Genomic DNA, 70,889 nt, shown 5'->3' with positions numbered 1-70,889 from the left:
GGGTTTAGAATGGGATGTCATAAAAGCTCCTGCAGGGGTGTAGGTGTCCCCATACGTTTGTCCATATAGTGTAGCTGAGATTGTGCAATCTTTGCAAGGCATTTTCAGTGTGTTTGACACACAGTTCTACCGCTCTCCAGCCCATCATCAGTAGTCAGATTCTGACCATAGAACTGCTGTTGGTTGGCCATTTCTGAAAAAACAGTAGACTGATCAAGATGACTATCTTCAATGGTCCTCTAGTCTTCTTTCAGCCAGTGTCCGTCAATGTTAATCTGCCTACAAAAAAAAAAAAATTAGAAAAAGTGTGGGGGTAAATCCAGTGAAAAACTGATATGTATTTAGCTGACACTGAGCACCTCAACCTCAAAAAAACGAATTACTTTTATGAATCTAAACCGCGGGTGTAAAAAGACAAAAAGAAGGCCACTCTTTAAAGAACTACTTAATTCCTTAAATTACAGGATTATTACTCAGTTATTAACCTTAAGACTATGAATCTGACATGCAAGTTATATAGTTATGAGAGTTGTGCATTATTGATAGTTTAAATTTTTAGCGTCATGTATGGCCATTGTTTACACCTAAATGCCTATGCTGATAAGGCCAGTCATGCATATTGACTAAAAGGGGGAGTTTTTCTCTTGTGTATCATTTACGATGCAATGGCAGCCTTCAGATTTCTGTAGCCTGTATAGCATTCAGAGATAATGCAAGTTTATATTCTATATTCAAACCATTAAGTGAGAGATAAAGTTAATCCTTTTAAAGCTTCAGTCAAAGGAGTCAGGAACTAAATGTTCTATGCTTTCCAATCGGGAGGCAGCTGTCTAAGTAGGTAGCATTTGCACACTTCCGAGACAAAGGCCGTTCCATTTGGAAGACAGCGTATTTATCTGCCTACTAAGGTTCCTTATTTTGACCAACTCTAAAGGCAGCATAGCATGTATTCTCACCTGCTCACCAGCCCAGAGTACTTCAGTTTGATAAACATGTCGGTCTGAGCTGCCGTCTCTACCGGCTGAAATGCAAGTAATTTCTTGACTTCTGTACTGTTCTGATTGTTGTATTTGTGAAAAGTGTTTAGCATATTTGTGTCTCTATAAGATCTCTGGCTCCTGTGGTGACATTACGCTTGTCTAATGTGACCTGACTGGCTGCATTTGTAAGTCGTTAGGTAAAGCTAACATTAGTTAACTAAGCTAGGGGGCTAGCTGTGTAAGCCTCTTGAAAATGAGAGTCTCCAATTTAAAATATTGGCTACTTACTGTTTAGTAGTGCTTTTTGTATGTAAATAATTTCTGATTTAATTCTATACTCAGGGACTAACATTACAGAAGTGGAGAGGCCTGGCTGAAGGGCTGAGGAAGTGAAGCTAATACAGCGAGAAAAGGGTGCTGAATGACTAAAAATAGAACTGATTCACAAACTAGTAGTCACAATTATCTGTATTTATTTGGGGCGCCAAGTTATATCAACAGATACGACTCCTTAAAGCAGCCTATTCTTCATAATTCACAAATTTCCACAACATTGTCAAGTTAAGCAGTGACTAGTTAGGCAGCTGTCACCAGAATGGAACACACTAGTTATGTGTGTTTTGAGGGTTTTTCCAAGTGTAATGCAGTTTAACTGGCTAGTCACTCCTGTGGAAGTACAGACATAATCAATGCAAATGCACGTTACAGAGTTAATCTTGTTGGGAACTTAGCAACCTTTATGTCAGTTACTGCAGTTTATTAAGAGTATATATAAATGTGGCTTTCATGAGCATGTAGCTTCTCTACAAGATCTTAGAATGTGCTCTGGCACAAAGACATTAGCAGCTGAGCCTTAGTTGTGAGGTGGAGCCTCCATGCAGCAATGAGCCCGGTTCGCCCAGTAGCCTGTTGCCAGTTCATGGTTTGTCCCACAGGTATTCAGGCATCTGGCTAGAACAATGTGGCCCTTGTCAATGACACTTAGGTCTTCACATCTGCACATTTCTCCCAAATCCAACACATTAGCTACGACATCCAACTGCTCGTTTACCATCAAATAAGCACGACTCGTCTTCAATCTGCCCAAGTTCAGCCACGTCACCCCACTGCTGCGCTCCCTTCACTGGCTCCCTGTAGCTGCGCGCATCAGATTTAAAACCCTAATGCTTGCCTACAAAGCCAAAAATGGATCAGCCCCTACCTACTTGATGGCAATGATGAAATCTCGAACTGTACCACAAGCCCTTCGAGCTTCGAGTACAGCTCGGCTTGACCCGCCATCCTTCAAGGTGCACGGAAGACAAGCGTCGAGAATGTTCTCTGTACTGGCACCCAGGTGGTGGAATGAACTCCCACTGGCTGTCCAAACAGCAGAGTCTCTTGCTGTCTTCAAACGTAGACTGAAGACTCATCTTTTTACACAGCACTTAAATGAGCATTGAATTATAAGCTGCCCTTATTTTATTGTACTGCACTCTGTATTGTAGTTTATTGTATTGTATCTTATTGTTATTGTATTGCATTGAATGGCACAGAGTTCTGCGTTCAACTCTGTTTCATTTTCTCTTGGTGTCTGCAGTGACATATTTGTTTCTAGCAGTATCTGAGCTCAGGACTGTCTTTTTCTCTAACCTATTGGTAACTAGCAAAGATACTTTCTCTAGACTGACAAAGCACTTATTGTAAGTCGCTCTGGATAAGAGCGTCTGCTAAATGCTGTAAATGTAAATATGTCTCACCTTGACCTGCGCCCTTGTTACGAGGCAATCAGTGTTATTAAGTGGTCGTAAAAGTTTGTCTGTGTATTTGCCAAAGCTGAAACTGATGCAGATACATAAACATTTATAAAAGTAGAATCTATAACTATATCCACCGGAATAAGCATTACAAATAAATTTACCACTTATTTGGAATGGGTTACAAAGGGAATAAAAGGAATAAATTTGAGACCTTTGGGAAGATTAGTCTAAAGATGCTGATCTGTCCTACACGTCTGTTTTTTATAAGGAATTACCTGCTTATATCAAAATGCTCTGAAATCATGCATCCTTATTTCCAACCCAAATCCTTGCGCAGCTTATTTGGATCAATAAGTAATATTATGGACTGTATTCATTAAGGTATCCTCCCTTAGCCTTGATCCAGCTTTGCATATTTCTAAATTTCTAACAAGCTTTGTGATGAGTCACCGAGGAAGCTATTCTAACAGGCTTGAAGAAGCTCCACATATGCTGAGCACTGAGTTCAACTGAAGACTCCTTTTTGGATTTATTAAAGCTCTACAAACTATTCAGGCGTACCAGACAGCCTAAGCAGCATTTAGATAAGAAAACAATAAAAAACGCCATTAAAGGACCTCACCTGCATATCTGTCCAGGGGAAGACTGGGATTGTCCGAATGAAGTCATGATTGTAGCAGAAACTTGGCTCATCCAGACCCCATGGCTGTGTAGAAACTTGGCTAGGCAACGTCTCTTCCACTGAGAGTTTTATGTCACTGAGCACTATTAAAGTAACACATTGGAGATACAGTGAACATCAAATAAAACACACATGAACAGAAGCTAAATTTACTAAAGAAATATCTTAATTTCCACCCATGATGAGCTCAATATAATGTAACTAAGGTAATTGTGATCCCTGTGTTAAAATAAAACAGAAGCAAGAAATTCCTCCATTGAGCCTACCTGCCTCATGCCACCCACAACACCTGAAAACTCCGAGGGCGGTAGTCCAAGATCGCCAAAGATGAGTGACTACAGTCCCTGTAGTAATAAACAAGGACGATCCATAGGTTGACACGTTCATTGAGCTAGAATGTAATTTCTTATGAAATTATTTACATTAAAATACATTGAACTGCTGTTGATATAAATCAGCTGGGTTGAGTTACATTACTGTGCAGAAATTTTAGGCACCTGAGAAAATTAGACTTTACTAAATGTTTAGTAAACATTACAATTACAATAGGAAATATTTATCTGCTCAAAAAACACTAATATTAGAATATATGTAAATATAACATTAATGCAATAAGTAGTTGTAATTTATGCATGTCAATGTGTTTGTTTAACCATTTCTAAACCTCTCTTGGTGGAAGCCCAGTATTAACTTGTGGCGGTCATCCAATAAATGGACTGGCTAAACAATATTTTATTAAATCAAGCATATTTATTCTAATGATACAAGGTGTTTTAACAAGCACAAAACACACTCATTGGCAAGATAAGTGGTTTAAATTATGTCTAAGACTTTTGCACAGTACTGTATATTCAGTGGCTATTACTGCAAGGAGGCTCAAAACATCTTAACAAAAAAATGAGCAAAAATACGATGTGTGACACCAACCTTAAACACCATTCAGAAGCTGAGGTAAGGAAAGAGCTAATAACCACTGGACTTCCACAGAACTTACCTACACATCTGGCCAAGGACACAACGTGATGTAAACATATCCTGCTGTCTGGATCCTGCTCATCTTCATTCACACCCCAGCACTGTGAAGAACCTGGGTAAGGAGATGTTTCCTCAACAGAGAGTCTCACATCATGGTCTGCTGTTTAAGACAACGGAGATACACCACATGAACAGTGACCACATGGCTGCGATAGCTGAATATTGACTGAATTGAAATGCTAAATTGAATTAAACCCATGATAGACATTAGCACATCAATAAATAAACACTCCTAAAGATACTGGCCTACTATGGCCAATCATCAGTCTCAACATTTGACATGTTGTCTTTGTAGTATTTTTCTTCAAAATTTTTAATTACTAACTTGCATATCATTGGACTGTATTTTAATGTACATTCTGCACAGCGTCCTGACTTCTTTGGAAATGGGGCTGTATAATAAACATATTTCTGTAATTGTGGCCACATGTTTACATCTGGCTACCCTTGCTTTTATCTTTGTTTTCCCATAAATATATAATATTACACAATTAAATAGGTTTATTGGGAAATATGTTAAGTAAAAGTTAAAACATTCCTATAAGATTGCACTGATAATAACTAACACTCGGCTATCAAGACGTACAGGATTACAGTTTTTCTGTTACATTACCCAAGTTTAGTGACCTCAGTGCTCAGTGACGGGCTCATATGTACTGTAGTAATATTAGTGGTAACAATAATATTATTAATGATATAATAAGGCTTCATGCTAAAGCCATATTAGAACCGACACTGAGTGTGTGCTCGCTATGAAGAGGATGATGACAGTTCGGCGCCGTTTATTAGGCTGTTTCTCCGTCGTAGCTTCGCTGTAAACAGAGCAAAGCGTCCCAGTTTAGCCACACACAGTTCGTGAGTTTAACACTGCGACGGCCTTTTAATCTGAACGCGGGAGGGGATTTATATGACTTAGTAGGGGTAAAGTTAGACCAACGACGATTCCCAGAGGAAGTATTACTTAATGAAGACAGAAACTGTTTTTTTTGTCGACACCTGACACGAACACCAAGCTAACCGCTAAGACAGCGCGCAGGAACGAAACAATGAACTAAACAGCGAGCCTAATTGGCAAAAACGCACGTGCTCGAAGGAAAACACTACTACTAAATTACTTTTACTCCTAACTGATTTCTTACCAGGCATGGTGTGTGCTTCCTGCGATAGCGACGGCTTCGACTGTCTAACTACTCTGGGCAGTAGAGTTTTGACGGTTCCCGCGGTTGGTTCCTAGATTCCGTCACAGCCTCAACTCACGTCACGTCACGTCACATTCTCATGTGATTGGATGGCGGAGGAGCTTTAGGCGGGGCAGCTCATCTGAGCAGCAAAGCTACCAGAATCAGGTAGTTACTGAAAAATGTCACTTTAATATTTTGATTTAACAGCTTTGTGAATGTCTGCATCGTAGCTAACGCTTTAGAAGGGCTTGTTTGCTTGTTTATTTGACTGGTCTGCACCTACAACTATCAAACACTGTCCTAAAGCCATTTAAAAATATATAAACTGTATCAAAATATATTTAGGTTATCAAAAACATCAAATGTCCATAAACACAGACACGTGTACACATAATCTAACATCTCGCAGTGCAATCTTTCATAACCCTGAGGAACATCTATAACCTTAAATCCTAGCTTTAGGTTCATTCACACAGTAGAGCAACCCTAATGACAAAATGAGCCAGCGCCTTGCTAACATTTTGCTTAAACCTAAACTCCTAAATTTAATACCAAAAACACGAGACGAGAAGGCGAATCGTGTAAACATGTGCCTGGTCGGGGTAACATTATGCTGCAACATTTCTTAATTATTCTTTTCAGATAATACAAATGCAGGTAATTTTACACTTTAACAATTATAACAACACTATGTGCTCACTTACTGAACATGTAGGTTAGTTCATGTAGGTTGCTTACCTGCAATCAGTGACAAATATTTCTCTTCATCAGATAAATGCACTGCTCGGGAAAGGGCTCAAAGCTAATCGAACAGCAATGCAACAAGCCCATCTTTAGGTTACAGCTTAAGGTAAGAAGAACACAAGCGAATTTTAGCTCCGGCCAACACTGTGCCTCAGTTAAGTAATGACCACGTGGTCCAGATTTCCCGCGCTAATGACGCAAAACAGGGCGGAGCTAGATTATGACGCGGCGTGTCTGTGCAAGCGTAGAAAAAAAAAACATGAATTTACCTTTATGAAGTATTTTGTGCTTGTGTTCATTTATTTTGATGTTTGACTCGAGACGTGTGGAAATTTTGAAACGAGGCTACAAAACTTCTTCATTACAGCTAGCTGTCTACATCCTGTCACACTACTTGCTGAGTTCAGTTCAAGCATTAAATTTGCTGCTTTGGAAAAATCACCGTCAAATGCATCCATAACCAACATTCTGATAGTGTTTTCAGGAGCTGAAAGGTATTTTTATGCTCATGAAGCTAATTTGGCTACGGGTATTTACTACACTATCTACAGGACACAAAAAATATGGACATAAAGAAAACCACACAGTGAAAAAATCCTTTTTTTATTTGGTCATACATTAAATATACAATAATTATACAAACAAACACTACATCACTGGTTATTGTTATGTTTATTTTAGTTACTTTTCTTTTTTTTATATGTGTATTCACAGGTGGATTTTAGTACAATTCGCCTTTGTAGAGCTAACAATATTTTTCAGGTGTGTCACACAGTCAACACACCAGAGGAGTGTGTGTTCAGTAATAATAATGCAAGCAGAGTAACAGTTAAATCTTAATTAAATTAACTTCTTAAGTGACCAGGCCCCAAAGTTTTACTAAACACTTCTAAAACCCAAGATTAACTCAGCCAGTTTGCGCTGTTGTCCATGTAGTTACTAAATAATAAGCCCTAGTATGACATGAGCCTGGGGTTTTAAAAGGTTAAAAAAAGAAAAACAGAGAAAACAAGTATTTTGAACATCTAAAAGTACATTTAATCTGATTTTGGGTAGCATTCATATAAAAAAGACTACTTTTAGTAATGCTACAGTACAGTATAATTCAACATAATTTTCCCTCAATGTCCAGCATATGAGAGATTAACATAGAACATGTTACTAACATGCACAAAAGCACAGAAGCACAAAATATGACAGAAGAATAAGAAACATGACATTGTATAAAATAATTTAAATTATCAAAATGAAATCCAGTGTTAGTGACAATCCCTGTTTTTGCAAAATATTGTGTAGAAAATTATCAACCATTTCATTCTCACCTTACTTTACATCTCTTTGCTAAAATGCTGGGGCTGTTGCAAAATATTTTCTATCACATATAGCACTTAAAGGGCTGGAGCCAGGGGGTTAGGCTGTGTGGTTTCACAGAGCTCAGTGAGAAGAGCACCAGTTAGGGCTCTGTGGATGGAGCACCAGTCAGGGCTCTGTGGATGGAGCACCAGTCAGGGCTCTGTGGATGGAGCACCAGTCAGGGCTCTGTGGATGGAACAACAATCAGGGCTCTGTGGATGGAACAAAAATCAGGGCTCTGTGGATAGAGCACCAAACAGGGCTCTGTGGATAGAGCACCAGTCAGGGCTCTGTGGATAGAGCACCAATCAGGGCTCTGTGGATAGACCACCAGTCAGGGCTCTGTGGATAGAGCACCAATCAGGGCTCTGTGGATAGAGCACCAATCAGGGCTCTGTGAATAGAGCACCAGTCAGGGCTCTGTGGATAGAGCACCAATCAGGGCTCTGTGGATAGAGCACCAGTCAGGGCTCTGTGGATAGAGCACCAGTCAGGGCTCTGTGGATACAGCACCAATCAGGGCTTTGTGGATAGAGCACCAGTCAGGGCTCTGTGGATACAGCACCAATCAGGGCTCTGTGGATAGAGCACCAGTCAGGGCTCTGTGGATGGTTAGTGGAGTCTTTGGTTCATACAATTTGTATCTAAAATGTGTCAATAAAAGCAAAAAAAATACAGGAAAAATATTATACAAAAAAAAGTTAAAAAACAGGGTAACAATCCAAAGAAACGTTCAAAAAAGTGCAACTAACAAAAGGAAGCCTGTGAAGATCTGTGGAGGAGCAGGAAATCGTTGAACATCTTGCATAATAACATATGACCTAACCTCAGGTGAAAGAAAACAAGGACATCAATGAGTGACAAAAAATTAAATTACAGTTAAGATTGACGTCATCCCTTCATATCTCACATTTAGAGAAAGATTTCCAATTAAGACCAGCAATTTCTCCTGAAGCAATTCTGTTTCTTGGGAGTTTTTATTAACTGAAATTAGAGCCCTGAATCTTTTTATTAGCAGTATATATTGTGCATTGGTTCCATCCATATGGCCATTGAAGTTGAACCCATGTTCTTTTGGCTGAGTGAATAAACATTCTTGACTGCTCTGTCCTAGATGTAATCACATTAATTCCTCTTGTGTATTTTGATAATTGTTCCACTATAACATCAGCCATGAGCACAATAACTTTACATTCTTTTTCTCTGGAAGTACAAAATCCTAATAGAAAACAAACCTTTATATGTACGACAGGTATGTTTGGTTACAAGGTCCTGAGTTCAATACTTAGGCTCGAATCTGTATTTTTAAAAACCTGAGATTACTGCGATGACTAATAGGTCCAACATAATTTAAGATAAAGGCACTTTTGTGAATGGTTTGGTTTGTCAAGGCCTGCACTGTGGTTTAGAGATTCACTGGAGGTCGTCAAGGTAAAGTGACGTTTGGAACCACGTTTGGATACCATGAGGTTTCCTCCTCCACAAACCAGGGCCTCACAGAACTCTGGTTAAGAGATGCTGGTGAAGTTTCCTCAACAGGAATGATGACTTTACATTCATCTGTTAACACACAGTGAACAGCACAGACACATTGGAAATACTGACATTTTAAATGACAGTACTGGCAATTTAAATATCATTATGTTCTTTAAACAGGCTTTTCTCATAGGTCTACAAGAGATAATAATAATAATAATAATAATAATAATAATAATTATTATTATTATTACAACCAAGTAACAAGTGTATGCTCTTATTGCTGAATGCTTGAAAGTGTCTTCATATAAGTGAGTTTACCTGATCCAACCCAGCAGCAGCAGCATGTGAACAATTGGGTGACTGCACAGAGAAAGCATCGAATCCCAGCGGTGAAGGTATCTGGGGTGAAAATGGGGAATAATTAGGCTACTGAAATGTAATTGCAGGGTTATGTGTGATGAAATTCACTCAGTAGTGTCCTGTTTCATCAGAGGTAGCAAAAATTCAAGGAAAACATAAAAATGTCTTGACGTTGTTTACTGTAACGAACTAAACTACTATGTAACATATTTCATTACCGATATTGTTTCTATTTTTAAATTATAATAACAGTGTTTTTTAGGTACTGTGTATTTGGTTTAGGTACAGTTAGAGCTGTAATATTTACAGGTATTTGTCCCGATACTACATCCTTCACTAATACGGTCAGATGTTGGGATGCATGTTTTGACAAACAGTTAAATACAGCCCCTTTTGATGGACTCCATGATCCAAACATGCTCTAGAACAGGGGTGCCCGATACTAGTCCTAAAGATCTACAGCCCTTGAGAGTTCAGATCCAGTACACTTAGCTCTAATATTGAAACTCCCTGTAAGCCTTCATTACATGCTGGTAATGCATCTGGTAAGTCGCTCTGGATAAGAACATCTGCTAAATGTTGTAAATGTAAATGTAAATTACATGGAGCAGGTGTTTTAGATTAGGATTACAGCTAAACTCTGCATGGTGGTAGATTTCCAAGACCAGGAATAGGCATGGCTCAAGCGCGCCCCCCAAAACGGCCAGCTGTTGTCGAAAGGAGCGATTCAGCTCAGTATAATGAAACTATATCGTTAACTTACTCAGTGAACGACTACTGCAGGCTTCAAAAATATACAAGTAAAAATGGAATTACAAACTCATGGAATTACAAAACAAGCTAAATGAGTCTTTGCTGCTCTCAAATGACAAAAGAGTTCAGACCCCTGTATTATTATTATTATTATAATTGCTGTTTTTAGCTGATACAGTCCGGAAATCAGGGGGTCCTGCAGCACCCTTAGCTCCCTCAGTTCCCGCGTTCCTGGATATACCACCTCCCACCCAGACCAACACTCCAGGCAGGACAGCACAGCCACAGACAGCAAGAAGTTGAAATGAAAAGAGCAAAACTCCTCATTTGTATTTTAATGGCCTATGACCTGCTTTTCATAATATATAGGCGCGCTACCTACGTAAATCGCACATACTGTAGTAAGTATGCATATTCCTGAGAATATGAAAGTTTTAAATAAGACTGTCCTGCTTTTAAACAGCACTGTTAATCTTGCACTATACCTCTGTAGTCTGGCTCCATAAGAGGCTCTTGGTGAACAGTGTGGTGATGAACCGTTAGTGCGGTCTGTTCACTCTCGCTGCTGCTTCACTCCACAGAAGCTCCGCAGTTAAACTCCGCAGTGAGCGAGGGCAGCTCCTCTTTGTACGCACGTCGATGTGATGGGACCACATGACAAGAGAAGAGCAGAAAAGCGGGGAGTTTCTGCAGTGACTTCCTCACAGCTGAGACTCCGCTGTAGATCCGATGGAGTATGAAATGTGGTTGCGGCCGCTTCCTTTAGTGCTTGGTGGAGGAGAGTTTACAGGCCTGAGTACTGTGACGTGTGGGTCGTGCCCCTGACATTTAACCCTTTCATGCAAGTTTTTGTTTAAGTTTTGTGTCAGATGGATCCTGATTAACATGAAAAAAACACCTTTATATATATTAAATATACTTGCCAAAAGTATGTGGACAAGTGATCACTATCTACATGCTTATTGGCCATCTGCCTCCTTTAAGAAGTGCCGCCACTCTTCTGGGAATTTGTGCCTGTGGGAATTTGTGCTCATTCAGTCAAACCAGCATTTGTGATATCAGGCACTGACATTGGACAAGAAGGCCTAGCTCACAGTGGAACAGTTCTGTAGTGAGGAAGAGGATAGGTGATTTTATGCTCTACACAATTCAGCATTCAGTGGCACTGCTCTGCAAGCTTGTGTGGTCTACAGCTTCGTGGCTGAGCTGTTGTTGCTCCTAGATGATTCCATTTCACAATAATGGCACTAACAGTTGACTGGGGCAGATCTAGCAGGGCAGAAATTTCATGATCGGGCTTGTTGCAAAGGTAGCACATGACAGTGGCACATTTAAAGTCACAGTATTCTTTAGTGTGACCCGTTCGACTGCCAGTGTTTGTCTAAGGAGATTGGCTGTGTGCTTGATTTTATACACCTAAAATCTTATCAATCGGTGTGGCTGAAACACCTGAACTCAATGATTAAGAGGGGTGTCCACATTCTTCTCGATATGTAGTGTGTAGGTATGCATGAGGAGTGGGTCTGGCAGTAGGACAGAGTGGAAGAAGGAAGAAGGGAAATCTTAGGTCAATTATGCCCTTAAACCTTTTTTTATTTATACACTGCTCCAAGTAAATCAAACTTCTGTGAAATCAAACTGTCCACTTAGGAAGCAACACTGATTGACAATCAGTTTCACAGCTGTTGTGTAAATGGAATAGACAACAGGTGGAAATTATTGGCAATTAGCAAGACACACTCAATAAAGGAATGGTTCTGCAGGTGGGGACCACAGACCACTTCTCAGTACCTTTCTGCTTTCTGGTTGATGTTTTTGTCACTTTTGAATGTTGGTGGTGCTTTCACACTCATGGTAGCATGAGACGGACTCTACAACCCACACAAGAGGCTCAGGTAGTGCAGCTCATCCAGGATGGCACATCAATGCGAGCTGTGGCAAGAAGGTTTGCTGTTTCTGTCAGCGTAGTGTCCAGAGGCTGGAGGCGCTACCAGGAGACAGGCCAGTACACCAGGAGGCATGGAGGAGGCTGTAGGAGGGCAACAACCCAGCAGTGGGACCGCTACCTCCGCCTTTGTGCAAGGAGGAACAGGAGGAGCACTGCCAAAGCCCTGCAAAATGACCTCCTGCAGGCCACAAATGTGCATGTGTCTGCACAAACGGTTAGAAACCAACTCCATGAGGATGGTATGAGGGCCCGACGTCCACAGATGGGGGTTGTGCTCACAACCCAACACCGTGCAGGACGCTTGGCATTTGCCAGAGAACACCAGGATTGGCAAAGTCGCCACTGGTGCCCTGTCTCTTCACAGATGAAAGCAGGTTCACACTGAGCACATGTGACAGACGTGACAGAGTCTGGAGACGCCGTGGAGAGCGATCTGCTGCCTGCAACATCCTTCAGCATGACAAGTTTGGCAGTGGGTCAGTAATGGTGCGGGGTGGCATTTCTTTGGAGGGCCGCACAGCCCTCCATGTGCTCGCCAGAGGTAGCCTGACTGCCATTAGGTACCAAGATGAGATCCTCAGACCCCTTGTGAGACCATATGCTGGTGCGGTTGGCCCTGGGTTCCTCCTAATGCAGGAAAATGCTAGACCTCATGTGGCTGGAGTGTGTCAGCAGTTCCTGTGAGATGAAGGCATTGAAGCTATGGACTGGCCCGCCCATTCCCCAGACCTGAATCTGATTGAGCACATCTGGGACATCATGTCTCGCTCCATCCACCAACGCCACATTGCACCACAGACTGTCCAGGAGTTGGCGGATGCTTTAGTCCAGGTCTGCGAGGAGATCCCTCAGGAGACCATCCGTCACCTCATCAGGAGCATGCCCAGGCGTTGTAGGGAGGTCATACAGGCACATGGAGGCCATCACATCAAAGTTGGATCAGCCTGTAGTGTGTTTTTCCACTTTAATTTGTGTGTGACTCCAAATCCAGGCCTCCATTAGTTATAAATTTGATTTCCATTGATGATTTTTGTGTGATTTTGTTGTCAGCACATTCAACTTTGTACAGAACAAAGTATTCAATGAGAATATTTCATTCATTCAGATCTAGGATGTGTTATTTCAGTGTTCCCTTTATTTTTTTGAGCAGTGTATATTGGTCCAGTTACTTGTTAAATAAACGTCAAAATCAAAAAACGTTTGTGCAGTAATACAAGGAGCATTACACATTCTGAATATTCAAACATTTATGCATGAGAGCTTAGGGCTATAGCCGCAAAACTAAAAAGCATGTTTCTTTTACATAATAAATACAAAAAGGCATATTTTGCTGAATTAGATTTTTTTTTTTAATTATCAAACAAAAGAAACCCTGAAATGATAAAATCAACCTAAAGGTCCACTCTTCTTTCAGCCAGTGAAACATCTCCACCTAATCTGTGGTCAGTCAGCCTAGAACAGAAAAAGAAAATGGTCACGGGGTTGAACAGAGAAACATTGTTCTGAAATGGTTCACCTGATAAACGTTGTGCTAAAATATGTCCTGATTTCACAGGACACTTTACACTGTTCCAGTGCTCCACTACTGCTCTTTACTGGAACTGATTTCATAGGACACTTTACACTGTTCCAGTGCTCCACTACAGCTCTTTACTGGCACTGATTTCATAGGACACTTTACGCTGTTCCAGTGCTCCACTACTGCTCTTTACTGGCACTGATTTCATAGGACACTTTACGCTGTTCCAGTGCTCCACTACTGCTCTTTACTGGCACCGATTTCATAGGACACTTTACACTGTTCCAGTGCTCCACTACTGCTCTTTACTGGCACTGATTCATAGGACACTTTACACTGTTCCAGCGCTCCACTACTGCTCTTTACTGGCACCGATTTCATAGGACACTTTACACTGTTCCAGTGTTCCAGAGTTCCACTTCACCTCTGGTCTATTTATTATTCATTTGTTCTTGAGAGTGCAATCTGTATTCTTTCTGTGCAATAATTCTTAGATGTGCAATATTATATAACTCTAAAAGCTGTCCAAGGAATGTGCAACCACAACTGCTACCTCACCTGTCTATTGTCTATTGACTGTTTTAGAATATATAGTTTTATAGTCCTTTTCTTTTCTTTATATTTAAGATTTTTTCCCCCTTAAATCTGCACTTTATATATTTTAGCCTCATGTTTATATATTTTAGCCTTATGTTTAAATTGTTTTGTATGTAGGAAGTGCCAGTGGATTGCTGCTCAATTTCATTGTACACTGTGCAATGACAATAAACGCATCTTATCTCAAAACCAGCACTAACACTAAGGTTAGCGTGTCACGTACCTAATGTTACCACCCTCCCTCCATCGATATTACACTAGTAAAAGCCCTTCTGAGAACACGAGTTAATGGAATATATTCCTGGCCACGGCAGGCAGTGTCATTAGTGGTCAATACTCTTTTACTCATGCAGGTCATTTAACAGTATAAATTGGCGTTTCCTTTAAATGTAACAGCACAGCGCTGAATTAGAGAAAGTGGGAACTCACCTTTGGTCAACCTCACATCCTTTCATTTCACTTCTATTTAAGAAACTTCTGGTTTTATCAGATAAATACAGGGATCTAATATGCCCATTCTCAATCTAGAACTTAGGTTAAAATTGAAACAAGTGAATGGGATAGTGTAGTGGTTAACATCTCTGCCTTCTATACTGTAGACTGGGGTTCAATCCCCACCTGGGTAAACACCCTACACTATACCAATAAGCGTCCTTGGGCAAGACTCCTAACACCGCCTTGGCCTACCTGTGTAAAACAATCAAATTGTAAGTTGCTCTGGATAAGAGCGTCGGCCAAATGCCATAAATGTACATTTCAGCGGCATCCATCCAGCTCCACCTCAAGAAAGAAACGACCACATGGGGCAGATTTCCCGTGCTAATGATGCAACGGGGTGGAGCTACATTTATGACGTTATTTTGAATGTCAGAGGGCAAAACATATGTGCTAAAAACATTTCGTGTCACTTTTAAAGCAAAATGTGTTGAAATATTTCTACACCCAGTTATAGAAAAGACATTTTGGCTTGCTTTGATTGGTAGCCAGAACCTTTAGAAGGGCTTTGTGGAAGGAGCTCATTTCTTTTTCATGCCCAACAAAGGTTTGATTTATTTAAAATGAGCTTAAAACAGAAGAATAAGGAGCATAACTAAAATATCCCGTGAACTACCCTTCTCTCTTTAATATTTCCTTGCTGTCATCCTGGGAAAGTTCAGTCAAATTCAGTGGTTGTGCAGAATGGAATAAGGTTTAAATTGAGGCGAAAGAAGACAATGTATAAAACACTCAAAACATAGTCAAAATTAAAACTGACATTTATCGCCTTTACAGAGTTTCAGATCAAGACCAGAAATGTTTATTATTCACTCAAATTACAGCCCTGTGTCTGATAAGCAGCATATTAATGACACTGTCATTTTCTGCATGGCTATGGAAGTTTATCTATGAGTGTTACTGTGAAACAGTAGGTTTTCATTATTAAATGGGCTTGATATTTCATCTTGTCTACCTTCATCACTGTTCCACTGTAACAACGATCCATCCTGACCACCATAACTTTACACTCTTTTTCTCTAAAAGTGCAAAATACTCTGATCTCAGTTACCGAGTTTCATACATTTGCCTCTGATTCATGTTCTTAAGTCTGAGATGACAGAGTGGGTCATACATAATTCCAAATAAAGGCACACATGCAAGGAATGAAGTTTAAATGTCTGGGTCTGCAAGGCTCATGATGAGGTTGTGATGTGGAGTTACTGTGCACTAGAAAACTGCACTCATTTTTATACACTTTCAGACACATCAAGGGATAGAAGCGCTGTTTTTATTGCTAAATTTAGTTTAGTGTTCAATTTTAATGTTCTTTATGACGTCTTTCCACACCAAGCAGATATTCACTGAGTTTTTAACACAAACAAATTGAAACATTCACATAAAACTTTCTTTATTATTAAGTATGCCAAGCAGCAAACATACTAATTAGACAAATACTGAAGAGAAAAAAAGCCTGAGTAGACTCAAATCAAAGAGATGATCAGTTATTAATCTCAGTGTTACTGAGCTCTGCTAAAGCCTGAGTAGACTGATAAATCAAAGTGATGATCAGTTATTAATCTCAGTGTTACTGAGCTCTGCTAAGGCCTGAGTAGACTGATAAATCAATGTGATGATCAGTTATTAATCTCAGTGTTACTGAGCTCTGCTAAAGCCTGAGTAGACTGATAAATCAATGTGATGATCAGTTATTAATCTCAGTGTTACTGAGCTCTGCTAAAGCCTGAGTAGACTGATAAATCAACGTGATGATCAGTTATTAATCTCAGTGTTACTGAGCTCTGCTAAAGCCTGAGTATACTGATAAATCAATGTGATGATCGGTTATTATTATTTTTGACAAGAATGCTATAAACAGCTTATCTTGCCATCTTGACCATCTTGCCCAATATTGTGTCTAAAATCATACTCAGCTTACTCTGTGCTGATCTTCAACCAGTACTGACTGAGTTTAGAGTTAAGCCATTTCAACTTTGTACTGAGTGAAACAATCATACAATCATTTCATTTTTCTCGTGGAACACATTTCTGGTTTAGGTACAGTGAAAGTTATATAGTGTCCACAGGGTTTTCTTTTTTCTTTCTACAGGTCATTTACAAATAAATGAAAACTTTAAAAATGACTTGCCCTAAAGCCACAAACATCTCAGAGTATGCTGAGAAAGTGGTTAGATAAACCTATATAACTGTGTAGGTTAATAAACTATAAACTATAAATCTCCCCTACACTCAAAGCTGCAACTGCTGCTCTTTAACAGTAGAGGGCTCTGCTTGGTTGCTTGGTTTTGGGGCAAAAGCCAGTGAGAGAGCGAGCGAGAGAGAGAGAGAGAGAGAGAGAGAGAGAGAGAGAGAGAGAGAGAGAGAGAGAGAGAGAGACTAAATGCTAGGGAATAATCAGTCCAGTAAACAGTACTGTAAACTGAAAGTGCCTCGCCCACCTTACAATCACAGAACTGTGTAAGAGTAGTCTATTAGTGACAAATCCACGTCAGACCCTCGTGCATTGGACTCTTATCAGCAGAAACCTGCAGCTGTACTGCTTTTACTCAATGTTACTGTGTCTGCATTCAATTGCTGTGAATGAAAGATTAGCCCGCTATAGCTAATATTTTAATTGTGTTTAATTGGCTGTGGTTTAGCGACCCCATAAAGCGCAGTGTGACTGAGTCCCGCGGTCCCAGCGCTGTATGAGCTTAAAGCAGAGCTGCGCTGCCGATGTTCTGTCGAACTGTGCTACTCATCGAGCTGTCCTACTTCGATACTGCGCATGCGTGCAACGCTTTCTAAGCTAATTTGTAGGAAGGCTCATCAATTCTTGCTACCTTGGTTAGAAAGTGTGTAATTAATGGTGAGTGTTTATTGCATTTAATTAATTTAATACTTTACACTATTACTACTGTATATTTACTGTAAACGCAAAAGTAATTTGCATTTTAGACATTTGTTAACGCCGCAGAAATGTTAGAAAAGTGCCCCTAATATAATACATGTAGGAGGATCTGACACTGTATTTTTAGCCTATCGATATTTAGGATACCCCTAATATCACAAAATAGTCGCGGTATTATTTTTCGACACGGTAGCACATGTCGATAGATACGATCTATAAATATACGCTACGGTAGGACGTCTCGACGAAGTAGGACAAATCGATAGAACACCGGCTGAGTGAGATACAGATGTCTGAACCTTTAACTACGAACTCAGACTTTCTGTGTTACTCCGTAATGCAGTACACACTCAAGACCTTAACCAGGGTCAACATAGTTTCACATTGATTTCATTTCGTTTACCCCCCCCACCTGCATGATGCTGTGCCATAATACCCTAGCTAACAGTGGACTTTCTCATGCTGGTTGTAGTTTGCTAATATGAACAATGCAACTTTAACCTCTCATCATAATATAACCATATAACCTAGACCAAACTGAGAACTGAGCACCAACACTCTCAGAAAAAAAGGTCACTGGGGTGGTACATCTCTGGACCTTTAGTCAGGGAACATAATTGTGCCATAATCCATCCATCCATTATCTAAGCCGCTTCTCCGTCAGGGTCGCGGGGGGATGCTGGAGCCAGCAGTCTTCGGGCGGAAGGCAGGATACACCCTGGACAGGTCGCCAGTCCAGTGCCATAATCCACTGAGATTATATTTTTATTGAGTTATACTGACTCCAAGCTGCTTAGAAAATTTGTGTGCGTGTGTGCATGTGTGTGTGTGTGTGTGTGTGTACTGACTCCACACGCACTGTAAAACCCAACAGTAAAAGTTTGACAAATTAATTTGGTTGTAATAACTCAAAAAAATAAAGTTAATTCGCCTCGATTTTTCCGCGTAACTTGTACTAATTTGACATTCTAAGTTTACAGCGCTAAACCACTTTAATTTATTTTTGTCATTGCACTCAATGCGTGACACGTTTCCTGTGCTCGCCTCAGGCTGGATTATGCGCAGGAAAGTGTGAACAGTTCATCTCTGTTTTCTTCTCGGAGAGTCGCCGTGGGAGTTGTGAAGACGTCTGAGTTGAATGTGGAGTGCAGCAGTTTTCTGAATCTGCAAGCTTTCTCCTGCTGCAGACCGCCGTAATGCGGCTTTTCTCTTTGGGCGCGCTAATTTGGTGAGTTATCTGTTTATTTAGCACCATATTTTACTGTTGTGTAGCATTATTGTTTTGCATCTAATGTATTTAGTGATTTAGCAGTTACATTTATGCATTTCAGTTAATGACGATGGGCTAACCGCAGAAAAGGCGTGTGGTTTGCTGCGAGCCAGGTCTGTAAGTTTTTAACCACAGGAGCGTCTGAAAATTTGGAGGCGGTCCAGACAGTAAAGGTAGGGACTTGCGGTTAGCGACTCAGACTTCTGTGTAACTCTGTAATGCAATACACGCTCAAGACCTTAACCAGGGTCAACATAGTTTCACATTGATTTTATTTCGGGTGGTACCCTCAGGAGTACATCTCTGTACCTTTAGTCAGGGAATTGTACCATAATCCACTGAAAATATACTTTTATTAAGTTTTTCTGACTCCACACGTCTCACCTCCAGGCTTTTTATTAAATGGTTCTGTTTTAAAACATTAGTTTATAAAAAAGATACAAATATCTACTTTTCCACTAGGAAAAACTTATTTAAGGTACACAGTTGGACCTTAAAACCACTGTTGTACCTTTGAAGGAACTTTACACTGTTTGTACCTTGATGAACGAATCTTGTACCTGCATGGTACCTTTATTTCTAACAGTGTACTGGAACTATAGGCCAGATCCTGCTGATGTAGCTGTTACCAGTAGTCTAAATATCAAATGATAGAGGGTGCATTCTAGAAGTATAATCTCTTAATTACACTTATAAACTCTTACATTTGTATATTAGTGACCTCAGTCTATATAGGCATATTATGTGTGCTGCATACCTGAACATCTCACCAAGTCAAGGCTGCATCTTGTTCAGAGGTAAACATGCTGGGCAGTTAAGTCTGATGCCAAACCACAGCTGTTATGAGGTCAGCAGAGAACCAGTCACTCCTCAGTGTAGTCTTGTTGCTTTTGCCGCAGTGAATCTCATAAAAGAGCCTTTAAATGTTCAGAGGACCTCAGTGTCTTCATGCTAGTTCTGGTCAAGACAGGCACTGAAAAGGGATAGAGGCATTGACTCATAGCAACGGTAGATTTAGATTTATGTTGGGCATAATACAGTGACAGTGCTTACAGAAAAAATTCAAAGTTCATTATCCAAAAAATGCAACCTAATAAGTATTCTGTGTCCAGTTGGTTGGTTAGGTCTGTGATATGTGGCTCCTCCCCTGAGTGGCTACAGCATTATCAGACTGGCATTATTTATACATTAAATCTAATGGATGGAGACATACGAAAAAAAAAACTCTGCTGGAACTACAGAGGCCTGGATTTTTGTGTCCTCACAGCTGGTTGAGAAAAAGAAAGGAAAGTGAAAGTAAGTGAAATATAAGCCTTTTTGTTTTACTTTGGCAGGTTATTTTTCATAACTGAAATTAATTCACCTGCGGTGTGAAAACTTTCACCACTGTATTTGTGTCTGTCGAGGTTTTGACTCTGGAACAGTGTGTCAGATATATACCCTACCAGTAAGCACTCAAATTCACTTGTTATAGGAATGAACTGCTAAGCTTTCAGAAATCAGGAAATCCCTGATGCATTTGAATTTGTTTAAAAATTGTGAATAAAGCTGCCCACTGTTAGAAATAAAGGTTGTGTGCAGGTACATTTTTCATTCATCAAAGTACAAACAATGTAAATGTGTCCTCAAAGGTACAGCAGTGGTTGTAAGTTCGAAGGTTTAAGGTTTACCTTGAATAAGTTTTTTCCCAGGTGAAAAGTACATATTTGTACCTTTTCATAATCTTATATTTTAAAAAAGAACAATAAAATAAAATGTTCAGAGATGAGATGGGATGTGTAGAGTTAATACAATGTATTTCAATGGATTGTGGTACAGTTATGTTTCCTGACTAGAGGTACTGAGATGTACCCTTGAGGGCACCACCGCAGTGATGAGAGGGATATTGCCCCAGAGACAGTTTCATACCTTTATTTTTGAGAGTGCATGTCGCTGCTGTCGGAAGAAAACCTTGTATCTCCAAAATAGTAACTTTACAGGAGAAGGAAAAAACGTCAATGGAACCAGAATTTTTCCCATGTCATTTTGGGTAATTTCTTTTATTCATAATAAAGTTTACAAACAATAAACAGATATTTTCAAATTATGTCAAAAACTGAAAAATGCTAAAAATGGAGATACAAGGTTTTCTTACGACAGCAATAATATGTTTATCAAATATACTGTACTCTGTGAAAATGAAAGTTTTCACAAATCAGGTAAGGCCTACAACAACTGGAATACTGTGAAAGGTAAAACTACCTATTAGTCGGTTTTATGGTGCAAAAGCTTATCAATAAAGGACTGGCAAAATATAAATTGTGAACATCTTCACAGATAAGGTAATTTAATTTGAGCCTGCATTCATGTCAGGATATGATCACTTATTAATGGTCCATGCATTCAGTGTTTGTTCCAAAAACTGATATACACTTTTTTCACAACATGGTAATGAAAGTAGGGCTGTATAACCCAATCAAACATAACAAACTCTGTGAAAGTTTTCATAAATCAATTAAAGCTCAAAATCATTGAATTTATGTGGTTACTGGTAGTGTATCTAAATACTGTTACAAAGTCAAAACTTTCTATTTTTCAGCATTTTAGTGCAAAAGCTAATCCAAAAATGACTGACAGACACAAATACACACACAGACACACACACACATTATCTAAGCCACGTGTCCTCCTGGGTCATGAGGAGACAAAAATATAGCTTTGAAAAGAGACTGATAATGCCGTGCATCATTTGTATGACATAAAAATGGACATAAACATGACGACAATAATAGTGCACAAACATTCACAACAACACAGATTATGTTTAAAGTTTATTCACAATTTGGGTTTTTGTACAATTTACTTTTTGAAGAGCAAACAATATTTTCAAAATTGGCACAAAGAGCAGCAGGAACGTGTGTGCTCAGTAATGATAATGGGAGCAGAATGAAAGTTCAATTATATTTACATTTCTTAATGTTTTGAAGATTTAATTTTAAAAAATCTATTGAAACTGATTTTTGACTTTAAAAAAGGACAATATAAAGATAAAAAAGATGTACATTCTCTTGGATTTTAGCAGTAGTACAGTACAGTTTACTTGCATGTAGTATTCCCTCAAGGTCATGCAGATAAGAGCCTAACATAGAACATATTACTAGCATGCAGCTTTTTTGTGCAAAGTGTGGGGGAAAAATACGGGGCTGATCTAAAACTTATAATTAAAGAATTTTTAAATGGTTATCCGTCTTCACCAGTCATCACTATCGTAAATCGCTATTTTTACATTTTTGACCTGCTGGGCATATAACTAGAAAGGCTGTAAATGCTTTTAAACACATATGCCACAGTGCTATGGACTGGGCCTAAATGTGCTTCTGACTGTCTATCAAAGTTCTAACCAGAAATGGAATATAAGGAATATAAGAAAAATAACCAGTGAACTATCACTTTCCCTTACTTAAAAATGGGAGTCAGGTTTATTGGTCTTACTGAATGCAATGAAGTTTAATGTAATGTATAAGAAGACAATGTATAAAAACCTCAAATCATAGTCAAGATTAAAATAACGGTCATCACCTTACATTTACAGCCAGGTTTCAAATTAGTCCAGTAATTTGTTTTTTTTGTGTGTGTGTGTGTGTGTGTGTGTGTGTGTGTGTGTGTGTGTAATTATTCATTTAAATCAGTCAGAGCACATTCACGACACGGTCATGATCTGCATAGCTATGAAAAGTGTTCACCTGAAACAATAGGCTTTCATGAATAAATCAACTTGATAACTTTACTGTGGAAAACATTTCATATTGTGTACCTCACTCACTGTTCCACTGTAACACCAATCCATCCTGACCACCATAACTTTACACATGATCTTAGCCAAAAGACAGAGAACCATAACTTTACTGTCTTTGTTCTCTAAAAGTGCAAAATCATCTGATCTCAATTCCTGAGTTTCATACATTTGGCTCTAATTCATCCTTCTTCTTTTTTTTAAACCTGAGATGAGAGTAGGAGAGTAGGTCTCACATAAAGAGTAGGTCTCACATAATTCAAGATAAAGGCACATATGCCAGTAATCAAGTTTAAAAGTCTGTGGCTGCAAAGCTCAGTATCAGGTGACATAGCGCTGGTATACTATTTTCATTGTCTTTCCACACCAAATAGATGTTTATGGATTTTTAGCCCTTTTGAAACCGTCATATCTTATTTTTTTTAGCTCCGTTAATGGTAATAGTGACCAAGTCCTAGAGATACCTTCATTAGATGTACCACTCATTGAAGTAAGACCAATTCACGTCAGTTTTAAAGTTGACCCAAGCTGATAAAAGCTGGCTTTTACAGAGACTTTACGTAGTGGTTGTGGTCTCATGCCTCATGTCAAAAGTGCTTTGCCTTGAAGCTAAGGCAAGCTTTGTAATGTGCCTGTGTCATGGAGCACAAGTCCACCAGGGGTCATCAAGCTGAAACGATACCATTTGGACGCCATGTGGATTCTTCCTCCACAAAATAGGGCCTTACAGAACTCTGGTAAGAAGATGCTGGTGAAATTTCCTCCACAGACAGGCTGATCTCACGTTCATCTTTATACACACAGAGAATAGCACATTACACTTCAGACAGAGGATACTGCTCATTATTTAAATATCTCTGTGTTCTTTCAGTAGACTTCCTCCCAGTGGGAGAAACAGGAGGCTTTGGCGGATGAAAAGTGAGCTTACCTGATCCAACCCAGCAACAGCATCTGAAGCACTGGGAGAGTGTGCTGAGAAATCGTTGAATCGCTTTGGGGTCTAGGGTGAAAATAGGAGATGATTAGGCAACTGAAATACACAACAATATGAATGCAAGATTTTTCCCTGAAGATAATCTTTCAATATTGCTCTGGAAGGCAGAATTCACCATTAGTATGAATGCAAGAAACATCTCAAACATACTGTCCTGTCCACACTCACATACAGTTTTTTACTATCATAACATCAACACTTCCTCTCCATAAGGATATACAGGAATGACATTTGTACAAGGAATGAAGAAATTCAGGCTCCAAATGTTTTGGCAGCACTAATGACTAATACAAATACTGCAGGTGAAGGTAATCACTTAACTAACAAATACAGTGAAGCCTCACATTTAATCTGCTGACAATAAACATCTACACATTTTCTGGCACAGTGTGCCTGGTTTAGGTACAGTAACAGCTATAGTGTCTACAGGTTTTTCTTGGTTTGTTTCTATAGGTCCTTCACAAATGAACTAAAACTGAAAAAAATGTTTGTCATAAAGCCACAAAATTCACAGATTACAGTGAGAATATGAGAAAGACATCATTAGCATTTCTTCTTTATTCTATTTAACTTTATAAAAACCTCTGTAGCACTCAAAGCTTTTTTCCCTTTCCTTAAATGATGCTATAGGGTCAAAGTAGATGGTCTTATTAGTTTAGTTTTATTATGACTAATCTATAAAAAAAGGAAAAAAACCAAAAAATAAACAAACTGATCATGTGTATATCCACTGGAATGATTCAGAATTTAAAAATTCTGAAAAATGTCCTGTTAAGAAGCTTCTTATTATTATCTGCAGTTTGGGTTGCAAATTATCAAAGCTGTAGTTTCTAAATTATCAATACCTTTAGCTCTGAGTATATACTGCAGAAAAACTGCACTGACCATGATGCATTGTATGTGTGTGAGTGAGAGAGTGGGAGACCTTCCAATTTTAATGCTGTTTTAACATGAAAAGTTGTGGTTTAACAGATTGACTGAAAAATTCTAAATACGAGAGAATAATCAGTCCGTTACGTTTAATCCAAATTCTACTATATCTTCATGAAAGTGTTGTGAATTAAGATTGGCCTGCTATAACTAATACTTTTGGTGGTGCTTTATTGCCTGTGCTATACAGAGTTAATGACTCCATAAGAAGCTCTTGTTAATTACAGGTTGACTCAGTCATGTGAATGTACAGTAGGACTGCGCACATGGAACTTCTTGACTTAAGAACTCCCCAAACACTGCGCTGTGGAGTTTATACATGTCTGTGATCAGGTTATAGAGGTGTGATTTGTCTCTGAGCAGGGCGCAGTATGACTTGTCTCTGAGCAGGGTGTAGTATGATTCAGAGACACAGGGTGAAGTTTGGCTCTGAGCAGTGTGGTGTTGTAATGCCTGTTACGGGGCCTGGGGGCGTGGTTACCACTGTGTTTCATGTTTTCACATTCTTACTTAACCTAGGATTTCAGCTGCTCAGCAGTTCAAGATCTCCTTTAATATGTGCTCCAAATGTAATCAGTAATCAGGTCTGGACTGCAGGAAGGTCATTTTAGCACCTAGACTCTTTTACTACAGAGCCATGCTGCTATAATGCATGCAGAATGTGGTTTGACATTGTCTTGTTGAAATAAGCCATATATTTATATGGCTTCCCTGAAAAAGACATCATCTAGATGGCAGCAAATGTTGAGAAAACATGTATTGTTTGGCATTAATGGTGCTTTCACAAAGGTGCATGTCATCCATGCCATGTGCCCTAATGCACCCCTATACCATCATGAATGCAGGGTGGACTAAGCTGGTTAACTGTGATAATGTAAATAAAAATACTCTGAAAATTCATTCAAGGAAAATGTTTGGCACGCTGAATGACCATATAACGGCAGTGTAGCAGGCCCTGTGGTAACCCGGGAGGATGAAGGACTCTAGGACTCTGGAGGTAGGAGAGATGTTTACAGCAGACATTTTACCTTTTTTCCACAGCAAGCACAAACCAAAAGCTGGCCACCCTTCAGTGGCTTCAATGCACTTTCTCATTGCTCAATGCTCATCGCTCACCCCTTCTCCCTCACTGTTCCCTCGCTGCTCGTGTTAAAGGTGCACCACAGAGAGGGAGAACAAGCGAGAGCCAGAGAGCGCCGGATGCGTGCCCAGGAGGCATGCCTCGGGGCCGTCCCCACAGGTCTCACCTCCTCCCCTTTCTTCTCAACCTTGTCCATGCCTGCAACTGATCTTTAATGGGGGCCTTCTCGTGACCCGCAGAAGCTGAGCTCTAGCACAAAAATCCTCAGAGGTCCCCTTCTCTCATCATCTCACCAAGGCGTGGTCTGCATTCGCAAAACACTATTGTATCCTATGCTTAACAATAATAATTAATACAAAACACTTGTCATGGGTCAAATGATATGAGCGACGTCAAAAACATGACTTCTCCTAGTAGAACATGATTCTGTTGAAAATGTCGCTGACATTAGATTCGTTAAAGCGGATCTCATAAAGCTGATGAACCGGTGCGTGAAGCTGCTTCAGGTGAAGACAGACGTTCAGACGTTCAACAGAAGTTAAAAACTCCTATAACGTGGGTGCTCACACTGCACGTGAAACACAACACCTACAAACAGTTCTGTCCATTGCTGTGTCCGAAAGGCCCACTGATCTCATCAGGCACTTTCAACTAGACTGGTTTCGATTAGTCGTGAATCTAAAGTTGAATGTTAAACACAACATATGTTTATGATATTACTGTTAAAATGATTTACATTAACCGATTTACACAGAACAGATTATTCTACACTCTCAGAAAAAAAGGTACGACACTGTCACTGGGGCAGTACCCCTCTTGTCACTGTGGTGGTACCCTCAAGGGTCCATCTCAGTACATGTAGTCAGGGAACATAACTGCACCAGAATCCACTGAAATGATATTTTCTAAGTTGTTTTGATTCCACACCCCACCCTCTCATCTCCAGGCTTTTTATTTTAATGCTCTGATTTAAAACAATTGGTTATGAAAAGGTACAAATATTTGCTTTTCCACTAGGAAAAACTCATGTAAGGAACACCTCTGGACCTTTGTTGTTCCTTTAAGGGTACACTTATATTGTTTGTAGCTTGATGCATGAATCGTGTACCTGCATATTACCTTTATTTCTAACAGTGTGAGTAAATAAAACAAATGAAATACAAAAATGTTAAAATGAGAAAGAAAAAAAAAGAGGAAGGAAGGAAAAGCCACTTCACTGCGCGACTGAAAGTACTCACACTCTGCAGAGTGAAAGTCTGAACATCGTCCGTCTGAGAATATAAAAACGGCCTGAAGGGTCTTTGCAGTGAGATGATCATCTGACTGACTGTTTTACCAGAGAACTCCTGGACAATTGAGACCTCGGGAGGAAACAGATCTAAACGACCTAACAAATCAACGCATTAGTTCACACGACCGTCAAACAACCCTAACGTCCTAAATGTTAGTATCAGTGTTAATGTTCTCTAATAACCGCAGTGTTTGCAATAGACACACGGTAAACTTGGTTTCTCCTCTGAGAGGAACTTCTGAGCAGCATTAGAACAGTCTGTTAGTTACAGATCAAGATTTATGATGCTTCTTTAAATCCACTAGACAAAATAAAGTCGCGCTGTGGACTGAAACGCCGGATAACGTTGTTTTTATCTGTCTATCGGTGTCCGACCGGGTCTGAGAATTTAAAACGACAGGAATTCAGACCGTCCAGCAAGAAGTCACTGTCTAAAAAAGCGCCGCTTCTTACCTCTGCGGTCAGACTCCATAAGCAGCTCTTCGCGAACAGGCTGATGATAAAACGGTGGAAATGTTAGCAGAGCCATGCTTCACACCCCAGCTGGTCTCCACTGCAGCGCAATCCTGGACAGTGTCCTTGATCTGGTGCTTCGATCTGCTCGGAAACGCCCACAGTGCTGCTCACGGCGGCGAAGTCCATGCAGCGAGCCCGGGGTTTGTGTTCGCTCATTTCAGATGGAAGTCTTCCCGGGGAGTATGAGGCTCCGCCCCCGCAGCGGAGTGGGGGAAGCACCGTGCTGCTGGAGAGGAGTGTAGATATTGGGTTGTGTTGTTCCTCTTTTTAATCGATTATTTCACTGTTTACGAGAAGTAAAGCGAGGAAAGACAGTGAAACAGTGGCCGTCTTGATAGAGTGGCTGTTTAGCGTCTTTGGTTTCCGCCGTTGTCATTTTCTTCACGGAGCTGTTCCAGATACTTAAAACTCCAGAGTGGAGACAGCCTCGAGCTGCTGTCCGGTCGTTTCTCTGTCCTCTCGAGCCGCCGTCCGGCCGTTTCTCTGTCCTCTCGAGCCGCCGTCCGGCCGTTTCTCTCTCTTCTCGAGCCGCCGTCCGGCCGTTTCTCTCTCCTCTCGAGCTGCCGTCCGGCCGTTTCTCTCTCGCCGGGTGCCGGTTCTCGTCTGTGTCCGGCTCCGTGAATATCCGATGAATTCCTTCGCTGGGATCATATCTGACCGGCGGAGGAAGCGACCAGCTCTTACTGTAAGCAGCGGCGCCTCATAACTCAGACAACGACTTTTACCTGGAATCGACTTAGTCTGACGAACAAGACTCAGAGCTCAGACACAGGAACTCAGCGGCTCGAGAGTGTCCGGGGTACGAGCAGTCGGGCTTTCTACGACAAACGTCGTAGAAAGCACGACTGTGTATCCGGCTCAGTGGATTTCGGGTGAATTCCTTCTTCGGGATCATCAGGCTCCGTCCCGCTGCTCTCAGCAAACCCGGTCCTTTTTCACCAGTGAACTGATCTCACGGACACCTGGAATCAACTACGCGTTCTCTGGCTTCGTCCACTCACGTATGATGTGTCGTTAGAATAGAAACGACTCATCTCCTAATGCAGTAAATATTCTCCTCGTTTAGTAATGGTGTCTGTACACGCGTAGAAAAGGTTACCAGCCTGTGAGGTAAAATGTAGTGAAAAGAAACTGAAAGATGATTATAGGACGTTACCCCCAGGTAACGTGCCACGTGTCACGTCTGTCCTCAGGGCTTGAGAAGATCACTGGGCTAAGAAACATGGCAGATATTCAATACACCCACACAAGCGAATGCTATAAACATGAAGTTAATTCAGTACTGTAGCGCTATTGGACTTAAACTTTGAGACCTATTGTGTCACTAAGCACTTGTAAAATAGTAACGCATCTTAAGTCTATTTAAAAACATGACACTAATCTAAACACACGATAAGCATCATTAACATTTCTGGAGGTTGGAGGTTGCAGGGTTCAAACACCATAGCACGACTGTGATACATAAAATCAGGATTTCCCCCCTAAATGCTTCTATTATCGTTTAATTCTGAAAACAATGTCTTGTGAGCTTTTTTATTTATTTGATCTTAGATACATATTTTAAGCATTTGAGAGTTCAGCTATATGGACAATGCAACAGCCTAATCAGTGGAACGGTCTGTATACGGAGTAAGATCCTGATTGGATAGTTTTAGTTATTATGTTGCAACAAGATAGCACTTTGGTTTCAATGAAAAACTGAAATAAAAGTATTATTACAGTGTATTGTGGGTTCCTCTGTGAATATCATATAATGCTGTAACTTCCAGAGTGACATCCCGAGTCTCCCGCATATTATATGATATACATAGCGGCTCCCTGAAGCCCGCAAGTCTGATAAAATCTCCCGGAATCTAGAACGAGCGGTCAAGAGCGCACGCAAACGCGCACGCAGGCGACACAGACGGAAAGCGGAGGAGGGCCTCCTTTTTTCCTGGACGGTCTTCGTTAAGTGAGTGAGAGAAGGAGAGTCATGACAGAGGCAGGGAAATCGGAGGCAGGGCCTTCCAAAAAGAGAAAATACAAAATTCATTTCACCTCTGGCTACTCGAAAGCATGTGTTTGATAAAAGTGAAAAACAACGAAAGACTTGCCTGCTGTACTGTTTGCCGTAGTGATTTCAGCATTGCCCCCGGCGGGTAAGATGATTGTAAAATGCATTGAGGCGAGTTCATGTGGCAAATATACATATTAGCCTTTTCAATTAGTTGGCTAGTTGCCAAGAGTGCGCTGATGGCCACCATGGAAAGAGCAAACTCCTTGGACTTGTTTAAAGTTGCAATGGAATAGAAAAAACAAAAAAACAGAGTTTACAGAGATGGTAAATGTAGTAATTTTATTGTTTGTCACAGTCGCTTGGTGTAGCCTGCTGAATGGAGAAAATAAGTCAATAAATAACAGACAAAGCAAGGAAATTATATCTTATGATTTTATATCTTTTAGGGACCACAGCATGTTAGAGAGGCAAAGCACAGGGAAGGCTGTTCCAATATATCTCAGTTCTTCTCCCCAGAAAAGTCCAATGGAGAAGGTTACCACAGCTGAGGTGTATTTCACATCTGTTATTGTGGAGCACAGCCTGCCATTCAGTGTGTGTAGAAACACAGGCAAGTTATTTAGGAAAATGTTCCCAGCCTCTGAAATAGCAAAGAATTTTGCCTGCTCTTCCATAAAAACAGCAGCTATGATGAACCTGGCACTGGAACCTTGGATGCTCAGAGGATGTGTACAAGTTACTCCACACAGAAAAAAGGCCATACAGTCTTATGGTTGATGAAAGCAATGACATCATTTCTGAAAAGGAATGTGCCATTTAAGTCAGGTACAGTGAAACACAGGATAAGGTGACAGTTGGATTTGTAGGCATGCCAATGTGTAATGATGCCAAAGCTGATAACATCTTCAACCGCATCGAATCCTCCCTGCACGACAAAGGCCTTGAATTGTCCGATTGCATAGGATTCAGTAGTGACAACTGCAATGTCATGATTAGGAAGAGCAACTCTGTCTTATCAAGAGTGAAAGCAGAAGTCTATGGATATTCAGAAAAGGCTGGCAGACCCCACACTAAAGCTGTATGCTTGTTTTCTTCACAATGTCACTCAGCACCTTGACAAATTTAATCAAATTCTTCAAAACAAGACACCTGCTCTTTACAAGCTAAATGATAGTGTTGAAGAACTCCTGCATGACATTGCAAGTAGGTTTGTTGTTCCCAAAATATTGTGAGAGTGTACATTGCAGGAATTAGATGCAAGTTTAAGTGTTTGTGTGTAGCAGAGATGTATATGTTGCTTGTATGAAAACATAATAATTCTTAAATATATTTCTAAAATTATTTCGCAAAAAGCAAAATGTGCTAGGTTTGCCCTGTTTCCCCTACCTTTTGGGGTACAAGCGCTTGTCACTGGGGTGGTATCCTCAAGTACACATCATTTGTACCTTTAGTGCAGGAACATAATTGTATCATATGCTATTTACCTTTTTAAGAGACAATATTTTACCCCAAAAAACAATCATTACAGTAACGTAATGGTATATATTTAATCTGCATTCATTTAGAATTAAACAGACATCGTAATAAAAGGCCGTGCAGCATTAGGCATGCGCGCTCACTGTTACTCATTAAACTGCTGTGACACCAGCAATCCTAAAGATGGTGTTTAATGGTTTTAGCTATTCATCTCCATGTTTTAGATGTTCTAGATATGTTCTAAAGAAGAATTGAAGTATAAAATCTCTAAAAAATGAGAACAAAGAAATAGAAAGTAGCTTTAATAATAATAATAACAGCAATAATAATAACATAATTTTTTAATTAAAGTAGAACAAAATGAAAAAAGGCATAACATTTAAAACAATCTGAAGTATTAGGAATATCTGCCCTTGATTCATCAGCTTTGTTTATCAGGTTATTTTTTTCACTTGCCATTGATGTTATTGTCATGCAATTACAACATGAAAACCCATGTGTATGCAAAATTATGCAGCGTAGATGACCAGGAGATGGCGCTATTCTGTCCTTTTTTTAATTTCACTTTCGAAATGGCTGTTCAGACCACGAGAAATGACTGAAGTGTGACGTATTGACTCAGTCACTATTAGCCTACATTACATAAATAACACTATTACAAACATAAGGCTAGGGCAATCACAGAACAACAGAAGAACAATTACAGAACAACAGAAGAACAATGACAGAACAACAGAAGAACAATTACAGAACAACAGAACAATCACAGAACAACAGAAGAACAATCTGAGATCAGTTTAATTTCTTTAAACATTCACAACATTCTGAAATTCTGGCTAACAGTGTCTTCATCTGTCTATAAATTGGGGAAATATTAATTAAGCTGAATGTTTAAAGGTAATGCAGTTTGATTTTTAATGTAAGTGCTGTCACTGTATTACAGCCAATGAATTAACCTCTCCATCTAGGTCCTATTTCTCAGTCCTCCAATCACTGTGCAGCAACTGTTGCTATCAGTTATGCCTTAAGCCATCAGTTCATCAATATGCCAGTGTTTGAACTAGAAGTTGCAGTTAAACAATGTAACTGGGGATGTTTAAAGATCGGATTCTGACCCGTTTCTTTCCATCTAAAGTTGTAAAAAATGTGTCAGTTTTACTACAATGGCTAAAATGTAATGAATTATGTAATTAATAATTATTAGGTTTAGGTTTTATTAGGTTTAGGTCTGCTGTGTTTCCTTGTCTTTGCACATATCAGCTGTCAGATTTTATATCAGTCATGTCGTCTTAAATGCCAGCTGTGGCAGTATGCTTTAGCTTTGTGACTTTATTATTGGGGTTGATTGTCAGAACATGCTGGTGTTTTAGGAGAATGAGCAGGTTGATGACAGCATGGCTTTTGGGAATAGGCTACAACCTGATGACATGACATTGCAGGACATTAGCACATTTGGAAAGTGTGTCTACGAAACTGACCTATCCACTTTCCCCCAGGCCTACCCAAAATTTCATTTGTCTGAGATTGTAAAAATGACTTGAATTAGGATGATCAAATACGATTAAATCGAGTCATTTCTTGCCTCTGCTATCAGTCTCCATAAGAAGTGCTTCATAAATAGAGTGATAATAAAAGTCCACAGTCCTGCTTTATGCTTTTACCGCTTTTCAAAATATTAAAATATGTCACTTAACAAATGAAAAGAATGCTCAACAAAATTTAAAATAAAGCCTTAAAAGTGCAACATACAAAACTTTTCAGTGTAATGCACTATCCTGTATTACAGTACCCTGTATATTTTCCATGTCCAGCAACCGATCCAGTCAACAACAGAGATTTCTAGCACCAGGTATAACAGAACAAGAAACATGATCGTAAAATCTTAAAACTTAAAACATTTTTGTGCTAAACCTTACTTTCCCTTTCATTGCTGACATGCTGGGACAAATAAAAAAACAAAAAAAACAAGCAAAACAGGACAATATCAATGAAAAACATATGGCACTTACAGGAGGGCCAAGCACCTAAACAGCACCAAGGCTCTGTAGAAGTAACAAAATATAATTGTTTACTAAAAAGAAAAGGATGTAAAGAGAAGTTCACCAATAAGCAATCAGCGGCAAGAATACAACCTTTGTAGTTTTATGGGTCAACTTCGTTGGTCTTGTAGATTAAGATTAAGGTAGTTAAAAAAAGTTTAAAAACCTGAATCATAGTCAAGACTAACACAAACATTAATCACCTCACATTTAATCTATAGAGCCTTTAAAATTAACATGTGAAGCAATTAAATGTTATATCTTGTAATTATTGCTTATTCATATTACAGCCCTGAGTCTGATATGCAGCATTTTCAGGTCACTGACATCATCTGCATGGCTATGGAACTTTAATTAAGTGCATAAAAAAATTTACTATTTCATTCTCGAAAACATTTCATCTTGCGGACCTCAATCACTCTTCCACTGTAATACTTATGCACTGTAAACCACTATCACATTACATTCTTTTTTTTCCAATCCAACAATCCCAAGCTCCTGGACTTTACATCCTGGCTGTGATTCATATTTTAGACCCTGATTATATATGATACATACTAACTACAGGCGCTCCAATGCAAACTAGTGGAGCTTTTCTTAGGTTATAAAAGTAAGTATTAAAACTTGGCTTGGTGTGGGGTTCATTCAAGAGAAAGGCACATATGCCAGGAATAAAGTTTGCAAGTTCATGATAGCAAAGCTATGGTGACATTGATCAGCACCCATTTTTACAGTGTTGCACACATCTCCATTGAGGTGATCTCTGAAGGACACGAGCTCAACTCTTGCCAGTGTGAAAGATGTTGGCTTTAAAGATGTGGTCTGATGCTTCACGTCAGAAAGGCTTTGCAGCAAAGGCATGAGAAAGTGAAACTTTCTGATTTGTAAAGTGCCTGTGCTGATACATAAGTGAATCATCACGGTGAAATGACGTCATTTGGATGCCATGGTGTTTCTTCTTCTACACACCAGGGCCTGACAGAACTGCGGTTTGTTTCCTCCTCGGCAAGGCTGGGCTCATGTTCCCCTGCTAACACAAAGGTAATAGCACAATGCTTGTTAGACTGACAACAATGAAAGTAAAATGGAGGGTAAAAAACACTAACTTACTTTTACTACTGAAAGCTTGGAAAAGTCATTAATTTAGAGGGAACTTACCAGATCCAACCCAGCAACGGCATGTGAAGAATCGAGAGACTGCGATGACAAAACGTTGAATCGCATTGGTCACCGTCTCTGGGGTGAAAAATTGGGGATAATTAGGTTGTGGATAATTAGACCAGAAATAGTACGTATTACAAGATGTATATTAGTAATATTAACAATAAATACAGTAAACCCCAAAAAATAGTAACTGAGCATTATGCAATGCACCCAGTCTCCTGTCTAAAAACTTTTCCATAAGTTTGTATTTGAACACCTAAAGAATACCTTTTACATCTGGGAGAGTGAAACAGAGAGAGAGAGCAGAAAGGGAGGAAGAGCAAGCGTGAGCATAACAAGACAGAGTGCGGAAGGAGAGAGAGAGAGAGAGAGAGAGAGAGAGAGAGAGAGAGAGAGAGAGAGAGAGAGAGAGAGAGAGAGTGAGAGAGAGAGAGAGAGAGAGAGAGGCAGAGTCGTTCGTTCTCTGTGGCTGAACTGTAAACAAGCCTGTAGTGCACAGAAAGTGAGGACGCTGGTTAGTGTTAAAGAAACCGTGCTTGAATTAAATGTTAGGACGCACTTCCCACTAATCCAAACTGCCAAACTGACTTCCAGTAAAACTACTGCACACCTAGAAAGTCCTGAACAAGAACAACTGTAAGAATAGTCTCTCAGAGACTCATTTTAGACCCACGCCAGGCGAGACACTTACATAGTTGACTCAAAACCTTAAACAGAACTGCGAGGTAAACTCGCTTCTGACGGCTGCGCTTCTGGACACCTCTGAGTAATCGATCATTCCTCGTGATATCACAATTAAGACGAGCGAATTAATAAATGCTACGTGTAATCTCGTTGTATTACCTCTGTTGTTTGACTCCATAAGAAGCGCCTCGCGAACGGAACAGCGCGGTGACGGACTCCTCCGTCCGCCGCTCGCTCCGCAGATACACTGAGCGGCGGCGAGCACGGACAACAGGAGTGAAACACGCGGCTCGGCCAATCAAATCGGACCTCGTAAGTTGTAAACCAATCAAATCACCTCGACGACACGGCGGTGACGCTGTTGTGACGCGCTGGGTCTCACAACAGAAGCAACCCGTGCAGGAATTTCCAGGGCAGCTCTGTCTGCGCGCCCTCGCCAGAGCTGCCTTGCTGGGCTCGTTACATCTGATGTAAGAGCCTGTAGAGGGCGCCTTTTGAGGCATTATAAAAATGCACTCCTTAGAAGCGGGAAATACCGAAAATAGGCCCACATTTATTAAGCAACCCAGAGTGACAGCATTGATCTAAAATTAAGTTTCATCAGGTCATGGAATTTTATTCAGAGCTGAATAAGCATGTGTGTTGTTAAATGTTAGTTTAAGTTAAATGTATGTATTATTACCCTACTTGCTTGATGCTGTGTTATGGTGTGGGCTAAAGTGTGGGCTGTGTGTGGGTAGGTCTTGGTGACCACCTCTACGGTTTCAGCTTTCTGTATGCGCCTATCTCTTGAGGTATTTTAGTAAAGGGCACTTCTCACAACAAAATTACAGTCTCTCCTGTTTTTCTCCACGCCAAGAACACAGCATGTAGCTGCTCTTTCACACTTCTATCACACTCGATAAGAAGTGCTGGGTGAACAGATTGATGGTAAACATTGAAGCCTTTTGTAAGGTGGGCCGTAAAACTCACGTTTTACCAGCTGTACATCACTCATACATGAACATTTTTATCATCTTCAGATGCCAAAATATGCTGTCTGTACCTGTAAAACACGTCTCTATCTGTGCTCATCTGGACAAACAGTATTTCACATGTGCAGGTGATTGTTTTTGGCCCTGATTTCATGCCATACTTTCAACTCATGTGGCACACTGTAACTCGAGGTGACCAGTAAGTGTCAAGTTAGATGTAAGGCTATGGGAGGAAAACAGCCCTCGTTTTAAATGCTAAATGCACTAGTTTTCAAGTCAGTTTTAAATGAGGAAATAGATGATTGCTCTCCAATGTGTTGGGTCAAGGGGTTCAAGAGCTTAGGGGCCATAGCACTAGAGGACCTGCCATCACAAGAAGACAATCTTTTGGGGAATATCTAAAAGCCCAATGCCAGAAAACCTGTTTACACAACAGGATGTACAAGTAAAGGAGCCGAGCTATATATGGAGATGCCAGACCATGTAACGCCTTAAGTGTAATTAGAAGCATCTTGTATTGAATACATGAATTAATGGATGGCCAATGCAACCAAAATGACACAGGACTGATTTGCTCTGCATGTTTGGTGTGAGTGAGAATTCCATCAGTTAAATTTTAAATATACTGCATATGATAAATCACTGGTAAGTGCTTTTATCACTTCTCAACTTGATTATTGTAATGCTTACGTTTACAGTTCTCTGCAGTCTAAAAGGCAGAGAACTGTAAACAAAAGCATTACAATAATCAAGTTGAGAAGTGATAAAAGCACTTACCAGTGATTTATCATCTTTTAACATGGGCAGGGGCTGAAGATGTGCAAAACTGCAGAGACGACAAAGTGCGGTAAAAAAACCCTTCAAACTTGCACATGACATAAACGATGTATCTACAGCCATCCTCTTACACAGCTACAGCAAATTCACAGGAAGACGGTCTTACCAACCAGGTACACAGAAGTAGCCACGCTAGTAGCTGGACTTTAATATGACTAGTCTAGATACACATTGAAATTTCAGAGTTGATTCTGAAGCTCAATTTTGGATTAAAACATTAAATTACCTTGTAATATTTCACCAAACTCTGCTGAGCTAAGAATTTTGTTATTTTTTCAAGCAAGCATTCTTTTCAGCAGCCAAAGCAGAGTTGACTCAACAAACAGCCAAACTTATCTCATGTTTTCTGTTTCTGCCGAGTGTCCATGGAAAAACCTCGTCATTTGATGCTGTTAAAAAATCTAAACTTTTGTGAAGTGTGTAAGTCAAATGGCTGTTGTACAGCTCTGGCCCACACACTGTAAAGTGAGCATATCTAAACGGTGTGCAAGCAGTTATTTGCCATTAAAAAAGGTTAAAAAAGCATTTACACCACATCATATGGACAGAAAACAGTGCCAGTTGTTTTTGTCAGATTTAGTGCCATTGATGCTCTTCTTATTCCAAGCTGCAATGACTTCTCTGTACACCACTAAACCAGTGTTACTGTAGGACAGTGGTGGACAGTAACTAAGTAAATGTAATTGGTTACTGTACTTAAGTAGTTTTTTTCATGTATCTGTACTTTACTAAATTATTTCCATTTTGAGTGACTTTTTAATTTCACTCCACTACATTTCAAAGTCAAATATCTTACTTTTCACTCCACTATATTTTGTGAAATCTGTCATTCCTTTTTGTTTATGTGTGTATAAAAACATAACATGTCAAAACGAAAGAAGCGCAAAGCAAGAACACCAATCAGGGCACAGCGCGCACTTTGATTTGAGCTTGTTTTGAATTGTTGGAAACATCAACCCAGTGCAGCACATAGTTCTGTTTAGTTCTAACTAAAGCACAAGCACAACAGACATTAAATGTGCATTTTTGACAACATTCCAACCCTATTTATTGATGTCTGCATGGATGTGTTTACTGAAGTCTAGTTTATCTAGTATAAACGTGAACATGTTACCACACACTGTTGTGCATTAACCAGACTGTTGCCTTCTGATTTCAGGCTTTATTGGTGATGGAGCTGTGCTTGCTTGTGTGTGTGCAGTTGGTGGATGATGCTCTGAACTGTAATGGGCAAACTGTAAATAAATTCATTCCGAATTTCACAAGCGAGCAAAACTGCTCCCACGTGTGGAGAACTACTCTTGGATTCGAGGAAAACCCCATGAGCACACTACTAGGAACTAATAGGGAAATTAGCCCGAGACTGCGCTCCCTATTGAGCTTCTGCTCACGCAATGGTTTAGTTCGTTTTTGAGAGCTGTGGGCGGGTCCTGACATATGATTGGTTACTACCGATTTCTGGAACTGTGTTTTGATTGGCTGGCTGACAGTGGTCGGGAGAGCTTTTGCTTCATATAAAAACGGGGAACTCTCCGGTATTCCCAGCCAAACCCGTCAGAAACACACGTATCCTGCACGCGTGCGCTGTGGCAAAGTTAGCTAACTAGCTGACAACTAGAAAAACTTCAATGCCTTCTGACTGTATCACTGTTTACTATCCATCCATCCATCCATTTTCTAAGCCGCTTCTCCGTCGCTAACGTTAATTAGATTAACTAAGAGGGGAGGTATATAATAAGACCCACTGAGCTATACACGCTAGAAGTTCTCTTTAAAACGCATATAATCATCATTTACCTGCCCAGTAGTTCAGATTCGGCGGTGCTCTTTTACCTTTATGTCTTCTGTATTTGCCGCTACTCAAGCACGAACGAGCGAACGTCTGGATTCTTTTGGAATCCCTTGGGCTCGAAGTAGTGATGAGGATTCGATTCCAAGAGAGTCGATTCGTCGGGGCCGACTCTTGGCCAATTACTCAGAGAGTCAAAACGCTTGGAGTCGACTCTTCGTCGTTCTTTCCTTGTAACTGTTTCAAACAAGAAATCAAATCATTCAAATAAGAATCAGAGGAATAAGACAAATAGAAATTCGTGGAAAGATGAACAAACAAGAAATTCGTGGGAAGAAGAAGACCCATCCCCCGTGCCCGTTACGTCACACATTTTTGCTGCTCTCGCTTCTCTGCCTTGCTCAGATTTAAAGAAAGGTTTTCATTCAGGAGCAACTAACACTGACCTGCTCCGGAATGAAAACTTTAGTAGTGAGTAATATACAATACTACTACTAACAGCTACTATAACAAAATAATATAAAAATAATGTATGTTGTTAATAGCAACAGTAATAATAATAATAATAATAATAATAATAATAATCTAACTATTATTCTACCTCCTCCAGACAAAAACATAAGGCATAAGCCTTTCATCTGAGTCCTATCACTTCCTTTAAAACGAGCGTTTAAACCCAAAGAAGGCGACAGAAAACGTGGGCTAATAAAGCACTTTAAGGATAAACCGAACCGTCTGGTGCATCACAGTGTAGCTTAAAATCACAAGACAAAACCAAATGAGATCAAATAAAGTATTAAAGTACTATAACTATTAGAAATGTTAGCTATGCATGTTTATCAGATTCATTTATGTGTAGGCGGTTCAAGTTCAAGTCCTCTGCACGCGCACACACGCACGCACGCGCACACACACACACACACACACACACACACACACACACACACACACACACACACACACACACACACACGCACGCATGCGCGCACGCACGCACGCATTTGATTGGTGGATTCACTTACGCCCATTTGGTTGAGCCACGTGGTCCGACTAACCCCCCCCCCCCCGCACTCCCTGTCAACGTCACACAGTTTTGCTTCTCTCGCTTCTCTGTCTTGCTCGGCGTTGGAAGCAGGAGCGCCATGTCACTTCGCGCATTAATCCGCCAACTTCGGACTCCTCTGAGGGCAGTTCTGCGCTCACGGACTCTAATTACCGGGCGAACATACGGGGCCGTCGCGCACGCCCGCTCTGTGCTGGAGAGCGAGCTCGACGCGATCCGCGCTGCGGGGACCTGGAAAGGAGAGCGAGTGATCACTTCCAAACAGGGGGCTCACATCAGCGTGGACGGCAGCAGCGGGGGTGAGGAACTCAGGGGTTTCGGTGGTGAAAACCGTTATAGACCACCTAATTCTGTAGTCCTTACACTTAAATAACGAGGTAACCTAAATATTTCTCCCGTGTTTCACAGGAAAACGAACTGTCAGGGGAAATGTGTAGGTTTTAGCCCATGTCCGGTGTTTGTGTAGCTAACTAGGAGAGCTAGGAGCACGCTCTTTCAGTGAGGATTGGATTACGGACAGTGTGGAGTTAAACCCCTCGTTTCTGCAACCTTTGCACTTTTCGTCTTCTCACATCCGAGTGATTTAACCTACAGTGCTGACAAGAGTGTAGTTTGTGTGTCTTATTGTTTGTATATGGACATTGTTTTATACAGCTAGCCTGTTAACACTCTTTGTTAGCTTTGTTTTGTTTCGGCCCCCCTGCCTGCTCTTGTGTCAACAGTGTCACAACGGCGCTTTTAACAATGTAGAAGCTTTGTCTCATTTTCACCATTCACTGTGTATCTGCTCTTTAGATATACTGAACTTCTGCGCCAATAACTACCTGGGCCTGTCCAGTCATCCAGAGGTTATTCAGGCTGGAATAGAGGCGCTCCAGAAGTATGGAGCCGGGCTGAGCTCTGTCAGGTTCATCTGCGGGACTCAGGTAAAGCGAGAGGAAGGCTTAATCGTGTTATAATGCACAATAATACCCTGTAATGACGAGCCAAGTTGTGAATTCTGTGGGTGGTTTAATTGCTTGCCTCGCTATTTTTGGCTGATTTTGTATATATTTTTGTGTGATATTTAAAATGCATGTTTTTTTTACTCAGGACCTCCACAAGAACCTCGAGCAGAAGCTTGCACAGTTCCATGAAAGAGATGATTGCATCCTGTATGCCAGCTGCTTTGATGCTAATGCTGGTCTCTTTGAGGTATTTTAACCATGCAGAGATGCCTAATCCATTTTAAATGGCTATGCCTTTTCACAGCAGTACCAGTTGCACTATAGTACACTATCTGTGCTTCCCGTATCCTGTCACCATTATGTCACATATTATTAGTGTCAATCAAATAGCGTACCTTAGATGATGAATTCAGCTTTCTCCTGCAATTCTACGTTTCTCTTTATCATACAGTATACTCTGCATGCAACTAAGCTCTTTTCTATGTGGTATGTGATCATGTGGAATTTTTTGTGCCATAGGTCCTTTTGGGCCCTGAAGATGCTGTGATATCTGATGAATTGAACCATGCTTCAATCATTGATGGAATTAGACTGTGCAAGGCCAAGAGGTTTCGCTACAAGCACATGAATCTGAAAGATTTGGAGGAGAAGTTGAAAGAGTCACAGGTAGGTACATGTGATTGTGTCTGTACTCATGAGCCAGGCTAGGCTAAGCTAGCTCTGCAGACTGTCTTTAGGTAAGAGGATTTCCTTATTGCCACTTTCGTTCGGGTGTCACAGGAATTTACTAAACACTTTGCAAAGTATGATGAGCCTTTATATAGTGGAAGCTGGAAGTGTTAACTTGGTGACCGTTTCATTTGTTGTTGCTGTGGTCAACTGCACTTCCATTAAGAGCAGCTACTCCAAAAAATGTTTTAATAAAATATTTTACCAAAGCATTTAATTAGATGCAAAGCAGTGGTCGAGATCAGCTGTCAAACCAGTAGCCATTACAGTGGTTTCCTGAATCTAAAACTTCCCCCTTTTTCCACCCACAGTCTTCTCGTTTGAGGCTGGTGGTGACAGATGGAGTATTCTCTATGGATGGGGATGTGGCTCCTCTAGTGGGCATCTGTGACCTTGCTGAGCAGTATGGAGCCTTGGTCTTTATTGATGAATGCCATGCCACAGGCTTTCTGGGCCCTCGAGGCCGGTGAGTATGAAAAGATAATGATGGGGGTTCCAGCTCCATGTGTCATAAGAGGGCTTGTACATTTGGCCAATGCAAAACCTGGTATATAAGACAACACCTATTTTTTATATATAATTTTAAAATGTAAAATATGATATGCTGATTTGGCACAGTCATACCCTTACTGTAGTATCATGTCAATCCATAGTTTTTTTTTTTTTTTAATCTGATCATTTCCTCAGATGTTGCTGCAAAATAGTGTGCCTATTATTACATTTTTTAAACACGTATGTCAATTTCTATGTAGTTCTTTATGCTGCTCAACATAAATGTACTGAGGGAAGAATGTTTTCCTGTTTTTTCACTTAGAGGTACTGATGAGCTTCTAGGGGTGATGGATAGAGTCCACATAGTGAACTCCACTCTCGGAAAAGCCCTTGGAGGGGCAGCAGGCAAGTTTCTATATCATTTCATTAATTCTGGTGAAAATCCACATAAAGTAAGTTTCTTTAGGTTCTGCTCATTATTATGTCAATCAAATTGCTTAAAACATTGCAGAGACTTTAGCACGAATCTGTGTTTGAGTGTTGTAACTTCAAGAAAGTAAAATCTTTCTTACATATTTATACACTATTCACAAGCACTCTGACAAATTTGCATAGATTTAGTTACAAAATTGCTGATAGAGCATTTCACTGTCAAAATTCAAATTAAATGCATTGCATCGATTATTTATATTCTTTATCAATATTATGAACATATTCAAAGGGGCTACTTACAGAAAGCGATATTAATATTGACTCATTGACAGTCTTTTTACTCTTGGTGTTTCCTATTTTATATTATATAAGTTTTATGTAAACCATGTAAATGGGGGTCTGTTCTGATTTGCTACCTTGTATTGCACCTCATTCAAAAAAGCTGAGACTCCTATTACTTCAGCTTGAATGGGAAGGGCTAAACTGCTGTAGGTTGAATAAGTGGATATATGTAAATGCATTTGTTTTTTGTGACATAAAAACAAGTTCAAAGTGGGTTTTTACTATTTAGTTTTTATACGTGAGTTGTATTGTATTTCTCAGTTTTTGACATAATTTCAAAGGACCTGTTGTTCTTTACATTGTGTGTTAATTATCTTGATGAATACACCAAAAGAAACGGCCCAAAATGACTTGGAAAGACGTCTGGTTCCATTAACTTCCATTAAAATTACAGTAGGTTTTTTGCTTCTCCTGTGAAATTACCATATACAAGGTGTATTCCCGACAACAGCGACATGCTATTTTATTTATGTGAAGAAGATTCAGTTTTCTGTGACATGTGCCATTTAACTCACAGTTATATTATTTTCAGGTGGTTATACAGTTGGACCAAAGTCTTTAATTGAACTACTCAGGCAGCGCTCTCGTCCTTATCTCTTCTCAAACTCTCTCCCGCCTCCGGTGGTGGGCTCAGCCACTCGTGCCGTGGAGCTGCTCTTGGCGTCCAATGAAATTGCACAGAGCATGGCGGCCAAAACCAAGAGGTAGGGAAGAGGGGAGATCTGCAGTGAGTTGATTTACACCCTTACGTTGGCTAGGGTTTATCTTTTTGGCATAGATAAGCCTGCTCTGTTTGTTTATGGCTGTACATATCAGCCAAGTTCATGTTACAAAATGCTTGAGTAAACAAAAGATGTCTACATTCTGTATGACTTTGAAAATCTTTATATGACTTACCCTTTTTTAAAGCTTTATATAAGGAATTCAGCTTTTAGATTTGTACTTGCACACAAATGAACCAAAATAGAACCCAAACTTAGTCTCTATCTTTAAGCTCACAACACAGTGCTATTTACAGTATTTCACAATTCAGTATAAACATGATGAAGGCTAACACTCTGCTGGTTGGATCCCTACCGAGGTGAATATGCAGGAAACAGCAAGTGGGATGTCTAAAAGATATAGAAGAAGCCTCGTGGGATTAATTGTCTTTTGTTTAGTAATGATCTTACTGCTGTCATCATATCTTCATCAGTATAATGTTAATTTTACGTTTGAGACCTAAACATCAACATGGACCTTCTTTTCAAACCTCTACATATTGTGAATATTTAAAGATGTATAATCTGGTCCCAGAGCTCCCACAGAAACCGACTTTTTCAGGTTTTACAATGAGAGACACCATATTTTAGCAAGTGTTTCCTTCCTCACTCAGTAATGCTACTGATGCTACTGTTTCAGTTTAAAAAAAAAATATCTAATGCAGTAATGGATTTTAAGGAGATATTTCTGAAGAGATTAATCGGAAGATAATCCACTTGCATACGGAAAAGGAAAGGAGGAAAAGAAAATAGGTTTCTAAACTTATTTTTAAATTTATTCTATAAACCAGAGTTTAAAAATGATAAAAAGATACAGAGAAAATGAGACCCCTAACAACAATGTAAGACCTGGTAGACCACCAACACTGTCTCTGTCAGATAAACAGTACTTAAAGCTTTCATCATTGAGAGAGAGGACAAAACCAAGCTCCACTCTCGCTTCAGATCTGAAAAAAAAAAGATTCAGATCTGAATCTGATACTGAGGAAAGAAAATAGGCAAGAAAAGGAAAATTTGCACTAGAACACTAAAACTAGACATCTGAGATGTGATGTAATGTTTTATGTAGTCTAAATTGTAAATAGGATGACTTGGATTGAGCAGAAAATGTAACCAACTTCTAAGGCTGAACTTTGGAGGTGTAAATTTGTTAGAAAATCTGAAAGAAAAATAAATAAATAAAGTGTGGTCTCTGATTTTTGCACAGGACTGTATCTAGTGCCATCTATAGTTGTGAATGAAGTACCTAAATGTCGTTTGATTTAAATTTGGCAAATAAAACAAATATACATATAAATAAAAATCGTATATAATGTTGTAAAGTTGTAATGTTTTAAATATGGATGGAAAATCATGAAAAATAGAACTGTGATTCAGTGATTAATCCACACCCTCAGTATCCACACAGCCTTCTGACCCTCCCAGAAAAACATGTCTTTCTTTTGTCATTTATCAGGTTTAGAAACGGCATGACCCAAGCAGGATTCACCATCGCAGGTGCAGCTCATCCCATCTGCCCTGTAATGCTGGGAGACGCTCGCCTGGCTTCTGTCATAGCTGATGACATGCTTAAACTGGGTGAGACTTTACATTATGTCAGTAGTTTTTAGTGATTTCATTGTATAACTTTCTGTTTCTTGTGGAAATTGGCACATTCACTGTCTCCAGTAAGAGATAAGTCAACAGTTGTTTTAGGGCTTATAAAGAGAACTTCACGTTACAACAGATGTGACAGTAAGATTTGACAAAATGAACAGCAGCAATCAGGTTCATAAATAAAGCTTTTTTTTCTGTCTCTTCTTCAGGTGTGTATGTGATCGGGTTCTCCTACCCCGTGGTTCCTAAAGGAAAAGCTCGTATCAGGGTCCAGATCTCAGCAGCACACACCGACTCGGACATCGACCGTGCTGTGGATGCCTTTATACAGACGGGTCGAAAACATGGTGTTATATCATAACATCACAAAAATCACAAAAAATGAGTGCCTTTCAAGGATTCCACCTGGAAAAAGAACAAGCAAACTGACTGTTACAGTGAGGCGTAACACTAGAAATGACTCGGAAAAAAGAATGCAGCGTACTGCTGAATTACGCTCAAAGTGCTTTTGTCTTTGTGCTAATAAATTCTTTTGTTTACCACATTGTATATTTACTATTTTCTTTCCATGTTCGTATTTTACTGTTTGGAAAACCTGTTAGTCTATGTTCAGCGTTTGCTCTAATTACTGCTGTAATACACGTTTAAATATTTATATTAAATGTTTATACAGTCATTATAAGCCACATTAATTATTCCTTGGTTTGAAGTCAGAGTTATAAACAGATTTCAGACTTTTACATGACTTTGGCTTTAGACTGGAATCCTTTGGCTTTGAGTGACTCTGTAACTTAATTATTTTTATTACAAAAATTTTGTATTCCATTTTGGAATTAATTGATTAAGGAGTTAATTAAGTTAACCTGTTTTCCAAAAGTCGGTGGTCTCGATTGCAGAGGTGCAAACTGATGACTCTATTTTGCAACCTTCATTACTACTTGCATCTCTTAATATACCATATGGACATCTGACAAAGCTATCCAGAAAAAATATATATTACTACCATAAAGATTCCTTAGAGCACTTGGGAAATTATGAAGCAAGACGGTCTTTACTTTTTTTTTTTTTTACCTAAGGAGTTGGGCTCACTGAGAAACCTGTCCTGAGAGTGAAATAGCCCTGTGCTTTAATTACCAGCATGATACAGGACCACAGATGTTTGCTTAGTGTAAGACACTGGAATTTGAAGTCGGTTCCATTCAGTGCATAGACACCTCACATAAATGTAGAACTATGTCATGTTTTAACTGTATAGAGATGGTTAGGGCTGTCTAATAAAATCTAAATGTAATAAATCAGTGTTTAACAGCCCAACACATGATTTTGATGGAGTATTTCACAAGTAAAAGCTCTGAGATAGAATGTATGGTCACGCCAGTAAGCATGTATTACCACGGGCTAACCTTTTAGTTCATGACGAATGTTTCAGTGAGGCCTGCTTTAAGAAGCCAATCATGTTTTAAAATGGATAAAACTCGCTCTATTCAATTAAACAGAATAATACGCCATTTTAGGCCACAAACAACTTCCCTGTCGACTAGCTGCTTTGTTATTCGCGGCTTAGAATTTTTCCCGCCACGGCGGCCATTTAATCCCTCCCTCTATTGACGTATACCCAAACTTGAGCCAATGAGCTCAAGAGAACGTCATTGATGGGCGGAGTCCAAGCGTTTTGCCGCGAAACTGAGCGTGGCAGGCATTTTGTGCACAGGGACGCTTTGAATACAGCAGGAGGGCGAGAACGGATTCTGTCTTTACGACAATAATAGCATAAACGACTTTCTTTCTTTTTTATTTCGTCTCTCGCCTAAAGAAAACAACATGTCTGGGTTTGACGACCCCGGGGTTTACTTCAGTGACAGCTTCGGCGGAGGAGAAGGTGTCGGAGATGAAGGAGCTGTGAAGCGCAGCCAGATTAAAAAGCGCTTTCGTGAGTTCTTGAGGCAGTTCCGAGTCGGAACGGACCGCACTGGGTTCACCTACAAGTACAGGTAAAGGAGGAACAGACATGCCAGTTTGCGTTTGGACCCCTCTGGTCCTCTTTTGTTGACCAGCCGTGGTGATATGGCGCTGCTAACTCGCTGAATGACCACCTTCGTGGTTAGCTGACCTGACTAGCGTTAGCTTGTTAAACGACCCCTTTTTCTGGAAGATTCCGCGCCTGAGGAACTGCAGTCGGCTCTGAAACATGATGTGGAACCATTCTGCACAGTTTAACTTAAAAAGTTCTTACACAGGTTGCATATTGGTTATTTTGTATTTAATATGTAGTAAAACGGTTAAAGAAACGTGGATTAATGTTTGTCATTAAGTTGTTAAAATATCGAAATAACTTCTGATGACAAGCAAGATCGGTAACCTGGTTTATTAGTAGATGCTCATCCCAGATATGACTGCCCTTTTTCATAGCTTTAGACAAATCCAAGCATAGACGTTATGTGCCTTTTTATTATGCCTTATTTAGCTGTTGGACACGAATGGGTTAACTTATATTGCTTGTACCGGATCTTGCCAGCTAATGTTTATTGCGCTGCCCTTGTCTGTAGAGATGAGCTCAAGAGGCGCTACACGCTGGGAGAGTACTGGGTGGAGGTGGAGATGGAGGATTTGGCCAGTTTTGATGAGGATCTGTCTGACTGCCTGTATAAGCTGCCCACGGAGAACCTTCCTCTGGTGAGTACACACACTCACACACACACACACACACACACACACTTTGTATAAGTAACGAGTAGAGTGAAGGAATGTTGATGGATGAAAGTCTTGGAGTTTGTTTGTTCATTTGAAGTGTACATTAAAACGCTGCTCTGTGATTGGTAGCTGGAGGAGGCAGCGCAGGAAGTCGCTGATGAGGTCACACGTCCTCGGCCAGTAGGGGAAGAGACTGTACAGGACATTCAGGTGATGCTGAAGAGTGATGCCCACCCTGCCTCTATTCGCAATCTGAAGGTGAGAGACCGGAGTGTGGAAAAGTGCGAGCAGATATAGCCGTTTATGTTTGTTTGTCTAATTTTGCCTATAACGTCTAATACTGACTCATCAAACCTTCAATTGTATTATGTATAGTATTAATATTTAATTAAAATAAAAATTATAATTAACATTCTGTATATGAGGTCATACATGTTTTTGGCTTGCTGACTTTGTTTTGATGAATCATTTGTTTTTGTTTTTGCCCTCCCGCAGTCAGAGCAGGTATCTCGTCTGGTGAAGGTCCCTGGCATCATCATCTCGTCCACAGCAGTGAGGGCCAAAGCCACCAGAGTGTGTCTGCAGTGTAGAGGCTGTCGTGCAGTCATTAGTAACATCCCTCTGCCCCCTGGGCTGCAGGGCTATGCTCTGCCCCGCAAATGCAACACGTAAGTTTCTCTTTCTTTCTCTCTCCCCATCTCTCTCTCTCTCAAAAGGCTTGGTGTTCCTGGTAATATGTTTGTAAACTGATAGCCAAGGTGCAGATCTTAAAGAACGCATTTGAATTTCAGAATATTTTGAATTGATCACACAAGTTCAAGGAAACCTTCAACATGTCGTTTGCACCTTAATGTGTAACTAAAAGGGCTTCATAAAGAAAGTGTAGTAAGCGTATTCTCTCTGTTCGCCCCCAGTGAGCAAGCAGGTCGTGTGAAGTGTCCTGTGGATCCCTACTTCATTATCCCAGACCGGTGTGTTTGCGTGGACTTCCAGACCCTCCGTCTGCAGGAGTCCCCTGATGCTGTGCCTCATGGAGAGATGCCCCGCCACATGCAGCTTTATTGCGACAGGTATAACACCACGCTTATTAGATGCCGACTAAAGATTTTACGCCTAGACACTCCATTCTGAAAATCTTTATTTGTCTCTCAGGTACCTGTGTGACCGTGTAGTGCCAGGCAACAGAGTGACAATTATGGGTATCTACTCCATAAAGAAAATGGCCCAGGCCAAGACTAAGGGTCGTGATAAAGGGGCTGGTGTGGGCATCCGCTCTGCTTACCTTCGTGTAGTTGGTATTGAAGTGGACACGGAAGGAGCAGGTATGTGCAAGATGTGTGTATGAGGTCTTAATTGTATAGCCTTTTGTTTATTTTTAATCTATATTATATTATGCTTTCTTTCTGGATGATTTTCTTTCTTGCCTTTTCTTACTGTTGTTGGTGTGTGGGTATTTATTTATTTATTTGTTTGTTTGTTTATATTATTTTTTTCCTTCAGGTCGAGGTGCCACCGGTTCAGTGTCCCCTCAGGAGGAGGAGGAGTTGAGGGCTCTGGCTGCTTCCCCCTCCATCTGTGAATCCATTGCTCGCTCTCTTGCTCCCTCAATCTATGGCAGTGATGATCTGAAGAAAGCTATTGCATGTCTCTTGTTTGGTGGCTCCAGAAAGAGGTGAGATGATCAGTAGCTTTTGCTGTTTGTTTTGTTTCAATATACTCTCTTTCTTTTTTTTTCTTTTTTTTTAAATAGGCAGATTATATTAAACAGATGTGGGGTTTTTTTGTTAGGTTGCCTGATGGGCTGACACGCAGAGGTGATATTAATCTACTGATGCTGGGAGATCCAGGAACAGCCAAGTCTCAGCTGCTGAAGTTTGTGGAGAGATGTTCGCCTATTGGGGTAAGCGTTGGGAAGACCTTGCTGCTGAATGTTTTCGTTTTGTAGGTGGCGCTCTACTGCAAATTCCTCTTATCTCTTCTCCATGAAAACTGATTCTTATTGCAAGGATTCTGTAGCAACTTCTTAGAGTAAGAATCAACCATGTGTGCCTGTTTTCTGTCAAAACACTATTCTGGAAGTTGCTCTTCATTCAGTAAATGAATGCTTTCCCCCCCCCCAGGTATATACCTCAGGTAAGGGCAGCAGTGCTGCTGGTCTCACAGCTTCAGTTCTCAGAGATCCAAACACGCGTGGCTTTATCATGGAGGGAGGGGCCATGGTGCTGGCTGATGGAGGTGTGGTCTGCATTGATGAGTTTGATAAGGTAAGGTAAAACTGTAAAAGCAATAACAATGCACAGTTTAATGAAACCAGCTGAGACCCATTCACTGTCTGACATTTGTCCATTTTGTTCTCCTGGAAGAAAGTCTAGATTGTAACAGGTTTATATAGTTTGAGCCAAGTGTGTCGATGTAGGCATGCAGTTTCAACAATGCTAACCTGAGAGATAGAAGTTCCATTCCTTGAAAGCTACATTTGTCACTTGAATCCAATGCAAAACTAAAACAAATTAGACCCCAAACGCAGCTTTTCAAACTGTCTCGTCTTTCTTTAGATGAGAGAGGATGACAGAGTTGCCATCCATGAAGCTATGGAGCAGCAGACCATCTCTATTGCCAAGGTACAGGCAGCTGGTCCTGTTACTCAAGTTGCTCTTCACGGCATTTGTAGATAGATGGCAGTTTTTCTTTCATAAAGCTGCAATAAAACAAATGAAGTCAGTTTTACTGATCTGGTGTTCTGCTGTATCTGTGCAGGCTGGCATCACAACCACTCTGAACTCTCGCTGTTCTGTGCTGGCTGCTGCCAACTCAGTATTTGGCCGCTGGGACGACACAAAGGGAGAGGACAACATTGACTTCATGCCCACCATCTTGTCCCGTTTTGATATGATCTTCATCATCAAGGACCAGCATGATCAGCAGAGAGACATGGTGGGTGGAGATAATGAACGTGTAGTAAATTGCACAACCATGGCCGTTAATCATCCAAAAAAATGTAAGTTCATATTTTGTGTGTGTGTGTGTGTGTGTGTGTGTGTGTGTGTATAGACACTGGCTCGCCATGTGATGAATGTGCACCTGAGTGCCCAGACCCAGACTGAGGGAGTAGAGGGGGAGATTCCTCTGGCCTCTCTGAAGAAATACATTGCTTACTGCAGAACGTAAGTCTATAGCAGTTGCTGCTCAGGAATATTTTTATACAACTAAGACTCTTTATTTTGTAGCTGACTGTTCAGAGTGTATGTTATAAATATATAAATATCCTCATTTACTATGGTTATTGCTATACCAGCCATTAGTCATAGCCTAAAGTAGATTTGTGTGTAACGGTGAGCCATTTCCTGACAGGAAATGCGGCCCTCGACTGTCTGCGGCTGCAGCAGAGAAGTTAAAGAACCGGTATGTGGTGATGAGGAGTGGTGCAAGGGAGCATGAGAGAGAAAGCGACCGCAGAGCCTCTATCCCAATCACAGTCAGGTGACTAAGCCAAGCAGGCTCATTTAAAAAAAAAATTATTTTCTTTTGTCATTTTCTTAGGTTAAGCATTTATTTATAGCTTTTGTAGAAGAATTCATCCAATACTTGCATGTTATCTTGGGAAATTTTAGGGCATCTCCTTAACAGTGGTTCTTTACTGTTGGTTTTAGTAAAACTGATTCAAGGACATTGTTTAAGGTCTGTTGTTGATCTATGCACTCACTCTCTCCCTCTACAGGCAGTTGGAGGCAGTGGTGCGGATTGCTGAGTCCCTGGCCAAGATGAAGCTACAGGCTATAGCTGGGGAGGAGGAAGTCGACGAGGCCCTTCGACTCTTCCAGGTGTCCACGCTGGATGCTGCACTATCTGGCAGCCTCTCAGGTGTGTGTCTGTTTGAGATAAAATTGTGTATAGTGGTATGGAATCGATATGAATATGTCATAATTATATTGTGACAAGAAAAACACTAAGTTAATATTTTCTCTATTTTGTCTGTGACTTTCTGCATTAGAACCTCTTAGTATTTTTCTGTTCTTCTTGTATTTCCTTTCTTGGTATACTTATTTAAAGTTTACCACAAAATTAAACAGAGTTGAGAAATGGATGTGTGTAAATGTTAATGGCACGATTGTGAGTAGCAAGTAGTCATAAATATGCTTGTGAGTATTATTTGAAAATCAGTTATACTCGAGTGCATGTTGATCTCAATACTAAACGTATAGTGTCTGTTTTCAGGTGTGGAGGGTTTCACGACTCAGGAGGATCAGGAGATGATCTCCCGCATTGAGAAGCAGCTTAAGCGGCGCTTTGCTATTGGATCTCAAGTGTCTGAACACAGCATCATACAAGACTTCACCAAACAGGTAGAACATATACCTTAATCGGCCCTAGAAAAAGTAGTTGGTTTCTTCAGTTATTTAAGACCCTTTGCATCTTCCTTATAGCTTTGTACCTCATCTTCTAGACCAGAGGGTCTAGACCTAATTTCTGGTCCTGTGTTTTGTGTTCATTGGTGGTTAATTGAACCAGAATAACTGATGTAACTGATTTGGCCATACATTGTTATACCAACCAGTGGCTGCAAAATACACCAAAGTCATTGGTGTAGACTTGTAACATCTGAAATTAATGAACGTCCCCTCATAATAACAGTGTAACGTTTTGTATTGTGTAACTGCATCACTGTAACTCTTATGTCCTGTCTCTGAGCAGAAGTACCCCGAGCATGCTATCCATAAGGTCCTTCATCTAATGCTGAGGAGAGGAGAGCTGCAGCATCGCATGCAGAGGAAGGTGCTCTACAGGGTCAAGTAGATGGTGAATGGATGTTTGTATGTATGCATGTCTGTCATCAAGTGGACCACTCAGATAAATGCTTAAAAATAGATGTAATGCACACAGTCTATTGTTTTGAGAGGGCCCTTCTCAAAAAGTTTGTAAATAGGTTAGTGTCTGTTATGTGCACACTTTTTAATATCAAACTGTTAATCCAGTTACATTTTTGCCATATATAAAATCTGGTATGATTTTGATAAATGATTGTCTTCAAGCCTGAATTGAGTGGATCTTTATAAATATTGTCCTGGGATGTTTTGTGTGAAACAAAAGATAATAAAGCATAGTGGAACTGCATTACATGTGGCGCTACTTCCCATTAGTGCAACCCTCCCCCCCTTTTTTGTAAAAAAAAAAAAAAAAGACTTATGAGACTGTAAATATTTATGTACATAATTTATTGAGCTTCACAAACATGAACTGCAGCGTATAGTGTAGTAGAGGTATATTAGTAATGATTTAAATGATCAGAGTTGCCACAATCTTAGGGTAAGTCAGTAGATAATTGAGGATGGTTCACAGCTTAGAAAGAATGGCATCACTTGCGTAAAGAAACTTGTCTTGCATTTTCATGATCACAGTACTTCAGTTGTATCTTACTAGAATCATGTTTTCTCAGTGTAAAATCAGTTTGTCCTAAACGGTTTCAGATCTGTGTTCAGTTTTTTTAATGAGCATACACTCCCATGCCAACCGTCACCAATGCGGCACACACTCCTAATGTGAACTGGGCCACTGCAGATCTAGTTATGGTTAATGGTGTTGTGGGTGCCTTTCCTTTTCCACCGTCACCTAAGCAAACAAAAGCAAAATAGTCAGTATTATGTTGTGCAAAAGCACAAGCCTACCTAAAATGTATAATTGCATTCTGGTTGTTTCTGTGGGACAATATCTTTAATGCTTACCAGATGCCCCTTCTGTGATGCTCAGCATTTTCTGAAGGTCATCAAACACCTGTTTTAAGAAAAGAAAAATGTGGAAGGTTTTCTCATCATAAACTGCAGCTTTTAAAATAGTGCCCTCAATGCATAATCTTGGCTGTTCTGCCAATACCTTGTGATTATGCATTGATGGAGATGAGAAGGACCAAATAGGCGAAAAAGGAGTTTTAACTGTACAGCTGTTTTATAATACGCCACACCAGATGCAAAAGTGGTGTACCACGGTTTTGCTGTGGTAAAGTGCAGTATATGTTGGAGTTTATTGTTAAGCGTTAATTAAAATGCATATTAGTCCTTTATCAAAAAAAAGCCTAGTATGCTGAAGTGGCATTTTACTGAAGTATAGTATGGTGTCTTGTTTAGTAAAGCATTTACTATAGTGTAGTATAATCTTTAGTATTCAATATAGTGTCGTGTATGGTAGTTATTTGTTTAGTGATTACTAAAATGCATATTGGTGCTTACTAGATCAGTGTCTAGTAAAGTAGTATGAAGTAGTGGCCATTGTTTATTAAAGCATAGACTAGTTTTTACTATATTAAAGTGTAGTACACTGATGTCTTGGGGAAAAAAACTAGTGGTTACAGTATTTAAGCATAATATTTGGGTGTCCAAGTTTATCTGCCAAGGGCCGGCGAGCTTCGATTCCAATAAAGCTGGAGCACATACGATCAGTTGTTTTGTTTGAAGACAGACCAGCTGGTTAAATGAGTAGAATCAGGTGTGCTCATGCTGGAGGGGAATGAAAACCTGCAGCCCTTGTAGATAAGACTGGACACTGCTGATAACATACTACAGTATTATAAAGTGGTAGATCTTCAAGTGAAGTGTCAATTTGTTTAATTATATACTGAAGTGTTTTGATTAGTATGGGTTCTGAAGTTAATTATGTGGTGTATAGTGTAGTATCTACTAAAATGTAGCCTGTTGTAATATATGAATTAAACGGATCCCATGGTCGATACTTACTTCAATGTTGAGTTCGAAAGCCCTGACTGCTTCATCCAGAACCCTCCTGCGCTCCTCTTCAGTCAGCTCAATGCTGTTCATCCTGCTCCTGTACAGCTGCTTAAAGCGATGGGGACTTGTCACTGCAGGGAATGAGAAGAAGGCCACACCCTCGGTGTTGCTGAGCCCCATGGTTTTCTGGGTAATTTTTCCTAGAACCTGACCTCCTGACAGGTCACCAAGATAGCGGGTATAGGCGTGAGCCACCAGGAGGTTGGGATTGCTTCTGCCAATCTGAACAGAAAAAACAGAAGCGCGAGTTACTGAACCATCATTGTATATAAGACGACTGAACATGGGACTTTCAGATCCTCATTCAGAGTAATCAGAGGGTGGATTCCATCAAAGTACCACAACCCCCCCCCCGCAAACATGGCGATGATGCACGTTTACAATGAGCACTAGAAAAACGTGGTTCTTTTAGATGTTGATTTCTCATCAGCAAGTTACTGCTTGGCCTAAGTGTTCATCTGTGCTAGTCTTTTTCCACAAGAACTGTGTTCTGTAGCAGCTTCAGTCACATTCCCACTGCTTAAGCATCCACACATTAATTAGAAGAGAGTAAAAGTAAGACTTCAGCTATCAGATCAAACTATATTTAAGTTATAAATGATGTCTTTTATAATAGGTTATACTGTGCCGTGAGCTGTACCTCTCTAAGTCTCTCTGTGTATCTGAGTGTTGCTGCAGGTACTGTGACTCTTTTTCTCCACTGTGGGCCAAAGAAATACTCCAGGTCTCTCTCGAGTGGCTCCAGTCTGGCCAGCTCCTGGGGGAAATAGATGGGCTCCACGCCTGGGTGACCCGAGTTTTTGTCCAGCTCATCTTCCAGAGCTCGGTAAATCTCGTACAGAGAACACAGGAGAAGCTGCAAACACAGTGAGAAAGAAATGCTTGAGAGCTGAGCATGCAGATTTAGAGAGCTGCGTTCATTTTTGAGAAGGGAAGAGAAAGAGAAATAGCCCAAGTCATTTTTTTTCCCTGAAGGCAGTGCTCACTGTGGGAACAGACACCAGCGGTTTTATGAGATGTTCTCTTCAGCATGATTAGAAAGATGAAAACAGCATTTATTCATACTGTGCTCCACTGTTTAGCGTTTAATGGCACGTCTGTGTTTTGAACAGCTGTGTGGAATAGACGGCAGCTGCTGATGAGCATTCATACCTTGTACTGCGGCAGAGTGATCTGCCCTTTCTGGTAGTTCAGCATTAGCTGGGTGTTTTCAGCGCGCACATGGGTGTCTTTGGTCACCTCTTTTATCTGCTCCGACAGATCTCTGTAGATGCACATACATCATTTTATGTAAAGTAAGCAATTACAGATTTATTTATAAAACATTTTACACAACTGTTGTTGATCCAAAGATCCAAAAAATGTGTGTGTGTGTGTGTGTGTGTTATACATTTACTGGCCACTTTATTAGGTACAGTAAAAGGTTGGACCCCCTTTTGCCTTCAGAACTGCCTTAATTCTTCGTGGCATACTTTCAACAAGGTGTTGGAAACGTTCCTCAGAGGTTTTGGTTGGTTATTTGAGTTATTGTTGCCTTTCTATCATCTCAAACCAGTCTGCCCATTCTCACCTGACCTCTCACATCAACAAGGCATTTTCGTCCACACAACTGCCGCTCACTGGATATTTTCTCTTTTTCGGACCGTTCTCTGTAAACCCTAGAGATGGTACAGCGTGAAAATCCCAGTAGATCAGCAGTTTCTGAAATACTCAGACCAGCCCGTCTGGCACCAACAACCATGCCACGTTCAAAGTCCCTTAAATCACCTTTTCTCCCCCATTCTGATGCTCGGCCTGCACTTCAGCAAGTTGTCTTGACCACCCCTACATGCCTAAATGCACTGAGTTGCGGCCATGTGATTGGCTGATTAGCTATTTGTGTTAACAAGCAATTGAACATTGTACCTAATAAAGTGGCTGGTGAGTGTATATAATATATATCTAAATGCATGAGTGTATAAATGTATATTTGATTGCACTCTTACAAAATATCTATATTGGAAACTATTCAGTAGTGCTGTACAATAATTCTATGATAGTACTTCAGCTCTGAATAATCTTGGGGTACCGTTTTACAGTACTTGTGTAATATTCAGTTGTAAGCTATAAAAACTACTTGAACTGATTATAACATACAGAAACACTTTGAAAAGTCCTGTACAGTGTCCTGTTCATTCACTACAGGGCGCGGGAAGGTGTTTTATGTTAGGGGGGACTGAACTTTTATGCAGTGTACAGCCTATATGACGTGTCATGCAAAATACGTGATACGTGGCGAAAGACGACAATACACACGTATGGATGGATGGATAACTGACGCAGAGCTCCGGCTCACCTCTTCTCTCTCTGCTCCCTCGTTCTGGACTAGGTTTATGCAAATAAGCCGAATGGTGACCAATCAGATTGTTGATTTGTGGCGAGGTAACCAATTATCTTACGCCTAGAGTCAAATCTGAGACTTGCACTCAGCGTGGGAGACACAACGGTGGATAAAAACGTCATCATTACAATAGTTTACAATAGTTTTACGTTTAAAAGCGATATTAGGCTGTTTTGGGACTCAGAAGCGGCCTGTAACTCTGCCTAGACCTTTTGTCTTCAGGTGGAAGTTACACCTCAAGCTTAGGTTAAAGTGTAACCTCCACCTGAATTTATATCTAGAGTCGAACGTGTATATATTTTTACGTACTTTTGTACGTAAGTACGTAAGGGTGCTAAGATTTTCACGTACCCGTGTAAATGTGATGTGACAATAAACGTCAAAAAAGCGGATTTCGTTCAACTCACTGTACTGAAAACACTCAGTTCATGATCTTCTGCAGATTTTGAAAATATAAAAATGCAAACTCCGCTCTTAAAGCACTCTGAGCACACATGGGTCTTTACTACACTGCAAAGTACTGAACGTTTTATTATTACTTTTAGCAGCTGCAGTACTGATATCAGGAGTGCTGCACCCACCCCCCCTCAGCCCCCCTACCTCCTGCGTCCCTCTACATATTTGAAGGTAAGTATGCAAATATGGTTTGATGAGCGGATTCTTACCTTCGTCCACTGTTTGTTGCGTTGCTCTTGGTGCTGTCCATCTCGGAAACTGTAGGTCTTTGACGAACTGGTGATTTGTGCTCCTCAGAAGGATAATGAACTGTACCCAAATGATTGCTGTGTGAAGTCCAGCCGCTGCTGTTTCTGCTCTGAGCTGACCGCCGCTCTGATTTCTCATGGTCCTCTCTGCCTCTTTTATATGCACTCCCTTTCCCTTCTTGTTCGCAAGTTCAAACAAACGGGAAGCGAGAATGTTGAGTAATGCCTCACATGCCGGAGGTTACCGTGAGTGGACTTGTTTCAGCCGTGAGTGAGACTGAGAGCCGGACAGAGTCATTCGACTAAAAAACAAAGACACTGAAGAACAACAGGGCTGGACACAGATGTCACCTGGGAGTATTTACAGACATGAGCTCGCGTGTTTTCGTGGGTCATGATCTAAATCAGCGCCTGTGTTTCTTAACATGACTCAGCTCAGGGGCAGCTGGAGGACAGCGGAACCATGACACAGCAAAATATATATATATATACACACACATGTATTTTAATCTTAAAGAAATCTAAACTAATGGTAAGAATTAGTTATTGCTCCTAAATATAGGCCTTGAGAAAATCTGTGTATGTATATATATATATATATATATATATATATATATATATATATATATATATATATATATATATAGGACCAATAACTATTTCTCTTATAATATCTCCAATCACTTCTTTTTAGTGAGTATTTCATATTATCGTGTTGCTTTTTTCTTGTGGCGCCCGGTGTTAGTCTCCTCGTTTCTTGTACTTGAGTCATCGTTTTTGGAAGTATTTGACTTATCGTGACCAGACGATGGCGCTAGAGTATCGAGCTCGGATTCTGTGTTACTTTTAACCAATGTTTTTCACATATTTTAAACAGTGAAAATCAGCCGTAACTCTAGGCTGGTTAAGATGTAACGGGTTCGCCCGTGACTTGTTTCGTCCAGTTACCGTCGCATAAAAGCTGAATAGTGATTTTAGTTCTGTATGGGTGGCGGAGCAGGCCGGGAGTGTTGGACAGAGACCTGTCAATCAAGTTGCTCGTTAGCCACGCCCTCACAGTGCTCAGGTTTGATCAGCGGTTTTTCAGGTTTGGTATCATACACACATGTTCAATGTTTTACTTTTTAAATACTTTACATTCAAACGGAGCTTGGTAGTGCAAAATTAAAAATGAACATCTTTTTATCAGTAAAAATCACGGTTTCCACAAGTCAAAGACGGTGAAAACACAACTGAACCGAATGGGACTTTATAACATAAAACATAAAATAGTTTACAGACTGATTTTGAACAAAATCACAGCAATTGGCTTTTGAAGATCTTTATAAGGGAAAGTTATACAATTGCTCATCGCTTTCGATCAATCGGAACAAGCTGTGTGTTGTTTTTACTTATCACACTATATTTGGTGGTTGGATATGAATCTATTTTATACTGAAACTTGCTGAAAATGTTTTCATCAAAAACGTTATGCATGGTTTATACGCAAGACAGCTCTCTCATCTCATTGGCGGGGAGGGGTCATGACGCTGTCAGTGACGCGGTGTGCGTGGTTTGCAGCGCACCGATGAAGATGTTATGGAAAAGGCTGAGAGAGGCAGAAGAATGTTTATCCAATTCAGATCATTGAGCAGTCCTGCACCGACGTTTGAGCAACAGGAGGATCCGTTTTGGTGAGAGGTGCGTCGTTTCAGTTATAAGAATTTGATAATTCACTCAGCGATTCCCCGCTCCGTGTATCTCGGTGAGTGTTTCGGCGTTTGTCCGGGATTTGAGCCCCTGGTGGCGGATAGCGGAGCAAGAGCAGCGCGGGGACGATCATCCAGGCCTTAATTCTGCATATCGCTGTGTTTTTAATGTTTATATTTAATATATGCTGGGTTCAGTTTGACAGAGATGTCTGAATGTGCAAAATAAAACCTGCACCCAATTCAGCTGAAGGAGAAATGTTCAGGGACGCCGCTGTGTGGACTCTATAGACTTCTGCACCTTAACGTTAGACAGTTAATCTACTCCTGAGGTTCAGAGTTTAGCCCGTTACTTTAACTGAGTGACCAGAACCCGGGAAACCAAATCACTCGAACACCTCTCTAAAGACCTAAATCCTACTCAGAAGGCCGAGGGTTTTTCTAACATTTTCTCACAGAGCACAGCCAAATAGCAAATCCTATCTGCTGTAAACAGGTTTGGATTTCAGTCAGAATGCCCTCAGAGAGCGCTTCATTAGGTGCACTAATTTTGTATCTACGCTCATTGCACATTTTATCAGCTCCACTTACTATATAGGTGCACTTTATAGTGACTACAGTTATAGACTGTTTCTTTGCATAATTTTTCCCACCTTTACCCCATTCATCAGTGGTCAGGACCACCACAGAGCGATATTGGGTGGTGGATTATTCTCAGCACTGCAGTGACCCTGATATTGTGTTGGTCTGTGTGTGTTGCACTGGTATAAGTAGACCAGACACAGCAGTGATGCTAAATGCTTTAGTGTCACTGCTGGACTGAAAATAGTCCACCAACTAAAATATCCTGCCAATAGCGCCCTGTTGGCAGCTTCCTGTGACCCTTGATGAAGGACTAGAGTAGGGGTGCACAACTCCAGGCGTTAAGGGCCAATGTCCAGCAGAGTTTGATTTACCTGCTCGGACACATCTGATTACACTCATCTGTTAATTGCCAGGTTAATGGGTGTGTTCTTGTAGGGAAACTACCAAATTGTGCTGGACACTGGCCATCCTGGACCGGAGGTGTAAACCCCTAGACTAAAGGATGACCAACACAAACTGTGTGGCAACAGATGAGTTATAGTTGCTGACTTTACATCTACAAGGTGGACCACCAAGGTATGTGTGTCTAATAGAGTGAACTGTGAGTGGACGCAGTGTTTAAAAACTCCAGCAGCACTGCTGTGTCTCATCCACTTGAACTAGCACAACACATACTAACGTACACGGACATGGTGGTGGTTACTGCAGTGCTGAGAATCCATCCATCCATCATCGTTGACCGCTAGTCCAAACAGGGTCGCAGTGGTGCTGAGAATGATCCACCAAATAAATAATACCTGTTCTGTGGTGGTCCAGACAATTGAATAACAACGTAAAAGGGGGGTAAAGTGTGTGGAGTACAGTCTGTACCTGTAGAACTACAAAGAGCTCTTATGGTAAGTGACACTGATAAAGTGGGCTAGGAGTGTAGAAACAAGGTATGTGTACCTAATATAGTGCTTTATGATTGTGCGTGTTATTGTTGGCTTGTCTTCAAGTTCATAGCTGAAAGAGAAATGTTAAGTTAGTCCACTTTGTAGTTCTCTTTAGATTCAAGCCTTTGGCACTTTCGAAATTAAGCTAGCGAATCAAGTCACTTAAGCTCCACAAGTCTACCTAAAGAAGTTCTAATATTCACAAGACTCTATTGTGAAACTCTTCCAGCTATCTACTCTTAAAGAGCGTAGTTGCATATACTGTACCTTGAGTCCATCGTACCACATTTAAAATGTAATACATGTTCTGCTGTTTCTTCATCAGTGCCCATGGAGCTTGTCCTGGCCTTCCTCTGCCTTCTGTCTTTCATTTCTTTGGTCCTCAGTGTCCCTGGCCATCACCATGGTGACAACAGCACCCATCACCATGACTACTGCGTGCTTGGGGCTGGACCTGCAGGCCTGCAGATGGGCTACTTCCTCTCCCGCAGTCAAAGAGACTACATAATTCTAGAGCGAAATGCTGGACCTGGAAGTTTTTTCCAGAAGTGAGTGAACTCTGAAGAGGTTGTCCTATTATGCTTACAGAACCCGACCTAATGAGGGAAGCTTGAACATAAATGTTTATGCAGATTTAACCTCTTACTGACCAGGATATATTTTGGTTTTTCCATCTGAATTTACAGGACTAAATCGTAAGGCAAATTATTCAGTAACCGCATGAAATACATGTTTTAAATATTTTTTAAAAGCTCCCCCCAGACTAACAGAAAATATGTTTTATGATCATACACACATCTCTATATGCTTACAGTTTACTGCTGAAAGCCAAAAATCTTAGATGCTCTTTGTATTATATTATAATATTTTTATATATTTATCACTGAAGAGATGCTGTCTGTTTATAGTTTATAGACAAGGTTTGTGGACAAAAAATGTGAGTTCAGCTTTTATTATAAGGGTTTAAAATTGCATTACCCACCTATTTGACTGGAAAGAAAACTGTTACAGCTCTCATACAACACTCACCTTTTGAATGTAGCTTATGAAATATGAAAGTATGTTTTGGAACCACTGGTTGTCTCAAGGAGTTGAAAAGGTTAAAGAGCCTGTGTAGCTAATTACTTTGTCATTTTTACTGTTTTCATTTCATATTCTGCTATTTATATCTGAGCTCCTCTTTAAGGCAAATATAATTTTGCCATTAATGGAGGGCATCAGTGCCTAAAAAGTTACATGGTATCATTTGCTGTCTTCTTTGTAGGTATCCTCGGCACAGAAAACTTATCAGCATCAACAAAATCTACACAGGCAGGCAGAACAAGGAATTCAACCTGCGCCATGATTGGAACTCCCTGCTGAGTGACCGGCCAGACCTGCTGTTTCAAAGAGTCAGCCGGGACCTTTACCCTGAAGCTGACACCTACCCTCTTTACCTCTCTATGTTTGAGAGTGAGCTGGGGCTGAAGGTTAAATATAGGACTGATGTAGGAAGGATTCGAGCTTCAGATTTGGCTGGAAACAAAAGCTACATATTGACTGACCAGCATGGGACAGACTATAAATGCAGGTATTGTAGCAGCGGTTTTGCACCTTATAAGCATTCTTACAGATGAGTCTTGCATGTTCTGCATTAGGAGTTGGTGGTATAAATCTGACTTCACAATGTTTCAGATCAATTAACATGCATCAAGTAATCTTAAATTTAATCACTATTCTGTTCAGTCTATTATGTAGGATTCTGAACTTTTTTAAAGTAAAGTCAAAACACAAATATCACTTGATAAACGTACACAGCAGTGTAATATAGAGAATAAAAAATGGTGTACCAGGCATGGAAATTATCCATGCTTTATTGAATATTATTTTGGTCAGTATCAACAAATGGAATCAAGACCAATCTGCATGACTGAGTCACCATCACTATATGTTGACGCATCTTTATGTCCCTATTAGAAATAATAATAAGTAGCTCTATGCGGGAGATCTTTGTTGTGATTTATTTTTCTTATGTCTGTTTATCACAGTATCAGTGTTAAACAGATAAGGAGAAGTTATTCCCTTATTTGTTTCTACCTTTCTCCTCCTAACACTGTCTTTTCTGCTATTTCCAGAGTTCTGTTAGTGTCCACAGGCCTGTGGGTTCCTGAACAGGTGGACTTTGTGGGCTCTGATTTAGTGGAAGGCTACGAGTCCGTTTCCACTGATCCTGAGGAGTACAAAGATCAGGCTGTGCTGATCCTGGGCAAAGGAAATTCAGCCTTCGAGACTGCACAGAGCATTTTAGGCAGGGCCAGCCGAATCCATCTGTACAGCCCGAGTCCTGTTCGACTAGCCTGGCAAACACATTATGTTGGAGACCTCAGGTACGTTCTTTTAAGGCAGTTGTTCTCAACAAACCAGCCCTCCAGACATCCCATCCCTATGTGCCGGTGGATGGGATTGATGGGATTGACCTGTGTGCTTTATTATATGGATCATAGTTAAAGGAATACTTATATGCCACATCTGTATCATAGCCTCACTTACCTTGGACAACAGTTTTACACCTTTTTCTGGAACCAAGTTAAAGAAAAAAAAACATTGACTCTTGCAGAATGAAATGGTGCTCCAGTTCTTTTGTACATACACAGAGTATAAACACAAAGAAAATAGGTTGAGCGAATTAAAAATAAGTATTCCCGATAGTCAGCATAAATCAGAAATCTCAATGCCTTTCCTTTTTATAACATGACCTATTTCTGAACAAACTGTGGTATTGGGGAGGGTCTCGAGCTAGCTGTACTCTTTCACCAGATGAGAGGTGGGGGAGGTGAAACAAGATATTGTTGGTTAATATTATTTGAACTCTGAAGACATTTTCAAGACAGACGGATGTGTCTACATTTTGATTATGAGAAAGATGACAGAAAAAAACAGGATTTTTTTCTCTTAAATGATGCGATACGATGAAGTATGACAGAGGACATGAACTATGAACTAAAACAAAAGTAAAACAAAAAAATCTATAATGATTAATTTCGTTACAGGTCAAGTATTTGGCTGCATGTCACCATGCTGAAAGCTTTCTTTCCTTATCTTTGGCTTTTAGGGCAGTGAATAATGAGTTATTAGACACATACCAGCTGAAATCTCTAGATGGCTTAGTGGAGGGAGGACTGGAAGACATTGCAATTGTCCGCAGGAGAAGAGAGGAAGGGAAAATGAGGACTGGAAAAAAGAGGCCTGCAACATCTTCAGATAGGAAAGAACAGTTCTACCTCACTCTCTCTGAACTTTTGGATGGCCATGATGGCAACAAGGGTGCTAACATCACTGCTGAAAATCTGCCTGGGTACCATGATGACAACTTCTCATTACGTCAACCATATGACCGTGTGATCCGCTGCCTGGGATTCCGCTTCAACTTCACCATCTTTGATGGGTATGAACATTTTATGACAGTCTTCTAGATCTTACTATAAACATAATAATATTAGGAAGGCAAACATTTGATGGACAGTATTATTTGCTTTGTCCTCCAGCTTAGCCCGTCTGCCCCACAGCACTTGTGCTCGTGGCCGTCTTCCAGCAGTGACGGCGTGGTACGAGGGCAGAGGAACCTCCAACCTGTTTATCCTAGGAACGGCTGCACACTCCAGAGACTACCGCACGTCAGCCGGAGGGTTCATTCATGGATTTCGCTACACAGGTCAGCTTTGAATGTTATTGCTTGCAGCTGGTCCAGTGTTGAGTGTCTCTAAGTCTTATAAGCCATTTAACATCTGTTGCTATGGAACGGTGGACTTAAATAGTGGAAGGTGTTTGAACTGAAAAAAAGCTTTTCTTACTTACTGTAGTTCTTACATTCTGCTCTGCACCATGTTGTCTATTCTCTTGTACCAGGAAAGTATTTTTTTGTTTTAGCAATATTTTTATCATATATTTTAAGATTAGTTTGAAAGAAAAGTTTAAAATCTGTATAAAAAATGTTTCCTGTAACATGAAGCACATTTACATTTATATGTAAATTAGATGTAGGGGTGCACCGATCATAAATTATGTTGTGGACCCCTCCCCCAACCTCCCAAAAACACCAAGTTAGATTCAGGGTGGTTGTTGATGCTCTTGTGTCTGATTCTGTAGTGCGTGCGGTGCATAAGGTCTTGGAGCAGCGTTACCATAACAATGCTTGGCCAGCCACCAGACTGTCCACCAGTCAACTACTGTCTTGGATTTTGAAAAGAGTTAATGAAGCCTCTGGACCATACCAAATGTTTGGAGTTTTGGGGGACATTATACTACTGCAAGGGTGAGAACTGATTCTGTTTCATTGTTCTCAATGAATCCAACTGTAAATCAGTGACTTCAAATGAAATTTATACTCAGTGCTCTGTTTAAATCAGAATGATCTCTTTCTCAGAGCTCACTGTGAATATCTGGAGGAGTTTCCTGTGCAGGCTCTACCTCACTTCTCTGCTTTGTCTGGCCGGCGTATATCTGAGCATGGTCTCCTGGTTGTGGTCATGCAGTATGGACTGAACCACACCAACACACTTGGGCCTGGCCGTGCTGAATCAGAGTGGACCAAAGCCTGGAAGTCCAACTTCCTCCACCCGGTCATCTACTACTACCCTACACTGCCTACAGGTAAGGGAGCATTAAGTAAATGGAAATTATGCTAAAAATGAATGCACGATTGCAGTTATATTCAAAGCACATGAATGTACAGGTGATATAGAGAGACATCACAAGTGCTGACATAAGTAGAAGAATACAGCTATTTCATCTTGTGGAAGTCCTGTTTGAAATTTTGGTAGTAAAATGATGTACAGCACCAGGAATGGCAAGTAACTTCTGTTGTAACGTCTGTTGTTCTTAATATGTCGTTTGCATTATACAAGTCTGCAGATGTACTACTACATGGGGAGTTACTACACCATGGCTTAACCATTTTTATTTTGTTTATCCACAGAGAAAGATATGAGGCAGCGTCCGGTTGGCTGGCCACTTCCACGCCCTAATGCTGTGCATCATATGGTTGAAGACTTCCTGACAGAATGGGACCAACCCATTTCTCACAGCCAGCCACTCAGACGCTTCCTTGAGTACTGCCTTAAAACTGACCTCAGAGCATTTTACGCAGGTGTGTACATTATGAAGGGACTGTATGAGTGAAGGTGTGATTAGGTATGCTCACTCTACCATTTGAGAATCGTTTTTGAATTGAGATACTTTGGGAAAACTACCATAGCAATGCCAAGTGATAGATTTAGTAAAAGGAAATTCAAAGGAGAAAAAGAGATTATGCCTGATCTAATAATAAGAAGACAATGAAGAAAACTTTTTCCTTATAAAATTAATGTATTTATACAGTGGCTTTAAAAAAACATACACAGAGTGCTTTACAGAAGAAATAAAGCAATGATATTGAAATTAAAATGAAAAGACCTTATCTATATAAAATCTTATGTAAAAGTTGGGCATCCCTGGTCAAATTACAATTTGTTTGTTAAACTAAGTCAATACATCCTCTACTAAGAACACATATTTTGTTTCCTCCTTAAAAAATGCCGCTTGACTGGCTGTGCCCAAACGTTTGCATACGTCTGTTACTTGTTCCACTAAGTATAGCTATTTACTTTAAGCTTATTTTGATGTTTATGTCCTGTATCTGTCTTTTCCCTCCTTCTAGAATCTTGTTTTCGTCTTTCTCTCACTAATCACAAGCCACCCCTCTTCTGTCGTCAAGGCTACCTGAACAAAGAGGGCTTTGTGGGTAATAGTCACCTGTGGCAGCATGCCCGGGAAGCTGGACTCATGCCAGCACATCAGGGCTCAGTTATTCCTGCTGATGATGGGCTGTTTTCTGAATACCTGCCGCATGCTGGTGCTGCAGTAACTTCAACAATCGACTTTGACCTCTAAAGGGACCTACAAAACCAAAGACCAAGTCCTGTGTGGTTATGAAACTCCTTTTCATCCATCTATACCTCTGTTCTGATACTCACTAAATGCTGAGATCATTATTACACTATTATTTGTCAGCGTGTATAAGCAAAGCTGCTCATGTTATTATTGTGTAGATTTTGTGTTACGTTCTGCTATTGGATACATTTTTATTTATTTTTTTTATACTTGCTGGGTACTTTCACAGGTTTACATATGTTTTAGATGTGCGAATACGTGCCAGTATTGCGTGAGGTGAGAATACAGAGATGCTGTACAAACCGCAGCTTCTAAATGATACAATAGAGTTAGTCCTCCCAATTTTGGGATGGGTATCATATTTAAAGTAAAGTGTGTTTTATTTTGTATTCTTCTGATGTAAATGTACAACGTCAGATTTACTGTTCTTATAGTGAAAAGACTGTATACTGGATCCAGACATTGTTTGGATCACAACAGAGCTGGATTCTGAAACGTTTACAGGAATATTAATAAACATTGTTATGCAACACCAGCATATTTTTAAATGATTGTTGCAGTATGTTTGGCTAGACGCCAGTCGTACATATATTTGTAATGTAATTGTGTTACCAGTTAGTAAAGATTAATGTTGTTTTAAAGGCACTCTGGCCAAAATGAAAAATATAGCCGTTGCTACATCTGTTGTAAACATGCCTGAATGTCTCCTACAGAAAGAATACAAGAGACCAGAGAGTCAAGATTTTCTGGAATAAAGACGAGGAAACCCCTCTTTTGATATGATGTAAAGGTGAGAGAAACTTTTGAAAGCATATGTGTTTTGGGGGCAAATATAAGAGGGTGGACTGTCACCAGCACGCCGTGCCAGTGTGGTAGTGTATTTCCATGTACAGACTGAGGACAAATTAAAAGAAGTCTGCACAAAAAGGTTTCCCTTGGAATGAACTGTTATTCATTTGATACTCGATAGACCTTTTCGTTCTGTGCACAGCTTGATTTGAGAAACTCTAATTCAGGCTAATTCAGCACAGACTCAAGTTTTACATTACTGCTCACCCCTGATGAGCTGATTTGGGCTGTCAAAGTATGCCAAATGTTATTTTAATGCTGGTAACATTCTCAGGATGTTCCTCAGTTTCTTGTTCGAATTTTCTGTTCCACCTTAAATGGTGCAGCAGTTACATTATGAACTGCAGCGCCATTTAAGTGATACTTTATTAATCCCACAAATCCGGAAATTCCACCTCCGCATTTAACCCAACTGTGAAGTGAAACACCACATACACACTAGTGAATAGACACACACACTGGGGGGCAGTGAGCACCCTTGCCCGGAGCGGTGGGCAGCCCCATCCACGGCACCCGGGGAGCAACTGGAGGTTGGGTGTCTTGCTCAAGGACACCTCAGTCATGTGTTGATCAAACCGGCAACCTTCCGATCACAGGGCCAGTTCCCTAACCTCCAGGCCACGACTGCCCGTGGTATTTAAGGTGGAACAGGAAAATTCAAACAAGAAGCTAGTGGAAACAGTTCCGATTATAGAGTTGAAAGGCATTATATGAGGAGGTTACTTTATTTCTGCTTTACAGCTGAGTAGCAAACTTATTTTTGCTGTTTCACAGAACCAACAGTTCAGCATTGTTTTGACCCGTTTGCTAATGTTTGTGATAGCCAATCAGAACTGTTGTACCATTTAACGTGGAACGGAAAAATTCGGACAAAGAAGCTGAAAAAAAAATGAGCCAAATTCAGCCTCGTAGTTTTAACAGTGAACATTTTTATTTCACACATGGTGCGACAGAGGCGATTTGTCAAAACCCCTGTTCATTCTGGCGGTAGGAAAATCGAGCTTAGACCAAACCGCACAGTACGGACTACAAACTGACGCACGACTCCAGCGGTCTATCAAAAATACAATAGCGCCATGCATGTTCGTGGTTTCTGATTGGGTAAAAGAACACTAAGGAACAATTTGATTGGCTCTGTTCACTCGAAGTTGGCGCAATCGCCGTGATTGTTATTGGAGGGGAGCGCTAACATGAAACAGACGACATTTTGGCTCTGTGGCACATTACCGAATAGCTAATCATTATCGATATTGATCCACAGTGGGAAAGATGGTTCCCTTGTTTCTCCACTGACAAAGTGTAGCAACTAATACAGCCTACAGACGTGGGATTTCTGTAAAACACCAAGGTACTGAGGAAGGTCGGTGCTCATATATTCAGATCTCGTGTCCAGCTAACTGAACAGGCTAACCTATGAGGACTGCGTAACAGTGCTGGTGCGCTGAGTAATGCAGGGAACCGGAATTATATTTCTTAAATGAGTTGGTGAGAATGGACGGGTGGAGTCCCGTTGCTGGTACAGCAGCTTCTGACGACGAGCGGTCCAGCTCTGAGGGCGAATACACGGTGAGGAGCTCGCCGCTGAAAGACTCCGAGCAGAGGGAGGATGGAGCGCGGATGGCCGTGGGAGCCTCGGGCGGGTTCGGCTTCTCCGGCTTGGACACCCTGAGTGCTCTGAGGTTGCACAGGACCGGGCAGTCCGCGGAGAAAAACATTCGCTACCTGCACTCGCTATGGGCGCCCGGGGCTCTGCTGCAGACGGACGCGGGAACTGGGAGCAAGCCGGGGAAGATGACGGCGAGCCGTGCAAGAAGGCTTGGGAGGCTCCGGCGGAGTATGGGACCCATAGGAAAGGACCTTTATGGTAAGACCTTTATGAAAAGTAGCCCGCAGGTTAGCGTATTGGCCTGGTAGTTACATTTTAGAGCGAAACGTAGCCTTCGTGTTACTTTAGAGGCTTATAAGAAAATAAGGAGAGAGAGAAGAGAAAAGAAAAGAGTGGAGTGTGTGGACCAGACTGTCTTTGCTGAACTGTAATAGGTTGTTTTGTCAGAAACTCCGACAGAAAAGAAGGTTGGACTATTGAGGCTGCCTCGTCTTGGAAATCCAGTTTCTATTAATTATTTACCCGCTACGCACAAATATTTTAAGCAAAAAAGGTTTGATCTTATAGGTAGAAAATAAACATTTAATAATGTGACATTTCACTGCTCAGTGAAATACTTTAAAATACACAGCCCGTTTTGAATTTTATTGTGCTGTCAGGAAATCGATCCTTTACATTTATATGGGTTATATCCATCTATGTAGCCCACAGTCGTTTAGCCCCGCCCATTCACACTGGGGTTATCTATCCTTTGACATTCGCTTTGTAAGAGAGACATATTAGCTGTGACTGGGGTGGTTATAAGTGAATGTAGAAGTGAAAAACGGACGAGCTGGACCAGGTAAGATTCAGTAGTCTTGTGTTAAATAACCTCTGTTAAATATGCAAACTATCTTTCAGTACCCAGTGATGTGTGTCTCCACTGTGGAGGCGCTATTTGTGTTCAGTTTCCTTTAACCCTATACTATTCTCTTTTCAGCTGTGAAAAGGCTCAGAGAAGCAGCCAATGGAAACGATATTGACATAGGTAGGAAATGTGTGCAAGTACATACAAACAGATTTCCCAAAAGAACTAAAAAGATATTATGAAACAAATCTGAACACAAGTTTCTTTTTAGTTCGTAGATTGCTGCAAGATGGCATTGACCCCTGCGCTGCAGATGACAAGGGAAGAACAGCCTTACACTTCTCTTCCTGCAATGGCAATGAAAGCATCGGTAAGCTTGACTAACTGTATTTAAATATCACTGACCCTATCTGGACTAAGCGGTTAACAATGATGATCATGATGATAATGATGATGATGATGATGACCAGTTCAGTATTTCCCATTCAAGAAGCTGGTGGCCAGATAGTTCAGTAATATTGATTATCTGCCCTTCTTCTTCATTTCCTCAGTATGAAGGTTAGCTTTTATGCCCCCCACAATGAGTGCTAGCCACTAATGACATTTTTATATAAGGAACTATGCAGCGTGTTACAATTCTGGCACCTTCCCTTTCCAGCATTTGCTACAGTGTTGTTCTTTTTTTTCTGTCTTCTCTCGGGCAATCTAGTTCAGCTCTTGCTAAGCTATGGTGCTGACCCAAACCAGAGAGACAGTCTTGGGAACACTCCACTGCATCTTGGTGAGGAACTCCTTGATGATTATGCCAGGTGTTAAAAACTGTGGTGTCTGTAAGCTTGGCTCAGTATTAACTCCACTGCGTTCAAAACTGTTAAGAGTGTCATCTGTGTTGTCTTGTATCTCCAAAGTGGTAACTTTACAGCAAGCAGAAAACACTTTCTTAACATTTAATGGGAGTTAATAGAGCAATATTTTTGCTAGTAATTTTGGA

At 40.5% G+C, this 70,889-nt stretch overlaps 5 protein-coding genes and 1 long non-coding RNA gene across 6 annotated transcripts in view; 4 read left to right on the top strand and 2 right to left on the bottom strand.

The window, feature by feature from the left end:
- Nucleotides 1–31,615: 31,615 nt before the first annotated feature.
- LOC108432173 lies at nucleotides 31,616–35,214 on the bottom strand. The gene is made up of 3 exons (XR_001858208.2): nucleotides 35,128–35,214; nucleotides 34,279–34,356; nucleotides 31,616–34,150 (listed from the first exon to the last, which is right to left on the bottom strand). It is a non-coding gene; the product is annotated as an uncharacterized LOC108432173 (long non-coding RNA).
- A 4,427-nt stretch (nucleotides 35,215–39,641) lies between these two features.
- gcat (glycine C-acetyltransferase) lies at nucleotides 39,642–45,474 on the top strand. Its single transcript, XM_017705925.2, has 9 exons — nucleotides 39,642–39,930; nucleotides 40,427–40,557; nucleotides 40,724–40,825; nucleotides 41,098–41,244; nucleotides 41,619–41,773; nucleotides 42,122–42,204; nucleotides 43,106–43,277; nucleotides 44,791–44,912; nucleotides 45,140–45,474. The coding sequence occupies exons 1-9, from the start codon at nucleotides 39,711–39,713 to the stop codon at nucleotides 45,289–45,291; spliced, it is 1,284 nt and encodes a 427-aa protein (XP_017561414.1). The 5' UTR covers nucleotides 39,642–39,710; the 3' UTR covers nucleotides 45,292–45,474.
- A 1,108-nt stretch (nucleotides 45,475–46,582) lies between these two features.
- Nucleotides 46,583–52,736, top strand: mcm5 (minichromosome maintenance complex component 5). The gene is made up of 16 exons (XM_017705837.2): nucleotides 46,583–46,921; nucleotides 47,477–47,603; nucleotides 47,751–47,879; nucleotides 48,117–48,289; nucleotides 48,536–48,691; nucleotides 48,774–48,943; nucleotides 49,122–49,293; nucleotides 49,410–49,521; nucleotides 49,742–49,885; nucleotides 50,177–50,242; nucleotides 50,379–50,555; nucleotides 50,673–50,785; nucleotides 50,973–51,101; nucleotides 51,340–51,482; nucleotides 51,837–51,964; nucleotides 52,314–52,736. The coding sequence occupies exons 1-16, from the start codon at nucleotides 46,752–46,754 to the stop codon at nucleotides 52,413–52,415; spliced, it is 2,211 nt and encodes a 736-aa protein (XP_017561326.1). The 5' UTR covers nucleotides 46,583–46,751; the 3' UTR covers nucleotides 52,416–52,736.
- Nucleotides 52,737–52,815: 79 nt separating this feature from the next.
- hmox1a (heme oxygenase 1a) lies at nucleotides 52,816–57,761 on the bottom strand. The gene is made up of 6 exons (XM_017705924.2): nucleotides 57,443–57,761; nucleotides 55,550–55,661; nucleotides 55,038–55,253; nucleotides 54,347–54,619; nucleotides 53,342–53,390; nucleotides 52,816–53,228 (listed from the first exon to the last, which is right to left on the bottom strand). Exons 1-6 carry the CDS (start codon nucleotides 57,481–57,483, stop codon nucleotides 53,104–53,106), a joined length of 816 nt encoding a protein of 271 aa, XP_017561413.1. The 5' UTR covers nucleotides 57,484–57,761; the 3' UTR covers nucleotides 52,816–53,103.
- A 1,248-nt stretch (nucleotides 57,762–59,009) lies between these two features.
- On the top strand, nucleotides 59,010–67,523 carry foxred2 (FAD-dependent oxidoreductase domain containing 2). The gene is made up of 10 exons (XM_017705923.2): nucleotides 59,010–59,161; nucleotides 61,015–61,237; nucleotides 61,954–62,259; nucleotides 62,804–63,055; nucleotides 63,781–64,113; nucleotides 64,214–64,380; nucleotides 64,815–64,980; nucleotides 65,092–65,318; nucleotides 65,644–65,814; nucleotides 66,364–67,523. The coding sequence occupies exons 2-10, from the start codon at nucleotides 61,020–61,022 to the stop codon at nucleotides 66,594–66,596; spliced, it is 2,073 nt and encodes a 690-aa protein (XP_017561412.2). The 5' UTR covers nucleotides 59,010–59,161; nucleotides 61,015–61,019; the 3' UTR covers nucleotides 66,597–67,523.
- Nucleotides 67,524–68,611: 1,088 nt separating this feature from the next.
- The window catches only part of ankrd54 (ankyrin repeat domain 54), an 8,484-nt gene continuing 6,206 nt past the window's right edge, over nucleotides 68,612–70,889 (top strand). Inside the window, exons 1-4 of the mRNA XM_017705922.2 lie at nucleotides 68,612–69,309; nucleotides 70,031–70,078; nucleotides 70,170–70,268; nucleotides 70,608–70,679. Of these exons, the coding sequence (XP_017561411.2) occupies nucleotides 68,937–69,309; nucleotides 70,031–70,078; nucleotides 70,170–70,268; nucleotides 70,608–70,679 (592 nt within the window). The 5' untranslated portion in view covers nucleotides 68,612–68,936. The remainder of the gene's footprint in view (nucleotides 69,310–70,030; nucleotides 70,079–70,169; nucleotides 70,269–70,607; nucleotides 70,680–70,889) is intronic.

The sequence above is a fragment of the Pygocentrus nattereri genome, chromosome 14 (genome assembly GCF_015220715.1).
Source record: "Pygocentrus nattereri isolate fPygNat1 chromosome 14, fPygNat1.pri, whole genome shotgun sequence".
Classification (NCBI taxonomy): Eukaryota; Metazoa; Chordata; class Actinopteri; order Characiformes; family Serrasalmidae; genus Pygocentrus; species Pygocentrus nattereri.
The sequence above is the reverse complement of the archived record's forward strand: the minus strand, read 5'-3'. Positions and strand labels throughout refer to the sequence as shown.

Coding starts and splice junctions, on each gene's coding strand:
- gcat (XM_017705925.2), top strand. CDS start 39,711: ATGTCACTTCGCGCATTAATCCGCCAACTTCGGACTCCTCTGAGGGCA. Junction 39,931..40,426: donor CGTGGACGGCAGCAGCGGGG/GTGAGGAACTCA, acceptor TCTGCTCTTTAG/ATATACTGAACTTCTGCGCC. Junction 40,826..41,097: donor CTAATGCTGGTCTCTTTGAG/GTATTTTAACCA, acceptor TTTGTGCCATAG/GTCCTTTTGGGCCCTGAAGA.
- mcm5 (XM_017705837.2), top strand. CDS start 46,752: ATGTCTGGGTTTGACGACCCCGGGGTTTACTTCAGTGACAGCTTCGGC. Junction 48,692..48,773: donor ATGCAGCTTTATTGCGACAG/GTATAACACCAC, acceptor TTTGTCTCTCAG/GTACCTGTGTGACCGTGTAG. Junction 49,522..49,741: donor AGAGATGTTCGCCTATTGGG/GTAAGCGTTGGG, acceptor CCCCCCCCCCAG/GTATATACCTCAGGTAAGGG.
- hmox1a (XM_017705924.2), bottom strand. CDS start 57,483: ATGGACAGCACCAAGAGCAACGCAACAAACAGTGGACGAAG. Junction 55,662..57,442: donor GCAACAAACAGTGGACGAAG/GTAAGAATCCGC, acceptor GTGCATCTACAG/AGATCTGTCGGAGCAGATAA. Junction 53,229..53,341: donor CATCACAGAAGGGGCATCTG/GTAAGCATTAAA, acceptor TTGTTTGCTTAG/GTGACGGTGGAAAAGGAAAG.
- foxred2 (XM_017705923.2), top strand. CDS start 61,020: ATGGAGCTTGTCCTGGCCTTCCTCTGCCTTCTGTCTTTCATTTCTTTG. Junction 62,260..62,803: donor GGGACAGACTATAAATGCAG/GTATTGTAGCAG, acceptor TGCTATTTCCAG/AGTTCTGTTAGTGTCCACAG. Junction 64,981..65,091: donor GACATTATACTACTGCAAGG/GTGAGAACTGAT, acceptor TCTCTTTCTCAG/AGCTCACTGTGAATATCTGG.